General features: G+C 53.9%; 1 protein-coding gene across 4 annotated transcripts; it reads left to right on the top strand.

Moving 5' to 3' along the window:
- Positions 1–21,342: 21,342 nt before the first annotated feature.
- Positions 21,343–41,627, top strand: BMF (Bcl2 modifying factor). 4 transcript variants are annotated; one of them, XM_008269213.4, is made up of 5 exons: positions 21,343–21,494; positions 21,878–22,005; positions 24,031–24,327; positions 25,786–25,946; positions 38,066–41,627. In XM_008269213.4, the coding sequence occupies exons 3-5, from the start codon at positions 24,036–24,038 to the stop codon at positions 38,165–38,167; spliced, it is 555 nt and encodes a 184-aa protein (XP_008267435.2). In that variant the 5' UTR covers positions 21,343–21,494; positions 21,878–22,005; positions 24,031–24,035; the 3' UTR covers positions 38,168–41,627. The 4 variants fall into 4 exon arrangements, with proteins under 4 accessions (XP_008267435.2, XP_069909464.1, XP_069909463.1 ...); XM_070053363.1 differs by lacking the exon at positions 38,066–41,627 and adding an exon at positions 35,384–36,269; XM_070053362.1 differs by lacking the exon at positions 38,066–41,627 and adding an exon at positions 36,276–36,739 and having other exon boundaries at positions 21,405–21,494.
- Positions 41,628–57,481: the final 15,854 nt, after the last annotated feature.

Raw genomic sequence — 57,481 nt, 5'->3', positions numbered from 1 at the left:
TCTCCTTCCGGTAAGGAGAAGGCCTTGGGCCCCACACCAGCAGGGCCTCCCAGCCCTAAAGTCCCGTGCTCCTTCCCTGTCCGGCTCCTGGGTAATGAACCCGCAGCAGGGAGGGGGAGAAGCCAAGTGGCAGCAAAATCTGTCCCCACCCGCCCGCCCGCACCCGAAGCCGACCCGATGTGAAGGAAGCAAGTCGGGCTCCCACCGCAGCGGGGACCAGAACTGGAGAATCGCTCCGGAGTGGTGCTCCCGCCGGCTGCTCGGCCCCTCCGGCCTGCTTCGCCCACCGCCCTCGGGGAGCGGCCCCCTCCTGGCTCTGAGGCGCGGCTTCTGGCTCCTTTCTCCAGGCCCCTCACAGCCAATCCTGGGCCTTCTTTACCAGAAAGCTTCTATCATGGCCGTACCCGCGAAAACCGGCCATTTCCGGCAGCAACTGAGAGGGGAGCCCTGAGGACCCCAGAGCCTGTCCCCCTAGGACTCGCCGACCTTGGTGTATGTCGCAATGTTGTCCTGCCCCGCGCAGCCCCAGCACTCTGTCTTGCCAGGTGCCAGTAAATCTGTTGAGTGGCTTGAGCTTTGTAATCTACTGAGATCTTGAATTTTTGATGGACACTCACGGAAGCCTTTCTCTCATGTCTTCCTACAGACATTTAGGTACTCCCTCCTGGGTCCGGCGCTGTGGCGTAGCGGGTAAAGCTGCGGCCTGCAGTTCCCACATCCCATATGGGTCCTGGTTCGAGTCCCTGCTGCTCCTTCTCTGATCCTGCTCTCTGCTATGGCCTGGGAAAGCAGTAGAAGATGGCCCAAGTCCTTGGGCCCCTGCACCCACGTGGAAGATCCGGAAAAAGCTCCTGGCTCCTGGCTTCGGATCAGCTTAGCTCCGGTGGTTGCGGCCAATTGGGGAGTGAACCAGCAGATGGAGGACCTCTTTCTCTTTCTCTGCCTCTCCTTTTCTCTCTGTGTAATTATGACTTTCAAGTAAATACATAAATCTTTTTTTTAAGGTACTTCCTCCTGCTCTTTCATGCAATATGGTCTGGATTTTAAGCAAAATGAAAGTGAGGACCTTGAACTGGTCACCTTTGAATCCTCAGCAGCCTTGCTAAACTAAGTGTGGCTGGCGTGGTAACGAGCTCTGGGCAGTTCTGGGCGTCTGGAGCAGCTCTGCGCTGGGCGGTCAGCACAGGCCCTTGAAAGGTCCCACTGAGCCGGGAAGTGGGCTTGGTCACCTTTCGTGGGTCCATTCTTGCAGCCCCTGTGAAACCACAGCTCCTTAGGTTGGAGGCTATGCTGATTCAAACACTTCTGCCCAGCTCCTGTTTTGTGGCCATAGCTGGGAGAGGACAGGGCCTGGCATATTGCCCTGGGGCTCTTGTGTGTCCCAGTCCCCTTGTCCTCTGCCTCTCACGAGGCCAGCAGAGGAGGAGTGATGTGCGGGTGGCGGGGAGGGCCAGCAGCCTGCAGTGGCAGACGTGTGCACAGGAGGCATGTTTAAGATAACCTGGGCTGGAGTCCTGGCTTCCAGTAGTTTATACATGGAAGCAAATACCCTACAGCTGTGGGAGCTCTTTCCCTGCCCCTTCCCAGGCCTTGTCCATCAGTGCTTGCTTCTCTTCCCAGCTCCAGCTCTCCTGTCTCCACGGTCAAGTCACAGGGACACCTGAGCCCTTCACTGTGCATTCCACACCAGCCCTGGCCTTCTAGCAACCATAAAGCCCCCAGCAGGCATTCAGCACCTGGTTTTGTTACTGCAAGAAGCTGAGTGTCTGGCCAATGCCTTTCAGAGGTCTCAGCCTGCAGCTCTAGCTAGGAAAGGTGGGGCGCGCGTTTCAGATTTGGTATGCCAAAGGCAGTTAAGGCCCTGAAAGCCACAGAAAGGAAAAATAGGGAAAAAGAGGATTTGCTCTGGAGAAGAGAGGTACACAGTTAGGGGAGTTCTCCCCAAGAAGGTGACGTTTGGGCAAAGACATAAATGTGCAGAAACAGGCCATATGGAAAACTGATGGGAAATTATTCCAGGGATAGGCACCAGCAAGCACAAATGTCTTGAGGCAGGACGATGTCCAGTTATTGGAGGCCTAGAATATGGTTTATTTTGATGATTGTCCCATTTGCACCTGAAAAGATGGTACTTTCTTTTTTCTCTCTCTCTTTTTAAAGATCTATTTATTTATGTGAACAACCAGGTCTGGGCCAGGCCCAAACCAGGAGCAAGAAACTCCATCTTGGTCTCCTACAGGAGTGGCAGGGACCCGAGCACTTGGGCTGATCTCTGTTGTCTTCCTAGGCCATTAGCTGAGATCTGGATTGGAAGGACAGCAGTTGGTACATGAGCCAGTGTTCCAGGAAGGGAGCTGGGATCGCAAGCAGTGACTTAACCTAGTGTGCCACAATGCCAGCCCTGAAAAGAAATATGCTTTCTGCGGTTGTTGGCATAGTGACCAGTAAATGTCAGGTTAGGTTGGTCGATGACATCATTCTGGTCTTCTGTATCCTTACTGACATTAAATTCTCCAACTCTAATTATTTGCAGTATTCATATTTTTTGTCTCCCTTTAGTACTGTCAACTTTGCCTTCAAGTATTTTTCAATTTTGTTATTAGAGGCATACACATTTAGGATAGTTATTTCTTCTGATGAATGGACTCTGTGCCTTTACACAAAGCTCCTTTTTATCTTTGGCAATATTCTTTGTCTTGACATCAGCTTTGTTTGGTAGGAACAGAGTCATATCAGCTTTTTCTTGATCGGTGTTTTTGTGGTATGTTTTCTCATCTCTTTACTTTCATGGCCTTTACTTATTTATTTTTAAAGATTTATTTATTTTCTTGAGAGGCCAAGTTATAGACAGAGATCTTCCATCCACTAGTTCACTCCCCAGATGGCCACAATAACTGGAGCTAGGCCGATCCGAAGCTAGGAGCCAGGAGCTTCTTCTGGGTCTCCTACATGGATGCAGGGGCCCAAGTACTTGGGCCATTTTTTTACTGCTTTCCCAGGCCATCAGCAGGGAGCTGGATTGGAAGTGGAGCAGACAGGACTTGAACTGGCATCCATATAGGATGCTGGCACCGCAGGCGGTTGCTTAACCTACTATGCCACAGTGCCGGCCCCTATTTTTTTCTTTTTCTTTTTCTTTTCTTTTTTTTTTTTTTTTTTTTTTTTTTTTGGACAGGCAGAGTGGACAGTGAGAGAGAGAGAGACAGAGAGAAAGGTCTTCCTTTTGCCGTTGGTTCACCCTCCAATGGCCGCTGCGGTCGGCACGCTGTGGCCGGCGCACCGCGCTGATCCGATGGCAGGAGCCAGGTACTTATCTGGGTCTCCCATGGGGTGCAGGGCCCAAGCACTTGGGCCAACCTCCACTGCACTCCCGGGCCACAGCAGAGAGCTGGCCTGGAAGAGGACAGAATCCGGGCCCCGACCAGGACTAGAACCCGGTGTGCCGGCACCGCAAGGCAGAGGATTAGCCTAGTGAGCTGCAGCGTCGGCTGGCCCCTATTTTTTTCTTACAAACAGTTAGATCTTAACTTTTTAAACCCATTGGACAAGTTCTGCTTTTTTTCCCCCTAAGATTTATTTATTTATTTGAAAGAGTTACAGAGAGGCAGAGGCAGAGAGAGAGAGGTCTTCCATCTACTGGTTTACTCCCCAAATGGCAGTAATGGCCAGAGCTGGGTCATTCCAAAGCCAGGAGCCAGGAGCCAGGAGCAGGGGCCCAAGCACTTGGCCCATCTTCTACTGCTTTTCCAGGGCATTGCAGAGAGCTGAATCGGAAGTGGGGTGTGGGGAGCAACCCGGACTGGACTGAGTTACTGGAATTAAGACTTATTCTATGCATCTGCTCTCCCACAATATGGCGCTGGGAGAGGAGAAAACAGCTTCTACGCAGCTGCCTCTTGCCAACTTGAGTGCTGACCTCCAGGAGCTGATCCTGCTCCTGATTGGAGGAGAGCAGCGTACTCGGCGTGTGGGCAGCCGAGTTGGGATTGGCGGAGGAGGACTATAAAGGAGGAGAGAGACAACATGCACCAGGAACATCTAAGGGGAACACCTGTGCAGCCCCCGAGAGAGCTGGCCAGCGGTGTGCCGCTCCCCTGTGGAAGTGGGGAATGTGGCAGGGGGAACCGCCCTTCCACGGAGGTGGAAGGGTCGGCAGCCAACCCGGGAAGAACCAGCAGCAAACCCAGGGAGGGCCGAGCAGACAAAAGAACAGCGCAGGGTCCTGTGTCGTTCCTCCATGAAGACGGGGAGTGACAGTGGGGCAGCTGGGACTCAAACAGGTGCCCATATGGGATGCTGGTGCCACAGGCAGAGGATTAATTTACTGCGCCACAGCGCCGGCCCCTCAGCTTCACTTTCAATTCCAACTTCCTGCCAATGCACACTCTAGGAGGCAGCAGATGGTGGCTCAGGTGCGTGGGTTCCTGCCACTCACATGAGAGATCCAGATTGAGTTCTTGGTTCCTGACTTTGGCCTGGCCCAGCCCAGTCATTGAAAGCGTTTGAGAAATAAGCAGATTGAAAAATCTGTTTGTCTCTGTCTCTCTCCTCTGTTTTTCTACCTTTAAAATTAAAAAAAAAAATTAAAGATTTATTTATTTATTTGAAAGGTAGAGTTAGAAAGAGAGAGAGAGAGAAAGAGAGAGAGAGAGTTCTTCCATCTACTGGTTCACTCCCCAAATGGCTACAATGGCTGGAACTGAGCTGATCCGGAGCCAGGAGCCAGGAGCTTCTTCTGGGTCTCCTATGTGGGTGCAGGGTCCAAGGACTTAGGCCATTTTCTGCTGCTTTCCCAGGCCATAGTTGGATGGGAAGTGGAGCAGCTGGGACTCGAACCAATGCCCATATAGGATGCCGGCACTGCAGTCCAGGGCTTTAACCCACTGCGCCACAGTGCCGACCACCACAGTCACACTCTAAGATACTGGTGGTTAGGACTTCATTCTATTCATTAGGAGTGTGGTTTCGGGGAGAGACACAATCCAGTCCCCAACAGGAGCTATGGAGAGATGAGGAAGTGTTCATAGATCTCATGGCTGATAAATGGCGGACCCCGGATTCGGATTCCGCAGGCCTGATGCTCAGCCTGCTTTCTGTACAGTCTCCCAAGTAATGAGACTGATACCACGGTACAGCTGCTCTTGCATCTCTAACAGTGTGCTACACACGTTCTAGTCCCTCATCCAGTGCTGGGGCTGCCTGATGCCATCCCATGCCCTGTGCTTTCCTCCCACCTCCAGCAGGGTCTGGGCCAGCACTCCACACATAAGTAATTGACTAATAGAATAGAAAAATATTCGATTAGACTAGAACAGAGACCATAAATAGCTTCACACCATTTTAAGCAGACTTTCTTGCCAAATATTGTTTTTCAAATTCCAGAGCTTTGAGATTTCAGAACTGTGAATAAGGAATTGAGGACGTGCACCCACAATTCTCCTTGTAGGCTGCAGTAAGTTTTGTCCTCTATTTGCTGATACTCAATCACTTAGGAGACAACTGCCCTGAAGCAGTCTATCCCAGGAGGGCAGACCAAGCTCATGCTGTGTGGTCCATGGCTTTGGTCACAGAAGGAAGAATCTGTGGATCCCGAGGGGGGGGGTGGTGGTTGAGACTGAACATTACCCCAGAGAGAATGGAGAACTTCCTGTAGTGGGGGTGGGGGCATGGCTGTTTTCTCCAAGGTTTTCCTCTAGCAACAGCTGTGTCTGTATTTTATTTTGTGAGAGACAGAGAGGCATGCGGGGAGGGGGAGAGACATCCCATCTGCTGGTTCACCTCTGCCTCCAGGGTCTATTAATAGAGCGCAGGAGTCAGGAGCTAGAGGTGGGATTTTTTTTTTTTTTTTTAAGATTTATTTATTTACTTGAAAGTCGGAGTTACACAGAGAGGAGAGGCAGAGGCAGAGAGAGAGAGAGAGAGAGAGAGAGAGGTCTTCCATCCGCTGGTTCACTTCCCAATTGGCCGCAACAGCGGAGCTGTACCGATCCAAAGCTGATCTGAAGCCAGGAGCCAGGTGCTTCCTCCAGGTCTCCTATGTGGGTGCAGGGGCCCCAAGGGCTTGGGCCATCTTCTATTGCTATCCCAGGCCATAGCAGAGAGCTGAATTGGAAGTAGAGCAGCCAGGACTTGAACCTGCACCCATATGGGATGCCGGCACCGCAGATGGTGGCTTTACCTGCTATGCCACAGTGCCAGCACACACACACACACACACACGCACACACACCCATATATGGGTGTGCGTGTGTGTGTGTGTGTGATTTATATATTTTATTTACTTGAAAGGCAGAGTTACAGAGAGAGAGAGAGGTCTGCTGGTTCATTCCTCAAATGGGCACAACAGCCAAGGCTGGGCCAGACAGAAGCCAGGAGCCAGGAACTTCATCCAGGTCACCTACATAGGTACAGGGGCCCAAGCACTTGGGCCATCTTCCGCTGCTATCCCAGGGGCATTAGCAGGGAGCTGGATCAGAAATGGAGCAGCTGGCATTTGAAACAGTACCTGTATGGGATGCCGGCACTGTAGGTGGAGGCTGACCCTTCTATGCCACAGTGTTGGCCTCTAGAGGTGGGTATTGAACCCAAACATTGACACACACATCTTAACTGCCAGGCCAAACCCTTGCCCTTAACAGTTATGTCATTTTTTTTTATTTGACAGATAGAGCTAGACAGTGAGAGAGAGAGAGAGAGAGAGAGAGAGAGAGAGAGAGAGAGAGAGAAAGGTCTTCCTTCCATTGGTTCACCCCCATATGGCCGCTATAGCTGGAGCTACACCGATCTGAAGCCAGGAGCCAGGTGCTTCCTCCTGGTCTCCCATGCAGGTGCAGGACCCAAGCACTTGGGCCATCCTCCACTGCCTTCCTGGGCCACAACAACAGTTATGTCATAAGAGGGCTTTCTGGATACTCTGCAGAAAGGATTCCAGTTTGGGGATCTGTAGGACCCAGTGCAGGCTGGGAGAGCCGAGAGTTGGGACCTTCTCAAGTCACTCCATGGGACCATCCTGTGAGAAGGGAAGGGAAGAACTGTAGCAATGCTAGCTGGATGGCTCTGGCCCGAGGGTCACGAAGGACCCAGAGATCTTGCCACAGCTGGGCTCTGCCCTCAGGAGACCAGGTGGCTCAAAAGTTAGAGAGCTTCTTCAGAGCGGAATATGGGGCCGGAGATCAGGCAGACCAGACTTCCCTGTGACCCGGCTGTGGATGCTGCCACACATACTGTCCCCTCCTACTTCCTCTAGATGCTGCCTGGTTTCTGGGGCAGAGCTCTGAGTGACAACTCATCACATGCACATAGCCAGGGGAAATCCAAACTTTGGAACAATCCGTCTAGCTTTGTCCAGGAGCCCGGCCGGTCAGCAGTGGCCAGAGAACAAAGGGCTCCGCAGACAGGGGAAGAAAACAGCATGGAACTTTGATGGTGAACTTTCAGAGCAGGTGTAACGGATCAGGGCCAAGGCGCCCCACACTCCAGGGTCTGCCCCTCGCCTGTCCTCTGGGGATTTCCTTGCAAAGCTCCACGCTGCTGGCAAGTTCCCCACATCTGCTCTGCCGCAGCTGCTGTGAGGATTCTCTCCGAGGGGCGTTTACTGCTGAAGCTGTCTGTGCCTGGCACGCCCCCTCTTCTTCCCAGGCTGGGGAGACCTCTGCCACCGTGGCTCCCCTGGACCTGGAGGGGCAAAGGTGAGAGTTGGGAGGACAGAGAGAGCAAGCCTCGGTCACTGACCCTTATTGCCCTTCCCTGCGGTTCTGCCATCTGCTTCCCACAGGCCAACTTGCAATGCAGGGTTTGACAGCAATCAGGACTGGGCACCCTAATTAATTAATTGTCCATGGCTGCTTCTAAGTGTATGCAAATGTACGCAAATAAGTACAACACCTGTGGCTATGCCGAGGAGTCTGGTGTTACTTCTATTCAGATTCCCAGGCTGGGAATGGGGGTTTATGTGGACGTTCCAGAGGGCCAGGGTGTTGAAAGGATGGCACCACTTCCTGTTTAAAGACAACGGCCCATTTCCTGTCCACTCCCTTTTCTGTGTACTTTCAGAAATTCAGCCCTTGATCCAGTGAGAGAAAAGAGAAATGTGAACTCAAACCCAAAGTGAAAGCCTTCGAGGGAACAGGTACGGCCCGTGAGACCCCACCTTCTCCACACAGAAATAGAGGTCGTGAGATTGTCGTGTTTGTTTTTACAGGAATACTTTTAGAAGGTTAAACAAAAATGATAGGAGGCCATTGTTTTGGACTAAGCTTCAGCACAGCCCCCAACAGACCGGCCCAAACCAAAATGGAGTCACTCATGCTACGTGCCGCTTCATCAAACTGAAACTTTAAGGAAGCACAGGGGTTCCAAAACAGACTACTTTTTCCAGAAAACAGGAGATTCCAGTCTGAGTCAGCATAGGAAGTCCCTTCTGCTTCAACCCTTACAAGATAAGTAAACTGAAATTAACCGGTTTTTTCTTCTATTGTTTCCTCTTTCTCACCTGACATAGCCCCCTGTTCCGGGAGCACCCATTCTATTTTGCAGAATAGAGTTGGCCCCCAGCTATGCCTCACAAATAAAAGCCGATCAAGCTGTCATTACGTTTTTATAACTTTGTCTTTTGACAAGAAGTAAAATAAACTGCATGACTGGCTATTTGAGTTTCTAAGTTGAAAACGGAATGGAGATTGTAACTGAAAGTGGATGAATCCAAACATTTGTTGCAGTCCTGGCTGGGGAATTACCAGAGAAGTATTTAGCATGGCAACCTTATCCTGTTTCTCATCATCAATAACTCCGGAAGACACAGGGACAGTGGTGGCACTGAGAGACAGGAGTGAGTGGGGAGGGCAGTCCCAGAGAAGGGCCAGGCAGCTGCCCCATCACACCCTTGCCACTTCTTCCCTTTTCTGGGAAAGGAAAGGGAAACTAAGATTTCCTGAGCATCTCCGTGGCTGTTGGTGTCACGCTGATGATGTGTCTATTTGCCATCTTGCTTAATCACCGTTAAAACAAAACAAAACAAAACAAAACAAAACACAGACGAAACAACTGTGACTGAAGGAAGTTGAGAAGCTTGTAGGATATGCAACAAAATTTCTATCTGTCTGGGATTCCAAATCTACCCTCTTCCACTACAGCAGCCTGCCGCCGGGGAGCCTTTCTGCTCACTGGCAAGTGCCACTCCAGGGCAGTACCTGCTGCTTCTAACCGCAGGCAGGTCTGGGACCAGAGGGCGCGTGTGGGACAGCGGCTCAGACAGGATGGCACACAAGCTCTAGGTTACCCTGGCTTCCGTTTCTCTTCTGGACTCTGCAGAGCTCCAGAGCAGGTTCTGTCTGAGAAATCGCCCTGGACTTTGAAGGCACTAGACATCACGGCTGGCTGGGCGGAGTGTGGTCAGCACCGAGTGGACTGTGTCTTGGGACTACCTGGACCAGGCTCCCAGAGTGCGTGATTGCACCTGTCTCACGAATAAGTGAAGGATTTGGGTGGCATGGGACCCTCTGCTTCCTGGTCCTGAGGAGGGAACTTACCACCGAATGATTAAAACTGCACGCCAGACTCAGACTGTTCCTGGTTTTTCCTCAGAAAGGAGCAGGCTGTGTTAGCCCACGGCCTCAACTCAGGCTCAGGTTAGGGAAGAAGCTGTCTTCTGCCTGGCTCTCTTCTTCTCCTTCTTCCTCCTCCTCTTCCTTCTCCCCTTCTTCTTCTTTTAATGATTTTTTAAAGATTATTTATTTGAAGGGGAGAGTTACAGAGAGGCAAAGGCAGAGAGAGAGAGAGAGAGAGAGAGAGAGAGAGAGAGAGAGAGAGAGAGAGAGATCTTCCATCTGCTGGTTCATCCCCCAGATGGCCGCAACAGCCGGGACTGCGTTGATCTGAAGCCAGGAGCCAGGAGCTTCTTCCAGGTCTCCCACAGAGGTGCAGGGGCCCAAGGACTTGGACCATCTTCTGTTGCTTTCCCAGGCCGTAGCAGAGAGCTGGATCGGAAGAGGAACAGTTGGGACTAGAACCAGCATCCATATGGGATGCTGGTGCCGCAAGTGGAGGCTTAGCCCACTATGCCATAGCAGCGGCCCCCCAGAGCAGATTTTTAAAGTTCCAATGCCTGGATCCCATCCCTAGAGATTCTGATTGCTTTAGGTGGAGAGTGGGCATGAGAATTTGCTGAAGTGCCCCTGGTAAGGCCAAGGAGCTGCTGAGTCTGAGAACCCTGGCATCCGGTGGAAGGCGTCTTTCCACACTGCTGGGCCCACCCTCAGGGCTTCTGAGCCAGTGAGGGAGAGAAACACTGCCATTTCTCTTCTCTTCTTTTTTTTAAGAGTTTTTAAAAATTTATTTACTTGAGAAGCAGAGTTATAGTCAGAGAGAGTGAGAGACAGAGAGAAAGGTCTTCCTTCCACAAGTTCACTCCCCGAATCAGAGCTGGACTGAGCCAAAGCCAGCAGTCAGGAGCCAGGAGCTTCTTCCAGGTCTCCCATGTGGTTGCAGGGGTCCAAGGACTTGAGTCATCTTCTATTGCTTTCCCAGGCCATTGCAGAGAGCTGGATCAGAAGAGGAGCAGCTGGGACTGGAACCAGCACCCATATGGGATGCTGGCTCTGCAGGCAGAGGCCTAGCACCCTGAGCCACAGCAGCAGCCCCAACACTGGCATTTCTAACAAGTTCTGGTTGATGCTAACGGTGCTGGGCCAGGGCCGCACTTCGAAGACTACTGCCCTAGAGAGAATCTAAAGATGTAAGCTGGCCGGTGCCGCAGCTCACTAGGCTAATCCTCTACCTGCGGCGCCGGTACTCTGGGTTCTAGTCCCGGTTGGGGTGCCGGATTCTGGGAGACTAGGAGGAAGCACCTGGCTCCTGGCTTCAGATCGGTGCAGTGTACCAGCCGTGGTGACCATTTGGGGGGTGAACCAACGGAGGGAAGACCTTTCTCTCTGTCTCTCTTGCTTTCTAACTCTGCCTGTCAATAAATAAATAAATAAGTAAATAAAGATGTAAGCCACAGTTAATAATAACTATTCCCATTTATCAAGTCCTTATGATTTGTCAAGCCCTTGAGTGTTAAGTGTTTTACAGGCACACCGCAGTCTCATTTCCTCTATTAGTAATTATACTCGGTGTAACGTGATTTTTAAGACAACGTACAGGGGTGGGCCGTCGTGGCACGCAGGTGAAGCTGTCTCTGGAGATGCCTGCAGCCCATACGGGGTACCAGTTTGAGTCCTGGCTCCTCCACTTCCAATCATCATCTTGCTGATGTGTCCTGGGAGGAAGTAGCCCCTACGGCCCACATAGAGACCTGTGGAGTTCCTGGATTCTGGCTTTGGCCTGACTCAGCTCTGACTTTGTGGACATTTGGGGAGTTAACCAGTGGATGGAAGATCTCTTCTATCTCTCTGTTGCTTTCCTTTCAAGTAGATGAACAAATAAATAAAAATTTTATAAAAAGGTAATTTTCACGTTGTTTTTTAACATGTTACAGGTATCTTGTATATGCTATATTTGACTCTGAAGTAGAACATACACCTCCTAAAACAGGGTCAGAGGGGGCTGGCATTGTGGTGCAGTGGGTTAAACTGCCACATATGGCCCTGGCATCTCATAATGGAGCACAGGTTCAAGTCCCAGCTGCTTCATTTCTGATGCAGGTCCCTGATAATGTACCTAGGAAAACAGTGGAAGATGGCCCAAGTGCTTGGACTCCTGCCACCCACATGGGAGAGCATGATGGAGGCCCAGGCAAGGCCACTGTGGCCATTTGGGAAGTCAGCCAGTAGATGGAAAACACTTTGTGTCTCTCTCTAATTGCCTTTCAAATAATATTTAGAAACAAAAAACAGGGTCTATGTTTTTGTTGTTGTTCTTTGCTGGGTTTTCCATCCCTTACACTCATCACACAGTGCTGAAGACATAATAATGCAAGTGTCTACCATTTGTTGAGTATCTACAATGTACAAAAGCACTCTACTAGGTGCTCTGCATAATTTATTACAATTTCTACTCCCAAAAAACCACAGGGGGAAGATTCTCTTCTTACCTCCATCTGACAGGTGATATAATTAAGTTTAATTTGCTATTTCCAAGTCACCAGCAGATGACAATGTTGGAATTTGAATCTCCATTTGTCTGGCTTCAAAGCCTTGTTCTTACATTTTTATATTGGATTCTTTATTATTATTATTATTAATTTTTAATTTGTTTTCATTTTATTTGAAAGGCAGAGATATAGACAGTGACCAGAGACAGAGATTTGCCATTCTCTGGTCCACTTCCCAAATACCCACCACAGCCAGGGCTGGGCTAGGATGAAACCAGGAGCCCAGAACTCCACCTGGGACCCACATACTTGAGCTGTCATCTGCTACCTCCCAGGTGCATTAGCAGGAAGCTGGATCTGAAGCAAAAGATGCCAGGGTTCAAACTGGCCCTCCCATATGTGGTGTGGCTATCCCAAGCGGTGGCTTAACCCAATGCACCACACACCTCCCCTCCACTGGCTTCTTCCCTGAGTCACAATGTCATTTCACAGCAGTATCTGTGGCTACCTACTTAAATACCCAAGGCGTCCTGGCTCCTTCTTCAGTGGTGGGGTGGGGGTGGAGCAGGAAAGCAAGAGAGCAGACAGGAGATGTGACTTACACCTCCCGCCTCCCTCATCCTCCTGCTGTGGTCTGAGGCCATCATCTGTGCTCAGTAAATACTAAATGCAAAGGAAATGCTTCTTTCAGCGAGGAAGTAATAACTATATCAGTTAAGTCTATTTGGGATGTGTAGAAATAAGAAGGGATCCCACTGCCAAGGAACAAAAAGAGATTAATGAGATAAGGCCTGCAAAATGTAAGATTGTATTATTCTTTCTTTAAAAATGTATTTTATCTATTCCTTTTATTTATTTGAAAGGCAGAGAGACAGATAAGACAGAGAAAGAGAGAAACAGAGATCTTTTATCTGCTGGTTCACACCCCAAAATTCCCACAGAAGCCAGGACTGAGCCAGGCTGGAATCAAGAGCCCAGAATTCAATCCAGGTCTCCCACATGGATGGCAGGGAGCCAACCACCTGAGCCACCGCCTGCTGCCTCCCAGGGTGCGCACCAGCAGTGTAGGGATTGGAGTCCTTAGCTTGCTAAATGCCGGCCTGCTTCTGTGCTCTGGCTGCTTGCTTGCCTGCTATGCTGCCCTGGAATTTATGACTTCCTGCCCCCCACCAGCTCCCCTGGGATTTATGGCCCAATGCTTCCCGCCAGTTCTTCCCCATGCCATCTCCTTTGTGTGGCCTTCCCACCACATAATGTATATAGCCTTTACTTTTAAATGAACCAATGAACATGTTAGGTCCCAATACCTTGCTATATAGAGAATAAGAAGGTAACCTACTTAGGAAATAACCTGCACCCTTGTAAGTGTGAGGCTATAAAAACCTCTTATGCAAACGAGGGGGCCTTTTGCCTGCGCACTGCTAAAGGGCTGTGTGCGCAGGTAGGGGGTCCCAGCCGGCTGGTAACAAATAAACCTCTGCTTTTGCATCAGTGACTATGCCTTGCGCATTGATTGGGAAATTCGGACACAACAGCAGGAGGCTGGATCAGAAGCAGAGCCAGGACTTGAACCCAAGAACTGCCATATGGGTGACAGGCATCTCAAGTGGCATTTAATTCTGTGCCAAACACTTGCCCCTACATTATTTCTTTTTAAATTACATTTCAAAGATATTGACACAAGCTTTGTTTTAAGAATCAAAGACATGGGATTTGGAGGCTTTCCACCTACAGGGAATATGTAGCAATAAACCTGTAAGCAAAAGCTTCCTTCAAGCACAAGGAAACCAGTCAACTCCAGGAATGCTGCTTTTTTTTTTTTTTTCTTTGACAGGCAGAGTGGACAGTAAGAGAGAGAGACAGAGAGAAAGGTCTTCCTTTGCCGTTGGTTCACCCTCCAATGGCCGCTGCGGCGCACCACGCTGATCCGATGGCAGGAGCCAGGTACTTCTCCTGGTCTCCCATGGGGTGCAGGGCCCAAGGACTTGGGCCATCCTTCACTGCACTCCCGGGCCACAGCGGAGAGCTGGCCTGGAAGAGGGGCAACCGGGACAGAATCCGGCGCCCCGACCGGGACTAGAACGTGGTGTGCCGGTGCCGCAAGGTGGAGGATTAGCCTATTGAGCCACGGCGCCGGCCCAGGAACGCTTTCTAAGGAAATACATTCCAAACCCAAAACAATAGCAGGATTCTTTTCCTGGCCTCACCTCTGAGAATTCAGCTAGTCCAAAGCCACAGCAAAGGTCGTAGTCCACAGCCCCATCTTGGAGCCGAGGTAAGCTAAAGAGGTCATTTCTTTCTCAGGTCAGTAAAAATTCACCGCAGGAATTCACAGAGGTGTTAGTTTTATATGTGTTATTCCCTCATTGTGAGATGAGTGCGGACTGAAAAAAACAATTCTATTGTGAAGCCCTGGAGAATTTTTGCTAATTCTCTCCAGGTGTGAAATCTAGGATTGACTGGGTGTCTCAGGTGATGCTCAGGAATCTGTGACACCTGGAATGGGACTCAGTACCTGGTGTGATTTGAGGGAACAACGAGGAGTCACGGGGATCCCCCTTCATCTCTTTGGGGTTTATTACACCCACAACAGGATGAAGGACCTCAAAGCCTTAGACCGGAGCTTATTGTCTAGTTCCACACTGCAGCCTGGCATTTACTTGACACAAAGTAAAGCAGTATTGGTAATTTAAGGCTGGGCTGGCTCTAAAAAAAAAAACCTAACTTGGTATTTGTGCTCCAAGCCCTGCCAAGGAGTGTGTTAAGCGTGCGAAGAGTACTGGAGCTGGGAGAGCCTCTACAATGGTCACTAGTTTAGTGTTCATCGCTCTCCAGGTGAGCAGCCAGTGTTAACTGCGCTTGTAGAGCCACAGGCTATGTCACTCAGACTCCAGTGAGTTACTGTCAAAGGGGCACGACAGCATTAAAGGAAGCTGCATCTCCAGTGAGTCCAGCTGCCACCGGGAGCCCTACAGCCCTTACTGCAGTGCCTGGGATTGAGCCCTGACACCACTTCCGGTCCAGCTTCCTGCTAATGCAGACCCTGGGAGGCAGCAGACGATGGCTCAAGTGCTTGGATCCCTGTCACCCACCTGGGTGACCCAGGTGGAGTCCTGGCTGTTGCAGGCATTTGGCGAATTAACTAGCAAATGAAAGGGCTCTCGCTCTCTGTTGATCCACCTCTCAAGTAAATAAAACAAACAAAAAAAAATAAGCATAAAGAAAAAAGCAGTCTCCAACACAGGATAACTTCCACTAAGGGGAAGTCCATAAAGGGCTGACTGTGATAGCGGCAGCCCCAGGCGAGGCCAGAGAGAGGCAAGGAATGCAGGAGGGAAGCTGGACAGGCAGATAGCTAAAGAGATAAAGAGGCTGCAGGAGGGAGAGGAGGACATTGGCTGGCCCTGCTGAGAAGGAAAGAAAGCCCAGGGTGGGCAGGAGAGGAACTACAGGGCTAAGGATCTATCTTCAGTTCCAAAAAGTTCCATGGCAATACAGGGAGGGAAGTAAAGTCCAGTGCAGTGTGTCTGCCAGTCCAATGGGCTCAGACCCCATGCCAGAGGCAGCCTGGCTGTGATGGCAGATCCTGAGGGCCTTCCTCCTGCAGGTCTACCTGACATACCGAGCATTCACCCTTGAAGAAGGTAGGATGCAAGGTGGCTGCCTGGGACTCCCTTCCCTTGCTTGTCTCCTGCATCCAACAAGACTTTGCTCTGAGCCCACAGGATCTCTAAATGGCCCTAGGCTGGGAAAAATTCCTTCAGCCTCACCCCCCTCCACCCATCTGCCGTGTTCAGAAAAGAGAAGTGGGACCCCCTGTGCAAATCCCATCTGAGTGACAGACCGCAGCCCCTTGTCCAGTCATGCACATTAGCCTGAACCTTCAGGGCCAGGGTAGGGGCTAGAAGCTAGGGCAGCGTGCCGAGCACAGGCAAGGATAGAAGTAGGAACTGAAAATGTGCTCCGGAGCTGCTGCTGGGCCACGGGCCGCTTCCTGCGGGTGATGCAATCGCTGCTGCTGCTGCAGGTGGTGGTGGTGGGAGTGTTTGCAACCAAGAAAGGCTGGAATTCACCTTGCTAGGCGGCCCCAGGCCTGGCCTTCCTGTTCTGGGGCAGTGGGACAATGTGTTATTTGTGGGGGAAGGGGAGTAAATCCCTCTGTGGGGAGGGACTGGGTGTGCCTTTAGCACAGTAGGTGGAGGGGATGTGAGCACTGGTTTGCATGACAAACAGATAAGGCTTCAAATCTTGGTCCTGTTGCTATTTGCCTGTCCCAGAAGAACTGACCTTAGTTTTCCCAAGTGTAAAACAGGACGGGGGGGGGGGGACGGACAAACTCCATCTCTGGGTTGTTAGGGATTGAGTGAGATGCTTTTGTAACACTGTGGGGCACTTAGTAAGTGCTCAGCAGGTGGGAGTTGTTTAGCTGCTAGCCCAGGAGCCTGGGCAGGGTTGGAGTAAGAGGCTAGTTTCACCCCCAACCCTAACCCCTGCTGAGCCAGACTGTTTACTGAGTTGTGCCAGTTCTGGGTTCACAGGCGCAAGGGTGCAAATGTGAGTGCTGGAAGGTCACCTATTGGTGGCAGAGCTGGGAGCTGAACCCAGGTCTCCTAATGCATAGCCTAGAGTGTGTCTGCTGTACTTGATGGCAGGCGAGCTCTGAGAGCAGGGAGTGGAGCCTGAGACATTTCCAGATGCGTCTGTGCAAAGAAAGGCAAAACCATCCCAGAGGAGGCTCTGCCTCCCTGGAAAGGTGGATCGTGTTGGGTCTAGATGCTTAGTTCCAGCTCCTCCTGCCAGGTCTTCCTGCTGTGCTTAGTGTCTGTCTGAGCTGGTGCGTAGGTATATGTGTGCGAGTTCATGTTCGTGAAGAAAGGATGCTAATAGGCTCAGGGATACTCCCCAGGGATTGTGCCCCTGGCATGGAGCCTAACACACGGCAGGTGGCAGGTGCCCTGTAAACTCCCACCTGAGTGACGGGGCTCCACCTCATTGCCGGAGAGAGACCCTCTTCCACTCCAGGACAGTGGTGGCTTCAGGGTTGGCTGGGAAACTGCTGATCTATCTCAGCTTCTCAGCCTAGATCCTCCTGAGTACCAGGTTCAACACCCAGGAGCCCAGGAGCCAGGAAGGGACAGGTCCCCAGCTCTTCCAGGTGGCAGTTTTCCTTGAGCAATCAATTGTTGCCTGGCCTGGGCTGGAAATGTCTGAGGTCTCCCTGCCAATCCTAAAGAGAAGTGTGTGCTGACAAAGTCATGTACCTTTGCCCAGGAAAGAGGCTGCCAGAGTGGAGGAAGTAGAGTGAGAGGAAGTGTCCTGTGATTGCATTTCTTCATTCCTTCGCAGGCTAAGGCCAACTTCTTTTCCTTGGGCTGGGCAGCCAGTGGACAAAGTGGGTGCAGAGGACACGGCCCTGAGGGCCTGGTTTGCAGGTTCTCTGTACATTTATCTGTCTCTACAGACGTAGTGAGTAATGTCATGTGCCCAGCCCAGGGGACAGTGGTCTGAGGGTACCAACCATTGCTCTTGCCTTCCTAGAGTTCTCTCTGCAGGTGGGAAGAACCTCGGGGAAGGCCAGGGGTCCCAAGTGGCCAACACAATGGAGTCAGGACAGTTGTTGGAAACCCCCTCCAGCAGCCTGCTTCTCATTTCATAACGCGGAACTCTGTCACTTTAAATGAGGAAATATATGCTCATTCACTCCACAAATGTTACTGAGTGGGCCCCAAAGCAAAGCTGAACACATGCCGTGTCGTCATTCGTGGGATCCTGGATTTTTCCACTTAGTCCTTCAGGTTCTCTGGGGCTTGTGCATGGTGGACTTACATCCAAGTCTTTATTTTTTTATTTATTTTTTGACAGGCATAGTTAGACAGTGAAAGAGAGACAGAGAGAAAGGTCTTCCTTCCATTCGTTCACCCCCCAAATGGCCACTACGTCCAGCATGTTGCGGCCGGTGCGCTGCGCTGATCCGAAGCCAGGAGCCAGGTGTTTCCTCCTGGTCTCCCATGTGGTTGCAGGGCCCAAGGACCTGAGCCATCCTCCACTGCACTCCTGGGCCACAGCAGAGAGCTGGCCTGGAAGAGGAGCAACCAGGACAGAATCCGGCACCCTGACCGGGACTAGAACCCGGGGTGCCGGTGCTGCAGGCAGAGGATTAGCCTAGTAAGGCACGGTGCCAACCCCAAGTCTTTACATTTCTAGATCTTGTCTCTTTAATACCTAAGAGTGCTCTGAATCCCACTGATTCAATGATTGGCAAGCAACAATTAACTGGGAAATCAAGTCTCTCAACTCGCCCAATTAGCAGTTCTGGTATAGTCTTCCCTGTCTCTTTCACACAGATGCATACACTGTGCAACTCAGAGGAGAAGAACTGTTTTTTTGCAGACAGATGGATTGATACATGCAGAGAGAAATTCACAGGGCTAGGGCTAGCCCTGCGAGGAGAGGGCCTGCAGGCATCTCTGCCATCCACGATCCCTCTCGGAGGGGCTCAAAGGCAAGGGGTTAAGCTACATAGACCTCCTACCTCATCCAGACCCCCATGTTCCCCATAAATCAGTTTCCAAGCTTACCCCTCCCTGGGGGTTGAGTTACAAACCCCAGTCACCCTGGGGCAGCCTGCCTGATAATTTCTATTATTCTGCTGTCAGCTGGTTTTTTAAAAACCTCCCTTCCCGGTGATCCAGTTACTGGAGTTTCAGAGCCCACTCCTTGTCTCAGCCAGAAATCCTATAGCCAGGTGAAACAATGGAGCAGCTCCTGCCGCTTGTCTGTAGGGAGTGGGTTTTTGCTTTGGTCTCCCCTTAACTCTTGGCACCCTTCCCTGATGCTGGGGAAGATCAAGATCCATCTTCACTCCCATGCCCATTAGAGCAACTTTGCCTTTGGCTGGGGACCCTCCTTCCAGAGCCTGCATCGGAGAAAACAAGGGGGAGACAATTCTCCAAAACAGGTTGCTGCGGCTACCACATGCATCTGTGTTGAGCCAAGGATTCAGCTATCCCCAGGGTGCTACTGATCCTCTGGGGGCTCAGAGCCCAGCCCTCAGGCCAGCATGTCCTGACACTGCTGGGTTGGGCTGTGCTGGGGGAAAGAGCAGAGAGGGCAGGGTCTGCTTTGACAGTGAGGAGAGGTGGGGGCGAGGTTCCTGACCTCCTTGACCCCTGACCCCTTTATCCCTGATAGCATGCCCCTGGCCCCTACAGCTCCGAGGCCTGCCCCCCCCCTTGACTTCAGAGGCTGACTGCACCGGAGCCAAGCCACAGGTGTACTCCAGCAGTAGCTGGGAAGGCATGAGTGCAGGGTCACTCCGGCCAGTTCCAACACTCCCTCCTGGCCAAACCTCCCAGGAAATAATGTAGCTCCTCCATTTGTTTGGCACCAGCATCTCTTGCCGGGCATCTGTCAACTCCTGGCAGGGGTGGGGGCGGGGCAGGCCTGCTGGCTAACCTTGATTCTCTTTCCTCTTTACCTCTTCTTGTCCTTGGTGGACAGCATTTTCCTACTCTGGTTGCCACCAGCCTCAATGCCTGCTTCACTCTTTTTCAGGTGTACTTGGTGGGGCTAGGGAAAGTATAGGAAAAAGGTACGAGGAGACTTTGGGTTCGAGCCCAGCTGAGGACCCCAGCTCAACTCTAATCTGAATTTACAACCCAGAGAGAGCAGCTTGGGGGTGTGGGTGAGGGACAGTGCACTGCCCAGCTCCACTGCCTCTAGTGGTCAGGCCTCATCATCACTCACCTAGGCTGTGGCAGGGACTGGCTCCTTCTCATTGAGTCGTTTTCTTAAATATTTATTTGTATATTTGAAAGAGTTACAGAGAAGAGGTAGAAGGATAGTGAGAGGGAGAGGAAGAGGAAGAGGGAGAGAGATCTTCCAACTGCTGGTTTACTGCCCAAATGGCCGGGCCCAAGCCAGGAGCCTGGAACTCCATCCAGGTCTCCAAAGAGGGTGCAGGGGCCCAAGCACTCGGGCCATCCTCCGCTGCTTTCCCAGGCGCATCAGCTGCGAGCTGGATCAGAAGCAGAGCAGGGTGATTCCAACCTGTGCTCGGCTAGGATGCCTCCGTGGCAGGGAGTGACTTCATCCACTGTGCCGCGACGCAGGCACCCTCACTGAGTTCTGAACTCTTCCTTTATCCTCCCTACAATTCAGGCTTGGGCAAGGCACTCCTCGTCTAATAAAAAAATCTTTGGCAAAACACAGATCCCTCAGCCTAGCATTGCAGGGACACCTGCACCCACCTGCCCATGCCCACCTTTCCCAACTCCCAGGGTGCTCCCAACGATCTGGTGCTCCAGCCTGCCCTTGCTCCCAGGACAAACTCTCCAGTTTAGCACTTGGTTGTGCCGCCCGGAGCCCCAGGCTGCTGCTTCTGGTTTTTCTAACAAGTTTCCCCTCCTCTTCCAGGCCCCACTCAAAAGGCCATCTCCCTGAAGCCTTCCTCAGTCGCGGCATCCTGAGCGTTTGTGGATCCTTCAGCAGTTACCACCACACTCTCCGTTAGTTATTTTCAGCGCTGCCTCTCCAGGTGGACTGTAAGCTCCCCCGAGGGCAAGCACCAGGTTTTCAGCAATTAGCCCAAGGCCTGGAACTAAGCAGGCACTCAATGTTTGTGAAGGGGCCCAGGGTGTGCCCTCTGCAGGGTGCGGTGCTCTCTCCTGGCAGCTCCAGCAGGGTCTCCGGCTGTGTGTCAAATGCTCCAGCAGCCCCTGCGTTTTCCATCTCTCCTCTTCTCAGCCAGACGCTTATTCTGCCTTTGTTCATATCCAGGCAAGAAGAGGACAGGAGGGCCCCTTGGACGGGTTTGATCGGGATGTCACTCAGTAACAACGCCAGAGACATGCATTGTCCTCCAGCTGCGGGACCGGGGTTTTCTTCTGACCCGCCCGGCAGGCGAAGGGGCGCTTGCTGTCACTACGCCGTGATCCACTGGCACCCGCACCTTGCCTCCACCGGGCGCAGTCAGCCGCGTCGAAAAGCTCCCCGCCGCCTCCTCTCCTCCTCCTCTGAACGCCAGGCAATTATTCAACCCATTCCCGAGAAAGTAGACAAAAGTCACTCTGGCGCCCCCTCGCTCCCAGCCAGCAGAGAGCTCAGGGACTCTCTGGCGCTTCCGGAGCCTGCGCTAGGAGCTGAATCCCAGCCGTGCGACGTTGCTCCGACTGCGCTTCTGGCGGAGGTCAGAATTTTGCTTGGCCCCTTGCAATGTTTCCAAGGGAGGGTTCGTACATTCGTGACCGTCCCTGGCAGCCTCCCAGCCCGGGACTTGGGGCTGCACTCACCATTGGCCAGCCGGCGGCGTGACGCGCCGGGAGGCGGGGCCTCATCAGCTGTTTGCGGGATGCCCTGAGCGGGCGTATTTTGGAAACAATACCGCACCGTGCGGAGTGGCCTCCTCCCGCGCCCGCTGCCGCCGCCGCCCCTGCCCGCGCCTCCCGCTTCCCGCCGCAGCCCGGTGAGCGCCCGGGCGGCCGGGGGCCGGGCGGAGTTGGATCGCACCTCCTCGGGGAAGTGGGGAGCGGAGTCGTGCTGCGCGTGGGGGCCCGGGAGGGGTTTGGGCTGCGGGCATCTGGGTGACCAAGAAGACCTGGGCTGCTGGGGTGTCAGAACGGGGTGCAGAACCCACATCGGTGTGCCCTACTCCGGGAGGAAACTTGGGAATAGCATTTGGGACTCGAAGAAATTGAGTCTAGGTGGGCAGGGGAACCCGGGGCGCGCTGCGGAGCAGATCTGGGCGCCCGAGAACGGCGCGGCCTCGGGGTCCGATTTTGGGGTAAGGCAGGGCGTCGGGGGCGGTCCTGCCTCCCTGCGAAGTCTGAAGGCTCCTCTCCTTAACAGCTGGGCTGTTTCCCTCCTTCTCAATCGAGTCCGGGCGCCGAGCCCCCGAGCGCTCGTCACGCTGGACCCTGGCGCAGAGCCCTGGCATCACGACTCGGAGGCTGAGACCCTCTCCTGGAGTCACCCAGGTCTGGGGCGTGAGTGTGAGTGTGTGTGTTCTGAGGTTTTAGCCACCGTCGGTCGGTGTCTGGCTGCCGCCTTCTCCTAAGAGGAGGAGGAGCCTAAGTCAGCATCCCCGGTGGAGCCCTTTAGGGGCTGGGATGGCCCGTGCGTGTTGGGTTCCCCTCGCTAGGAATAAAGCATTTCCCTGGCAGTCTTCGCAGGAAGTGCCTTCCTCCTAAGGGTCTGGAGGGAGGAGAAGGTCTCTCTACCCGTTGGCAGCTTACACTTGACCTTGTCCAGCACCCCTCTGGGGGCTGCCACAGACGGACAGGACAGGAGAGCCACCTGCAGTTCCTGGGGGAGGGTGGGAGGGTCCCGGGGCTCGCGGAACCACGCCCTCTGGCTGCCCTTCCCCCACTGTCCAGTCCAGGCTGGGGTTGAACTTTGGGGCTTTGCTGGGAGGGGGAGGGGGAGGTGAGAGGCTTCAAAGGAAAAACCCAGACAATGACTCCTGCTTGTGATTGGCTCTGGAAGGCGCCTTCTTAGGTTGGGATGGCCAGCCTGCCGAGAGGAGGTTGAAAGGCAGGAGGGGGCGTCCCTGCCAGGTGACAACACTTGGTCCTCTTTCAGTCCCTGTTGCTGATAAGTCAGAGCCCCCACCCCTACCCCCACCAGCCCTGTCCCAAGAATGCCATGTGTCTGTTTTGCCACCCTAGCAGGCATCTCCTCACTCCAGGGAAGAGGGCAGAGACAGGACCAGAGACGGCTCAGGCACCGCATTGGGGGGTGAGGGCAGAAATGAGCATCTCAGAGAGACCTGGTATTTAGGAAAGGCAGGATTTCTGAATTTAACAGAGATTCCTTTAAGTCCTTCCCCAACCCACAGACCAGTTGGCTTGCTCTTCAAAGGCAGACTGGGCGACAGAACGCCATGGGATCTCTAACTGAGTCTCAGGGAAGGAACTTTGTCTTTCTGTTTCCTTAAGCTTCTAGGTGCTAGTTGCTTCGCGCTGTCCCAGGGGTCCCAAGGGGTTCCTGGTGTGTGTTTAGGGGGCTGGACTGGAAGCAAGATGCTGGGTGGCCTCTTGGCTAAGGCACGCTAGAGCCATCAGGTGGAGCAAGAGGAACTTCTTTATCACCAAGACACTCACAACAACAGCCTCAATAGTACAGGCAGCAAGTGAGGTCACAGCCAGAGGGCTGAATTTCACTTCCTTCTGTGAGGCAGGTCGCACCGCCCTCAGGTTCAGCGCTGGCAGGCATGGGAGGCTGTGGGGCCGAGGAGTTGACGTCCCAGGGACTAGTGAGTAGACTGCGCTGGGGCCGGCTGACACTTTGCCAGGGGCCGGCCCCGCCTGGCAGGCAACCTGTGCTGAGCAGACAGCTCTGCTGTGCGGGAGGAGAGCGGAGCAGAGGGGCAGCTGCAATGACTAACTTGGGGCTTTATCCCTTCTCCCAGGACACACTCTCACCACACCGCAGAGCCTGTTTGTTGTGTTGTGCAAGCAGGGGGTGGAGACTAGAGGAGATGGGCAGCAGGGCGGGGCTTAGCAGGTTTGGAGGGAACCTGGCTGCCCCGGGATGGCTGGCTTTTGTTTTTGCTGCTGAGCCGGGAGCTCAGCTCAGACTCAGGCTGAGAATTTGGAGAGTGCCCCTTAGGGGATACGCGTGTGTTGTGAGGTTGTGTGTACGGCCAGTCCCAGTCCCCCGAGCCCACCCACAGCCGTCCTGTTTACATTTTCCCAGGTGCCAGCATGATTGTATAGCTGATGCGACTACCCCTCAGCCTGAGTCACGAGAGGTTGGGGAGAGGTGGCCTGGGCTGTCCTCCACAGAGGTGTGGATGGGCTCAGCACACAGGCAGGTCACATTTTGGGGGTGGGTCCCCCCCTCCCCGCAGTGCTTTGGAAGGGGAGTAGTATGTCCACCGTACCTGGCCCCGTGCAAATGAATGAGAAGGGGAAGTAGTGAAGCAAGCCAAGAAGGAGGGGAGTCCTTGCAGGTATGGCTCGGCACGGGCAGCCGCCCAGATGCCTGCGTTGCCCTCACAGGGGACATGGAGCCACCTCAGTGTGTGGAGGAGCTGGAGGATGACGTGTTCCAGCCAGAGGACGGGGAGCCGGGGACCCAGCCCCAAAGCTTGCTCTCTGCTGACCCGTTTGCCCAGAGCCAGCTGGACTGCCCCCTGGGGCGGCTGCACCTCTTCCCTCTCACCCACTGCTGTGGTCCTGGGCTGCGACCCACCAGCCAGGAAGACAAGGCCACCCAGACCCTCAGCCCCGCCTCCCCGAGCCAAGGGGTCATGCTGCCTTGTGGGGTGACCGAGGAACCCCAGCGACTCTTTTATGGTAAGTGCTCTTAGCCTCAGGACTCCTCCTATAGAGGTTGGGGGAAAAGAGGGGACTTTCCCTGCCCAAGCCTGCCTTTGTGATTTCCTTCCCCTAAGTCCCACTGAGCAGCAGGGGCTGCTGAGTGCTGCTGGATGCTAAAGTCCCTGCCTTTTGCTACCCGCACCTGGACAAATGGCCCTGTCCTTTCTGTCCCTTCCTGGAAGGATCCCTTGGATCCAGGTGTCTCTTTTTACATCCTGCACCACTCCCCACCCCCACCCCCACCCCCACCTTTTTGTGTCCTGGTAGGGATTTACTTTGTCCCAAAGAAATCTGTGGGATCCATGACTCGCTGTTGACACTGAAGGGGAAAACCCAGCTGGTTCCAGGAGGGAAGGTTCCTGAAGGCAGAAAGTGGCCCCAGTGGTCACTTGGGACTTTCTGTGCCTGGAAGGGGAACTGGAGAAAGAGGTTGGGCCTGCCTGGGCTCCGTGCCAGCAGAGGGGCTGTGTCCAAGGCAAAGTCAGACAAGACCCCTTCATTTGTGGGCTCGAATGATTTGTTTTAGGGAGAAATATGCCCTCCTCCGGCAAAAGAGCAGCCTGTTCTTAGCACAGCAGCTTACGCGGGAGGGTGGAGGTTTGGGGGTTATCTCGCTGTGTCTGACGGGCCAGGCTGCGGAGACGCTGCAGTTATTCCCAGAGGGAACTGCCCCGTAGGGCGATTCTTGCCAAGCAGTTCTGGCGGCACTCAGAAGCTGGATGACGCCGGCCGGCGGGCGGGCGCGGAGGAGGGCGAGGCGGGGGAGGCGGCCGGCTGGCGCCCCTAGCGGTGGTACTAAGGCCAGCATGCGGTAAGGGTGCAGCTCCGGCCTCGCGGTCTCCGCCCCCCCCCCCCCCCCCCCCCCCGCCACCTCCGAGGCCGCTTCCAGAGAGAAACTTGGATCTGTTTGGGTCTCAGGAGTTTGTGCCACTGCCCACAGGGTCAGAAGCCTCCTCTACAGCTCTCCTCTACTGCGTTGAAAAAGTGAAGACATTTTTCACAGTTCTCTCTGTCCCTGGCTGTGCTCAGCCCGGGAAACTCTGGAGAGCTGCCTGCAGTGCTGTTCCAGGGAAGAGCTTCAACCTGCTACTCTGAGAATAATAAATTGTGGTCAAGTGTAGGTTGATAAATACGGACAGAAGGTTTACATGTTCACCCAGTCTGCCCTTTGCCACTGCCCTGACGGTGAATGGGGAGCCCATTGGACGGCTGTGACTGCTCCCTTCTGTTCCCCCAGCATCAGCTTCTATGCACTTGGGCAGCAGGCAAGCAGGCTGTCCGAGCTTGGCAGAGCTCCCTGGTGGAGGCAAACTGGCTCCTCTCCCTTCCCATACTGGGGTTTACCCTCAGCCCCAAGGCTTGGCCAGGAGAGGCAGGCGTGGAGGGCGGGGCAGGCGAGAAGACCGCTTAGAGCTGGGTCCTTTTTCTTTGCAGGCAATGCTGGCTACCGGCTCCCTCTCCCTGCCAGTTTCCCTGCAAACTTCGCGCTGGGGGAGCAGCCCCCTGAAGGGCAGTGGCAGCATCGAGCAGAGGTCCAGATTGCTCGGAAGCTTCAGTGCATTGCTGACCAGTTCCACCGGCTTCATTTACAGCAAGTAGGCACAGGGCTCTAGGGGGCGGGTAGGGCGCGAGGGGCCTAGGAGCCAGCGCCTGTCTCTGTCCTCCTATCGGCAGCTCTGGCTCTGCTGGGCCTCAAGGGCATGGTGGCAGAGTGTTAGCCTCGGCTGTCATCATCCCCACGGACAGTTTAGGCTGATCAGATGAGCACTGCTGCCCTCATCTCTCTCTGGTCTCCAAGTTGGTTGCCTGCCCATTCCCTCCCTGGGAAGGCGATGGCTCTCTCCTGAAGGCCAGCGCTGGGGGACTGTGTCTCGCAGACCTAAGGAGAGGTTTGCCAGGTGCTGTTGGGGGTGCAAGGGGATGGGGTGAGCCGGCCAGGGGATGGGGCCTGAGCGGGGGAAGGTGGCGGAACCGGTTGAAACCTGACACTTCCCAGCTGGGGAGGCCGCTCCTCACTCACTGTCTGTCTGGGATCCTGGGGCTGGGGCCTCAGGAGAGTGCACCTCCGATAGAGTCTCCCCAGAGCCGCGGCCGGCCGCTTGGCCGGGCGCTCTGCCGCCGCCGGCTGCTTGGCCGGCAGCCTGGCACCAGCCCCGCCAGGGCGGAGCATCGCGTGTCAGCCGAGCATGTGGCAGGGTCGGTCAACAAAGGCGGCGGCTGGCAGGCTCGTGCTGGAGGAGCCCTCCGTGCCACAGCCTGGAGGCTGCCCTGGGCCGCTGCTGCAGCACTGTCTGGGTCCGGCCCCCAGGCACTTAACCCTTTCCTTCCCGGCTGGCTCTCCGTAGGCTACCCTGCAGGGATCAGAGCCTGAGGGTGGATCCCTGCTGGTACAAGCACTGCAGAGGCAGGACCACTCCACCTGGACACGAAGGCACTCCCCATCCCTGGGACAGTGTTCCTGGCCAGTGGGCACTCTGTGTGTGTGTGTGTGTGTCTGGAAATCAAGAGTATAAATAACTCACCATCACCAGGCAGACCCTGAGGTTGCATGGGGGATTTTAGGTGACAGGGGAGTAACAAGTTTGATTTAGGAGCCAAACCATTGCTAGCACCAGGAGGGGGAGAAGAGGCATTGGCCTTGGATTTTCTGAGAGCAAGCCCAGGGGGTTGTGTGGTTCTGCTCGCTGCCGAGCAGCACTGAGGGAAACCTGGGGCTAGCCCTCACTGCGCCCGCCTGGTGGGCCGGCTGGTCCCTCAGTGATCAGGAAGGGAGGGTGGCCCTACACTTACATTATAAGGCAGCCTGGCCGCCTCTTCTGGCCCAAGCTGCAGTCCCTCTTCCCTCCTTTGATTGTTTTGTGGAAACTTGGCTTCGAGTTTCCCCTTCAGCCCTTGTGTGTGGACTCACTCTGATTCTTGGTTTCAGTCTCTTGGCCTCTTTCCTGCCCATTCACTCCACCCTGGTTGTGCAGGCCTGCAGCTGCGTGCGCCTGAGCCCAGCTCCCGGCTTGCAGTCCTGGGACCCACAGTGGCTGTGAGTCTCCTGGGCTCAACGGCAGGACTGTGCATGCAGCTTTCCCCCGCATAGTCTCCCGCTCTCCCTCCGCAGCTGTTTCCTGGAGCGTTCCCCTCCCTAGTCCTTGGTGAGCCCCTGGGGGCTTAGGAGCAGGTGGGAGGCCTCCCTTGGCCTGCCGTGTCCTGGTGTGGGACTGGAACACAGTCCCGGGAGGAGGAGACCCCTGTCCTGCACTTCTCTGCTTGGCGTTATTTCTCCCCATCAGGTCAGTTCCTGACAGGCACCGTCCTCTCTGCCAGAGCCACCCCAGCTCTGCCCTGCACCTCACCCATGCCGGCTCTTGCGTTCCTGGTGCCAGCTCCCTGCGGCTGCCTTGCAGCGGCAGGAGGTCGGCCAGTAAGGCCTTCCTGGCCCAAGGAGCTGGTTTTCCAAAATTTTCTCTGACAAAGAACCAGACTTTTTGTCTACTCCCTGGAGAATTCTCTAGAAAAGACTCTAGCTGTTAACCCACTCCTGCCCCCTAATTCTGCTCACGCATCTTGCGGACAGAGCTAGGGTGAAGGCCGCAGGCAGATGGAGCTACTGGCACGCCTGGGGCCTTTCGGCAGCTGGTTTTTAAGAAGTGAGTTGCTTTCTGAACTTGACCCTTACATGAACTATGGTCTAAAGTTTCGTATCTAGAAAGTGCCGTTGTCATTCCTGCATTTTTACGCTGTGTCTTTTCCTGTTCCCTTCCATCATCATTGTGGGCAGAGAAACTGAGGCACTGGGGAGGAAGCAGATGGGGTTAAGCCCCGAGGCTTCACTTCCAAGTTGGAAGGCCCATGGTTGAGGACCGGAAGTCGGTTGGCCTCCCTGAGCCTGTTTCTTGTTCTGTAAATGAGAGCTAACATCTCAGAGTCTTAGCAGGGACCTTGAAGGGTGCAAACACCCATGAGAGGTGCGGGCACACAGTGGACATTCTTCCACGCTGTCCCCTCCCACGTATTACTGTCCTAGGCATTGCCCACGTCTGCTCCTATGGATTCACAGTCACTTCCTGCCCTGCCTGTTGGTCTGATCCCTGGGCAGAGCTGTCCCTGAACTCCACCTCCTCCCCGCCCTCGCCCCGGCCAGAGGACTCCTCAGTCATGGACCCTGGCCTTGCCCATTTCTCCTCAAGGAGCGACAGTCATTGTGGGCTGCAGGGAGGGAGCTGAGAGAGGCAACCCAGGAGGCAGGAGGAGGTCAAGCAGGCCTGGCCGCCTTCTCTCCCCCAAGACCTGGAATGGTGTCCTGGGCCAGAACAGTGGTCTTTGGGCCGTGGCCCACCAGGGGGTGGGAACTCGCCACTTTGTCCCTGGTCAGGGATCTCCATCGCCTTTTCTCTGCACCTGGAGAAAGCTTCTCCATTGAAAATGTAGTACAGAGAGAGGGGGCATGATAATGGGAGAGATGGCAGAGGGCAGCAACTGACCCCTGGGGCAATGGCTTCCAAGAGTTCCCCTTGGTGTTGGCTTCTGTGGGTCAGGTACCTCTTTGCATATATTCCGAGGAGCCCAGAGGCTGGAGGGTCCGGCCAGCCTGGTTGCCCAGGTGATCCATACAGGCTGGCTCCACAGACCCACAGGCAAGAAGCTGAGGCAGAAGATGAGTCGGTGTGGTTGCCGGCTGTTGGTCTTGGGGTCACCAGGACAACAAGAGAAGTGGAGGCAGGGAGAGTGGGGTGGCAGCCTTTCCAAACCCCGCCACCTGGCCCACCTTCCTCTGACTGGGTCAGGAGTGGAGGTTTCCCCTCGTGGCACCACGGTGAGCCGACCTGCTGCAGCAGGAGCCCCAGTGGCCCGCCGACTGTGACTTGGGCTCTGTGAGGGGGGTGTTTCCGTGTCCCTCCAGCTTCTGCCTGGGATATGGAGGTGCAGATCTGCTTCCTAACGGAGCTCATGGCTGCTGGCCAGAGGGTCTGAGACCCAGCTTCTTTCCATTTCTTGTGTCTAAGGAGGGGCAGGAACCAGTGTCCCCTCCCCTGGGGAAAGCCTCCTGTCTCATTGGATTTCATCTTGAAATTTGTGAGGCTGTTTCTCGGTACTCTTAAGAAGCCAAGAATCCTCAGAAAGTAGCTACCAGAGGCCACTGAGGGAGTAAAGCTACTGGAGTGTCGGAATTCTTCATGTTGGAAATTCCTTTTTCATTTGGTCCAGGAGTGACTCCATTCAGAAAAATCAGATTTGGAAATTCCCTGAATAGTAATTGGATGTTTTGGAAAATGAAATTTGAGAAAACTTTCATGCACTAAGTTGAAACCATCTTCGGCTCTCATGTCACAGGAAGGAGATGGATCTGGGTTAAAATCCCAGCTCTGTCACTTTGCAGGTTCTGTGTTCGTGAATACCTCATTTCACCTCTCCAAGTCTTGGTTTCTAACCAAAAGTTTCTTCAGGAAGTTTGTGAGAAAACGGAATGAAAAGATGTTTTGGGTTTGTGGCACAGTGCTCAGGATGCTGCTTCAGATCCCCATATCCCGTGTCAGAGGGCCTGGGCTCCAGTCCCTGCTCTGCTCCCCTTCCAGCTTCCCGCTGATGCGCACCTTGGGAGGCAGCAGATGATGGCCCAAGAACTTGGTGGGAGACCCGATTGAGCTTGGGACTCCTGGCTTCCGCCTGGCCTCACCCTGGCTATTGTAGGCATTTGGGGAGTGGGTCTGCGGATGGAAGGTCTCTGTCTCTGTCTATCTCTCTCACTCTGCCTTTGAAATAAAACTTTAAAGGAAGGTTGACTTTGACACAGAAAAAGTTTGAAATCCACACACAGTTTTTCCAGAATCTACATCTCCCTCCACGAACTCTTTGAGTGAATGGTTTGAAGACTCCTGGTGCTTGCAGAACACACCGTGGGGGGTTGTGAGATGATTGAGGTGTGGACAGGTGGTCACTGTTAGCCGTGGGATAAAAGCTGACTTCAGGATTCCACTTGGACCCAGCTTCCCGGTGCTTGGAGAGCTCTTCTGGTGTTTGCATGGCTTCTTAGCCAGCAGCACCCCTGCCAGCAGCCTGGGTCCTTTGTCCAGGGAGCCGGTGACTGCTTCCTGACCCCTGGTTGGGGGGGGTGGGTAGGACTGTCCTTGTTGGTGAGTGGTTTTCTGGAGCCCAGACCATGGCTAATGAGATTGCTCAAGGTCTCAATGGGCAGCCCTGGGCAGGGTCCCCAGAGACTTGCCCTAGATGAGCAGGGTCCCCAGGAGCCAGCTTCTGTCCCAGGAGTGGGAGATCCACCCAGGACGTGCTGGGGAGGAGCAGAGCTGGGGGAGGGGCGGCGGCGAGCCGGTGTGTGCGTGAGAGCCAGGGCCGGGGCTGGGGGCCCTGTGTTTGCTCTGTGGCTGGCTCTGTTTATGTCGCTCGCTATATTTAGCTTCTGAGTCATCCCGGGGGCAGACTAGAGGCTGGGTTCTCCACACACTCTGCACCTGACCGCTCTTTCTTCCAGGACCAGGGCCCTGAAGTTGTGGACAGCCATGGGCATGGGAGTTGACTTTTGTTCTTGGGGGTGTGTGGGGGTGGGGGGGTGGGGCACAGGGAAAGAAGAGTAAAGAAAAATGTCTGGTTTGCCTCTTGACCCATGCCTGCAGCCAGGAGGAAACTTTGCCTGCCCAGTTTGCACACTGGTTCCAGATGAGATCAGAATAGCCAGCTACAAAGATCTGTGTTGGGCCTCAGAGACCTAGGCTTCCTCCTCCGTAGCCGAACAGACCCACAACAGGCCTGCCCGTGGTATTCCCTCCCCCACCCCCACTCCTGCTTTCTGCCGGGGCCCAGTAGTCTCTCGAGCTGCTGTGAAGTTGCCCGTAGTCAGATGGAGCTACTCTCAGATGCAGGGAAACTAAAACAGCCGGATCTCTGGGGGAGCACCAGGAGGGGCTCAGTGATTTCTGTCTCCAGCCCAGGCCTGAGTCTTGGGTGGTACAGCACTGCCCTCCTCCCCTCACCTGCCCATGGCTGCAGCCCGTCGGAGGAAGTCTTCCAGTGAGAACCGGCTGGCCCCAGGCTGCCCTTCCTTGCTTTGGAGAGGCAATTGGTGTCGCCGTGGCGGCTCTGACATGCTGTAAGTGCCATAGTCACGCCGAGGAAGACCTCAGCAAGAGCCTTTCTCCCTCTTCCGTTCAGCCACATTGCCAGTCCGGAGCAGGGAGCCCACCAGGCCCGAGGGGCTGCCCCCGGGTTTCAGAATCCCTGGCTTGACCTGGCAGCCCATGGCTGCTTTGGCTCATCTCAGAGGAAAGTCCAGGGCCTCCCCAGGACGCCGTGGGTCTGCTCTGAAGACGGTGCTCCCAGGGCAGGCCCTGCCAGCCTCGAGTGTCAGGCCATGCTCAGCAAGGAGACGTGTGGTCCCAGGGTTTCCTTGCGCTGCCGCCGGGTGCAGGTAGTAGGTGTGCCTTCCTCATTTCATCACCAGCAACCTCAAAGTCCCCTCCACTGTCCCTGCTTGATGCTCTGGAAGTGAGGTGCCAGGCCCTAGTTGTTGCCCTGGGAGTTGTACAGAATTTATCGATTCTGAAACCAAGGTCTTCCCGCCATCCCGTGCCTGCTTCTCGGTGGGCGCGTTCCAGAAAGCGAGCCTACGATGGAGCTCTCGTGTGTTGCCCCGACCCACTCTGCCTCATTTCATACTTAGTCCTGGGTTCTTGCTTTTCTCTCCCAGAACAAGGTCTATATCTTAATCATCTCTGTATCCCTCAGAACGCTTAGCTCGGTTGGACGCTTGAGAAGAGCGTGCTGAGTTGCACAAAAATATCTTCCCAACCGCTTTCCAGTGGAATTTTCCTAAGGTCTCTCTTATCTCAGTGTTCCTGCTCTCAGTGGCAAGGCTCTTTCCTCCCTTGGCCTGGGGGGTTTTAGAGCATGGCCTGGGAAAGGGAAAAGTGGGAAATCTGTGCTTGAGGGGGTGCGCGCCACCCTGGACAAGTGGAATATGCAGTTTCGCCATGCCAAGAAGCACAGTGTGCTTTCGGAACACGGTCCCGAGTCACCACTTCAGACCAGCTTCGGCTTGGTTTCTGTTTGATCTTCAGTGAGCTGCACCTCGCAAAGGTTCATTTTTTTCTGGTCCACAGCATCCTTACTAAATAGTTAATGATCTGGAAACAATGTCTTTAAACTACTAGTAGGGAATGCAGCGGCGATTTGCTTTGAAAAGGTAACACTATTTTCATAATGTGAGTGAACACACTAATATTTTTAAAATCATTTATTTATTTTATTTGGAAGGCAGAGATAGAGAGAGCTCCCATCTGCTGGTTCACTTCCCAAATGCCCACAGCAGCCTGGATCTGAGAGCTGAGTCTGGCTCTTCCACGTGGGTGGCAGGGACATGGCCCCTCGAGCCATCACCTGCTGTGTTGCAGGGTGCACGCCAGCAGGAAGCTGCACTCAGGAGTGGGGTTGGGACTCACACCAAGGCACTCCAGTATAGGATGCGGGCGCCACAAGTGGCCTCTTAGCTGTTACACCAAACACCATCCCCCGCCAGCAGCGCGATATTTTAGCAAAGGGACAAGACTTTGGAGTCAGCAGTCAGGGGTTGGGATCACCTCCCTCCTGACTAACTTGCCTGGGGTGACTTTCCAGAGCTTTGCTTTTGCATCTGTAAAACGGACTTGAGGGGCCCTACGTGGGGCCCGGGTCCCACATCCCAGTGAGGGTCACCTGACCAGGCAGGCGCACACGCCTTCCTAGGTCTGAGGTTTTGGAGGATGCCCTCCATTTGGTAACTTTGCATCTTGTGCGCTAGGTTCTTTTAAAATGTGGCTTTGCTCCTTCCTCCAGTTCTTTGGGGGTGATTTAGTTCTTGCTAGAGCAGCTGGAACGCGGCTGACACACGAAGCCCCCCGAGGGTGTGAATTGGATCTGAAAGAGGAGGGAGATCCTTATCCGGGGAGGGTGTGCTTGGTTGGGAGGCTGTGGGCCTCGAAGCTGAGACTGATTTGTGTGATGCTGCCTTGACACACACCGTAGCCATAGCCAGCTCCTTTTTTTTTTTTTTTTTTTTTTTTTTTTTGGTTTAAAGCCTCTACCAGCAGGGCATCTCCCAGACAGGAGGGTGATCCCATCACAGAAAGTCCGTCCATTGCTCCTACTGGCTAGATAGCAGTTGCTCTGGCCCAGACAAGTGGGTTCTGCTGTTGGGCTGACGTTCCGTTGTCAGTACTGTGTGCACTTGTTGAGTACCTACTGTGTGCTATCCAAATGATCATGAAACAGTCAGAGTACTTTGCGCTTGGCGGGGAGTTGAACACTTCTCAGCCAGCTGCCTCCATCCCCTGCCCGCAGCGAGAGAGCGAGGAGAGAGTGAGGCCGAGCTCAGCCGCCCCAGAGGTCTTCCTTGCCTGCCTGTCCTGCTGTCTTGACTGGAGAGTGCTTTCCCCTGCTGCGTCGGGGCTCCCACCTCTGTTCTTTCCCTCTGGGCCTCGCCCGCCCTCTCAGCTGCTCTGTAAGTCTGGTGGCTCTGGGGTAAGCTCTCCATCCCCAGGGCCCCGGTCCCCCACCGCTGGGGCATCCCTACTGTCCATTCTGGAAGACCCCCTGGGAGGGACACTAGGAGGGCTGGGCCTTGCTCCAGAGGTTGGTCCTGGTTGAGGTCAGCTGATGAACTGGGCGCTGTGCCAGGTGCCCTGGAGGCAGGGCCATGTGTGGTCCTGCCCGGCTCCCTCACCTTCTGCCCCTCGCCCCCAGCCCCTCCTGGCAGGACGCCTGCTCTCTGGTGTTTCCGTGTCTGTGTGCCTCATCCCCGACCGTGACGGCCGATTTCCCTCCTCTCTGGCCTCCCTTCATGTCCTCTATCTTTTTATATTAAGACCCTTTGGCTTAACTTTTGGGAAGTATTTTCTTTATCGCTTTCCTTGTCATCAGGGCATCCTTTGATTCTTGGGATGTGAGGTGGCTGGAAAAGGAGTTGCCCTGTGGCAGGAGAAGGCTGGAGGGAAGGATGCGGCACCTGCTGGTGCCCAGCGAGGGCTCATGGCCTGGGGGTGGGGTCCCAGCCCTGTTCTGCTGGTCTCCAGCCTTCAGTCGTTACAGCTCTGAGTCACAGGCCTTGGGGGACTGTGGATGACAAACTCCTGAGGGCTGGAAAGCACCTCCCTGGTTTCCAAAAGGCAGTCTGTGGCCCGGCCAGCGGGGCAGGAAGACACTGAAGAAGGGAGCAAGCACGAAGTGTTTTCTTCCAGGCTGTACGTAGGATCCTGAGTGAGTTCACCTTCTTCTCTGTAATGTCTTGTATCTTCCCATTTTTCTACCATTCACATGTATTGCTCTGATGGTTAAAATATCTAAAATAAATGTCACTTCTGATTTTCAAACTGTCATCCAGGGAGCTTATTCAATATGCAGATTCCTGGGCCCCCTTCCTGGAGATCCTTAGTTGGTATGGGCAGGGTCAGGGCACTGTCTTTACCGTGGCCCCGTACCCCAGCAGGTTTTGTGACACAGGCAGGCTTGGAGACCGCCCATCTAAAATAGCAAGGAGTCAAATGAGGACTCACACACAGAGCCCAGCCTACAGCCAGGGCCTCTGGTTCCTGCCCTGGGGATCCATCAGTGCCTTCCTTGCCAGTACTTGAGCCCTAGGACTGCCACAGGCAGAGGAGTGGAGCTGGATCCTCCCCAAGGTCTGCCTGTGTGCCCAGCAGTTCTGACAGCACACTTTGGCTCACAGCCGCTTATGGTTCCTCCCAAACTCCCAAGCACCGTAGGTAAAAGTGCTACCTTGCTTCATCCCCAGAGACTTCAGGGCCCAGGAAGTTGCACAGTTAGCCTCCATTAATGGCATTTGGGAGAAATCGAGGCTTACAGAGATGGGATTGACCCAGGCCCCCAACCAGAATTGAGCTCTCTCTTCCATGGCCATTGAAATCTTTTGAGATGGTTTAGTGATGGGGATGTAGAATAAGGAAAGATGGATGGAATGAGAGCTGTGTTAATGTGGGTTAAGCTGCATCTCACATCGGAGTGTTTGGACTAAATCCTGTCTCTGCTTCTGATACAGCATCCTGCTAATGTGCCTGGAAGGCAGAAGACGATGGCTGAAGTACTTGGGCCTGTGCCCCAATGTGGGAGGCACCGATGGAGTTCCAGGGTCATGGTTTCTATCTGGCCCAGCCCCGACCATTGTAGCCTCCTGAGGAGTGAACCAGTGGATGGAAGATTGGTTTCTCTCTCCTTCTTTCTCTCTCTGTGTCACTCCGCCCTTTAAATAAAGAAATACATAGATCTCTTTTTTTAAGATTTATTTTTTAATTTTTTATGTATTTGAAAGACAGTTACAGAGAGAGAGAGAGAGAGGTCTCCCATCTGCTGGTTCACTCCTGAAATGACCACAATGGCCAGAGCTGAGCTGATCTGGAGCCAGGAGCCAGGAGCTTCTTCCAGGTCTCCCACGTGGGTGCAGAGGCCCAAGGACTTGGGCCATCTCTTCCACTGCTTTCCCAGGCCATAGCAGAGAGCTGGATGGGAAGAGGAACAGCTGGGATTCGAACTGGCACCCATATGGGTTGCTGGCACTGTAGGCTAGGGCTTTAACCCACTGTGCCACAGTGCCAGCCCCAAGAAATCTTTAATGCAAATACATCTTTAAAGCAAATACATCTTTAAAGCAAATGAAGATGGATAATGGCACTGGGAGCATAGTGGTTATGGTTAGTGACTTGGCTCTAGAACCCAAAGATCAGGATTCAGTACAGTTCTTGCCACTTGCTGGTTAGGTCTTGCCTAAGTTACCTCGCCCTGTCAGTCACTGTGCCTGTAGTTGGCATGGTCACAAACACCGGCCTCACAGGGCTGCTAAGGACCGAAGGCTATAGCGCGTGTGGGGCAGTGCTTCTCGCACGCTGGCCTTGCCATCGCCAGGGACCCTGCTACAAATTCACGCTCTGTTTCAGCTGCATCTCTGAAGCTGCTGGGCCGCGGTGTGCGAAGCAAGGACGCGGGGCACGGCCACGGGCTCACAGCCCTGGTGGCTGTCACGCGGGGACTGCTTGCACACAGGCACCTGAGGAGCTGCGGAGTTCCAGCGGGCTGGCCTCTCCAGGGACTGCGTTCTTCCTGGATTCTTCGGCTCTTCCAGCACATGACCTTTGCCCCTGGGGAGGGGAGGCAATGGGAAGGGAGGGGTCCCGTGCCCAGCTGCTGCCGGCTGAGGCCTCCTGTCCGTCCGCAGCTGAGGCCATTTTCACGTGACTTCACTCTGCCCAGCTTTTGTTAAGCCACGAGTGTTTCCTCTTTTTACTCATCTTTGTTTACAAAACACGAGGAAGCCTTCGGTCTCCCTGCCAGCTGCCCTGGGCGGCTGTGCCACACCCGACTTCCCTTCCCTTCCTCGTGGTGGCCCGGCCTCCAGCTTGCTGGGTTGTTTTCCAGTCTCTTCCGCAGGAGGAAGAGGAACGCTGTTGCCTTGGATTGGGGGTGGTGTCGCAGGTTCACCTGTGTTGTTAGGGCCCTGAGCTCGGCCTCAGTGGATGCCTCTCATCTCCTTGCCCCACCCCTCCCCTGCCGGGCGGGATGCAGGACAACCCAGCAGCCCCCAGGTTCTCTTGGGGTAAGGTCAGGGAGGCGGGGGCTGCACGTGACCTCGAGGACTTGCCTGGTGGGGCTGGTGCTGTGGTTAAAGCCAGCAGAGGAGAGGGCTCCGTGTCCCAAGTCCAGCCTGTGGCTGCTCCTTTCTGCCACACTAGGGTTGGATTCCCCTGCCCATTGAGAACCCCGTGGTGAGGCCCCAGGCCAGACAAAGAGAGGACAAAGAACAAAGATCCCTCTTCCAGCAGCCCGGAGTCCCCCTGGGGCCTTGGCTGGCCCCTGGGAAGGGTACCTGTGTGGGCAGAGCACCAGACACAGTGCCATGAGCCACTGACCCCTGAACTTTGCCCCCAGCCTCCCAGCCTGACAGTAGGACCTGGGATAACCTCCAGAGCGTGGTGTGCATTCTTTGTTTTTGTTTTGTTTTCAAGTATGTTCTTGCTTAATGTTTAATTGGCTCCAGTCAGTAGGAAAGCGCTCCAAGAGGGATTATTTATGGCTTACTGTCAAGAGCGGCTATAAAAAGGGCAGTGCTGAGCTGGAGATGCTGGGAAGGCAGAGAGGGCGGGCGCTCGAGTGAGTGTGTGTGTGTGTGTGTGTGTGTGTGTGCGCGCGCGCGCGTGTTTGCACTGGATGAAATCAGATTTTTGCTGCCTCAGCAGTGTGGTTTAAATTGAAGATTAACCCTTTGACCTTCACAGTGTCAAATCACTTGCAGATGGAGGCTCCCCCGCTTCTCCCCCTTGTTCTCTGTGTTACTTTGGAGTGGGGGGAGAGAGAGGGGCACTTCTTCTCTTTCTCTCTGAAGCGAGTTTGTTGTTCGCGCAGCTGAGGTTTGAGGGGCTCGGGAGCCAATCTGATTAAAAGCAGCACTTGGCTAAACTCTGGAAAATCCTGCAAGCAGGGGGAAAAGTTTAATCCTCTTGTGCACAGTGCATATAGAGCCTGGTCTTTGCTTTGTGATGTTAAAACTGTAATTGTTTTTGGAGGACTCCACTGTCACCAAGTCTTTCTTGCCTCCCCAGCACCCTCCGCAGCTTGCTGTGCTGATGGGATTTGGGTGCTCAGGGAGGGCAGAGTGGAGCTTTTACTGCAAAGGATAAGCAGTCATCTAAGGTGTCTGGGAGCCAGGTTGATTTTGTTTTCTTCTCTGCAGCACCAGCAGAACCGAAATCGCGTGTGGTGGCAGATCCTCCTCTTCCTGCACAACCTGGCTCTGAATGGTGACGAGAACAGGGATGGGGCAGGTCCTAGGTGAGGTTGGGCCGCCGCCCCCTGCGCATGAGCACCAGGAACACCGGCTGGAACAGAGCCAGGACTGACGCTGTGTCTTGTGAACTTGGCTTTGGTGGTTGTTGTATTTGTTTGTTTTTGTTTTTACATTTCTCTCTGTACATACGACATTCCCCAGGGGAACCTTCTTGCCTTGTTCAGGAGCAAGGGCCTTTGTCAAACACTGTTCAAGGATAGGCTGTGCGTCTACGATGCTGGCAACTCCCAGGGGCCCTGATGGCAGATGTCAAATCTGCCCCCTTGGTGATGTCCAGGGAGTTGACTGTAATTTCTCCACAGGCGCTTGGTTGAAAATAGGACACTGGGTTGTCTCCCAGTGCCACCTAACTAACCTGCCAGCCCTCCACTGCGGATGGGACCTTCATCCTGAGAGTCACCTGCTTCCACTCCCCAGGGCATGGCCAGGGGCCTCTAGGCTGAGGCAGGTCACTAGGCTGGCCAGACGGCCATGGTCTCCCCCGCCACCCAGCCGCTGCCAGCCCCCAGGGCTCAGGGATCCTTGCCCAAGCCCCTGTTGCCTCCAGCAGACCTCAGGGAGGGATGGGTTCCTCCAGGGACCCTTTGACTGTGCCATGACATGAACCCAACTTCCGGGAAGGCCTCAAATCTGACTTGGTCCCATGTCGAGGGCCCAGGATCGGTCCTGGGGTGCCGGACTGCTGCCACCTGCGGCTGCCTGGGACTGGCAGGTGCCAATCGTGGAGGAGCTGAGTAGCCCATCACCGTGCTGCAGCCAGCAGCTCGTGCCTGTGTCAGGTCTTCTTTCAACAGATCCAGCCCTGGGACTGCAGTCCACCCCATCATGAGCACTGTTGAGCATCGAGGGGCTGCCCTGCCCCAGGGCCAGGGAATTTGGTGGCCATCCCGCCAGCTCCAGGGGCCCTCCGGCCCCTTGGTTTCCTTGGAAACAACATACCTCCTCCTCCTTGTCCCCTTCCTTTTTCACACCTAGTGGGACACAGGAAGAAGCCAGGCCAGTGGCTTTGTCAGCTGGACAGCGACTTTCAGAGTGATAGACAATGGCTAGACGTGCGGAACCGGCAATGCTGGGCACACATTTCCCGCAGCCTTGAGCTTCCAGCTGGGCCAGAGCGGCATGCTCTGGACCGCAGCAGGCGCGGGGCTGCCTCTGGACTTCTCCCCTTCCCTCCCCTTGCCGTGGCACTAACGGAGAGACTTAAAAGCAGCCGGGCTGGAAGCTCCGAGAGCAGCCACAGGGAGTCTGTTAACCAGACATCTAGAAATTAAACGATAGTTTTTGCCTGTGTAAGAAAAGACAACATTGGTGCTAAAGGAGAAGCAAGGCCCAAACCTGGGCAGAGACGACCCCAGGGCTACTCAAGGAGATTGGAGGAAGACTCTCACATCTGAGCAGGCTCGGGCTCCTGGAGGTCTTCGGCTGGTCTCCGGGACGTACAGCTGGGCAGGTTGCCCAGTGGACGAGGGCGGCTGCAGGGAACTGTGGAGGCTGCGTCCGCCCGCCCCGCCCGGGGAAGGGGCGCCTTTCCTGATTTGCACAGAGGTACCGCGAGCTCTCCCAGTGGCCCGAGGACAAGGACCTCCTGCCGTGCCTGTAAGCCTTCGGTTCATCCTCCCAGATGTTCTAGACGTATTACCTCTTCTTGGCCAGAATTCTATTCTCAGGGTGTGTAGCATGGCTTGTCTGGTGAGAAGACAGCTTCCTGCTCGCAAGGAGAAGGCGGCCAGGGGACGGGCATGGAGGCCAGCTCCAGGACACGCTGACTGCTGTGAAAACCTGGCTTTCCTTGTGTGTTGCCATGCCATGTCGTGATGTGTGTGGGACCCACGTTGGTTGTTTCCCCTCTCCTGGATGGAGGCTGTGACAGGCAGGAGGCTTTGTGTGCTTGAGTGCTGTCCACACAGACCAGGATTGTCCATACCGGCTGCCTGTCACCCGTCCCGGGCAGCTTTCCACCCAAGCTGAGCAGGAGAGAAGATGGCCTAGCCCCTGGTGTCAACTTCAGAGAGCTGGCCAGGCCCAGGCTGCTCGCCCACCAGACCATCCCGCCTGATCCCAGTGGAAGGGGCCTCGCCACGCTGTTGCCATCTTCTGCAAACCCAGAGCTGCAGGTGTCAGGCAGCCCAGGCCAAACTGAGACCCCCTTTCATCCCTCACCCCCACCCTGGAGGAAACCCCCTGGTGGCCCCAGCAGGGAGAGAGGGTTCCCCTGGGTGTCTGTTTTTAATTGGCTGGCAATCTGGGCCCTTTCCCTCCCTGCCTGGTGAGTGGGCCCAAACATTCCTCAAGTCCAGCCTCAGGAGACGCCCCTCCCCCTGGGCCCCCCTACGGGTCCCATCCCCCACCGGGGAGCCGGTCTGTCTCTGGGAGCCGGTCTGTCTCCGGTCTGTCTCCGGTGAGGAGCTGGGAGAGCATCAGAGGGAGGGAGCGGTGACCTGGGTCCTGACCTGTAGGCAGCTGAAGGCCTGTGGGGCTTTTGCGGCCTGCTGGGGTGGGGGCTGGGAGAGGGAGTGGATGCTTCCCTCACCCTGGAAGAAATGCCCTGGAGGAAGGGTTAAGACAGCCTTCTCTTTCAGAGCCGAAGACTGGAGCATTCTGGAAGCCTGTAGACAGATCTGGGGAGGGGCCCCCAGGCCCGCCAAGGGTGGAGGACTGGGCCTGTCTCAAAGTCCAGGCGCCTGGAGAGCTGCTCCCAGCCTCTTGCTCAACCCCAGGTGGAAGAAGGTCACCTGAGTGCCTTCCTCAGCCTGGGGGAGTGGGCCTGTGTCACTATCAGGTGGCCCCAGGGAGAGCTGTGTGCCTGCGGGATTGTTTCTGGGACTCAGAGGGGCAGTCCGGCCCTGTCCTCTGCGGGCCCCACCTGGGCTGGCCTGGGGGGAGGACAATGGAGCAGTGTGCCGGTCCTGATAAGCAAGGAGCCTGCTTCCCCAGTGAGAGCTTGTGTTCGTTTCCAAAGAGGGATGGGGAGATGGGGTGGCAGGTGGGGAGGAGCTCGGGCGCCAGGCTGGCCTGTGGGTGCACCCTGGGCAGCTGGCAGGCAGGACGCTGAATCTGGACGGCAGCATGAGCTCTTCTGGGGATGCCAGCCTCTGGACCGCAGGTGCTCCCGGGCCTGCACTGCTCCTGTCCCTGCTCGGAGCGTGCCAGTGGCCCACCCCATCCCTGGGTCCCCAGGGGTTGTAGGGGGAGACCCAGTGAGAATGTAGCATTTCCTTCACCCCTAGGTTACTTCCCTGGGGTCTGGGCACTCTGCCTCTGGGAGAGAGCCAGAGAGGAAGAGGGAGAGGAATGGGGACCCATTTTGTTTTTAACCTGTACAAATATGGCTTTGTGTTAGACACATGCATGTATGTATGTGTGTGTATGTATATAAATATATAAATATATATATTCATTTTCCCCTCATCAATTGGTACAATTTTTAATAAAAAGCATTTAAAGAAAAGCTGGTCTTTTTATTCTTTTTAAATATTTATTTGAAAGGCAGAGTAGGGAGAGAGAAAGAGAGAGCTTCCATCCACTGGATCATTTCCCAAATGGCCACAATGGCTGGGCCTGGGCCCAGTCGAAGCCAGGAGCCTGGAATTCCATCTGTGTCTTCCATGTAGGTGGCAGGGGCTCAAGACTTGGGACATGTTCTGCTACTTTCCCAGGTGCATTAACAGAGGGCTGGGCTGGATCCAAAGTGGAACAACCAGGACTTGAACCTGTGCTCATAGCAGGTGCCAGTGTCGCAGGCAGCAACTTAACCCACTGCACCACAGCGCCAGTTTTTATTTTTCAAGGTGTGGCAAAAGTGCGGTAGTCTTAGCTTCACTGTGTCTCAGACATCTTCCTGGGCTGCCCCGCAGGCGCCTGGCTGTTTTCACCATGTCCTTTTCCTCTTGGAGCGGATTTCTGCCCTGCGAGGTGGGAAGACACGGGCTTTGGAGCTCATCCAACCTGGCCTTGGGTTCTGGTTTCACCTCCGCCAGCCAAAGGATCGTGGACAAGTTAAGTAACCTCTGAGCCTTCAGTTCTTCTGAGTGTAAAATGCAGTTCTTCCTGCTTGAGGGATGAAAGGGAAATGTGTCAAGGGCCCTGCCCACTGCTGGCTGCTGCTGGCGACCCTGGCGGAGGAAAGCCCCCCTCCCCCCACCGTCCCCATCCCCTCTCCGTGGAGTTTTCCTTTATCAAAGTGGCATCTCTGGAGGCCCTGCTGCTTCGAGGGGGCACTTCCTGGCTTGCATTTCTTTGTGGATTAACAATGCGGCCAGGGCTCAAAAGGGTAATTTAAAGCTCTTGACAGAGTTCTGAAAATCCCTGGGAAAAGCACTCCTGGTGCTATCAGCAGTTAGGCAGGGAGCAGAAGGGCCAGCCTGCCTGGCCCTGGTGTGATTGGGGAAGCGGGGAAGCCGGGAAGCCGCAGCCCTGTGAGAGCCAGCCTGGGACTCTAGTGCCCATGCTTCCACGGAGGGGAAGCCTGAAGCAGCCTTGGGGCTCCTCCCCTGGCCCCTTTGCTTTGGAGACTCCTAGAAGAGGAAACTGAGGCCTGGCACAGGGCTGTTCTTTTCTCCCGCCGAGTCGGTCAGCCAGGGATCGCTGCATCATCTGTGTTTTTACTTGGAAATCGCGCTGCCCTTGCCCAGCTGCCTGAGGAAGCCGAAACGTGTCTGCCATGCCACGTAACCGCTTCTGCTCCTGAAAAACGCGGCACTTCCCACCACCCCGTATTTGGAGAGGGAGGTTTATTTTTACTGGAGTGTGGAAGGAGCGGGCCCCGGGCTGTGTCCGGATGTTATTCTACAGTGCACGTGCTGGGGTGTCGTGGAGCCCGGCAAGTGGTTCCTGCGAGGCGCACATGGAATGAAGTGACTGGTGGTGTCTTTTTCTCAAGGCTTCCACCCTGTCTTGGGTGAGGCTGCACCCAGTGGTCCTGGCCAGAGGCCCAAGGGTGCACCCTTGTCTTCCCCTGTCTACTCTTTTTCTCTCCAATCCATCCCGAGCAGGGGTGGGGAGCTTCTGGCTGAATGAGGCCCACGGAATCATTTGGTCAGGTCCTGACAAGGTAGCTGCAGGTGGAACTCAAAACTCAAGGTCTGTAGCAGGCTAATTTTTAAGTTGATCAGTTTATGTGGCCCGTGAATGCTATTACAAATATCCACTTGGCCCTGAGCAGAAAACAGGTTCCCCACTCCTGCTCTAGAGGAAGTCCAGTGAGAAGTTAAAGGCATAGCTGCCCAAGCTTGCACCCCGGCTGTGTGTCTCAACCAGCTGTGAGGCATTGGGCAGGTCACGGACCTTTCTGTGCCTCTATTTCCCATCTGTGAAATGCGATCATACTATCTACTCACAAGGCCGTCAATGAGGATTAGGTGCGTTGGTAGTAGTGCTTGCTATATGTTAAACTTTCAGTAATTGGCAGCTGTCAATGTCATTGGTAGTATTACTCATATATTTCTAGCACTTGACCAGTGAGCGCCAACCATTCTTACTTGGAAGTAGCTTGCACTTCTGTCTCTGCCACATTGTCTTGATGTAAGCCTTGTTCCCTGGACAACCGCAGAGCCTCCTACCTGATCTCTGGCCAGCCTGGCCCCTCCCGGTGCCGCCATCTCTGCTGCCAGGGCACCTTTCAACCCCGCAGACTCAGTCCCATCGCCTACACTGGCTCACTCCCGAGCCTGCAGCCACCACTGTGTATCAGCATTCTGCATAACAAATTATTCCCAAATGTAGCAACTGAAAACAACACACACTGATTACCTTGCAGTTTCTTTTTTTTTTTTTAACAATAAAATTTGTTGTAAATTTATTTATTTCAGAGGCAGAAACAAAAGAGCCCCATCCACTAGTTCATTCCCCCAACAGCTAGGGCAGGGCTGGGCCAAAGCCAGGAGACAGGAACTCCATTTATCCGTGGCAGGGCTCCATGTACTTGGGCTATATTCCACTTCTCTTCCAGGCACATTAGGAGGAAGCTGGATCGGAAGCAGAATAGCTAGGACCTCAACCGACACTCTGTTATGGGATGCTGGTGTCCCAGGTGGGGGCTTCACCTGTTGTACCACAGTGCTGGCCCCAGGAGCCAGGAGCTCAATCCAGATCTCCTACGTGGGTGGCAGGCACTCACCACTTGAGCAATCACTGCCGCCTCTCACGGTCCATGTTAGCAGGAAACTGGTCAGGAGCCAGAGCTGTGTATGAAGTGGAATACAAGCGTCTTAATTGCTAGACTAAATGCCTGCTCCTCTAAAATTTTATTTATTTATTTAGTTAGTTAATTAGTTAGTTAAGAGGGAGGAAGAGAAACAGAGAGGTGTTTCCCATCTGCTGGTTCACTCCTCAAACGTTTGCAATGCCTGGGGCTGGGCACTGGATCCAGGTCTCCCGCATGGGTGACATGAACCCAATTACTCGAGCCATCACCTCTGACTCCCAGGATTGGCCCTGGTGGGAAACTGGAGTCAGGAGCCAGAGCTAGGAGTTGAATTCAGATACTGCGATGTGTGGCACAGGTGTCTTAACCACTGGGCCAGATGCCTGCTCCCTGTCTTACAGGTTCTGTGGGCCAGGAGTTCAGGAGCTGTGGCCCAAGGCGGCAGCATGAAGAGACGCGGGTATTCAGGTGGAGGTTCCCAAAGCACTTGGTTAATCCACAGACACTTGGCTGTGCAAGCTGTGCTGAGAGAGTGAGCAGCACATGAGTGATTTGTTGATGCACAGTGGGTCAGCCCCGCAGCAGTCTCTTGCCAGGTGGTGTCTGGAGGAAGCAGGCGTGCCAGCCCTTCTCTGGCCTCAGGCCCTGCACGCAGCAGCCAGCCTCTCTGGCCCAGTGAGGCCCTCCGGGCGAGCTGCTCAGCTCAGGCAACATAACTCTTCTGGCCTCAAGGACGAGCTGCTGGCTGGGATCCTGTCTGCTTGTTGTGCTTCACCGGGGCTTTACAGGAGCTTTAAGGGCACTTCCCACTGCCTGTGACTTTTGCCTTCCAGGATGTCTTGGAACCAATCTCTGTGCAAAACAAGACTACTTAGAGCACCAACCCAACTACTCTGCCCTTAATCCCCAGATTCCAGGGATAAGATTTTTTGTTTGTTTGGTTTTGTTTTTTAAATATTTATTTATTTTGAAAGAGTTATAGAGAGAAAGAGAGGGAGAGAGGGAGAGAGAGAAACTCTTCCATCCTCTGGTTCAATCCCCAGATGGTCGAAGCCAGGAACAAGGAGCTTCATTTGGGTCTCCTATGTGGGTTCAGGGGCCCACGCACTTGAGCCATCCTCTACTGCTTTCCCAGGACATCAGCAGCGAGCTGGACTGGAAATGGAGCAGCCAGGACTCAAACCGGCGTCCATATGGGATGCTGACATCATAGGCAAGGTTTTACCCACTACACCACAATGCTGGCCCCTCGGGAAAACTTTTGGCCCTCCTCTCTGGGAAGGCTCTGTGTGGAAATGGAATTCCCTAAGTTAGGGTGAGAGGACATGATGTTGGCAGTGTCTTGTCTGGCCACTGCATTTGCTGTCATTCAGAGGCCCCCTGGCTCCATGCCCCCCTGCAGGTGGATCTGTCCCCAGCATTTGAGTGGATGCCAATCCTGCCCAGAGAGATGGTCCCCTGAGTGAGTCAGTGGCAGTGGACGAACCCCTCATAGGGTCAAGGCCCTGCCCTTGTGCCACATTAGACTCCAGAAGAAATCCAACTGGTCATGGAACAGTGGGAAACACACACAGCCAAACATATGGAGACTGGGTTTTTAAGTTGACTCGACCACAAACAAGCAGAATGACTTCAGGCAAGGAAATGACTTTGCTTCTTTGGTCCTCGGCATCCTCCTCTGTCAATGGGGTAGGACCAGACTGTGTGTCTACGATCTGCACAGCATTTTACTCATCAACATCTTTTAAAGAATATTTTAAAAAATTATTTGGAAGGAGGCCTGTGCTGTGGCACAGTGGGTGACAGCATCCTACATGGGTGCCCATTCAAGTCCCGGCTGCTCCACTTCCGTTCCAGCTCCCTGCTAATGTGCTTGGGAAAGCAGTGAAGGATGGCTCAAGTCCCTGGTTCCCTGCACCCATGTGGGAGACTCAGAAGAAGCTCCTGGCTCCCGGCTATGGCCTGGCCCAAGCGTTTGGGGCATGAACCAGAGGATGGAAGATATCTCTCTCTCTTCCTAACTCTGCCTTTCAAATAAATTAAATAAAAACAAAACAAAAAGAATAACATTATTTGAAAGGCAGAGTGACAGAGAGAGACACAGAGAGCTCTCCTATCCACTGGCTTCTTCTCCAAATGCCGGCAACAATCAGGGCTGGACCAGGCTGAAACCAGAAGCATGGAACTCCATCCAGCTCTCCTATGTGGGCAGTAGGAACCCAAGCACTTGGACCATCATCTGCTGCCCCTCTTCTGCATTAACAAGAAGCCAGGTTGAAAGTGCAGAATAGCCGGGACCAGAACCAGGCACTCTGATATTATTATTTATTTGTATTTATTTGAAAGGCAGAGAGACAGACAGAGGAATGAGACCTCATATCCTCTGTTTTACTCCCCAGATGCTCACAACTGCCTGGGCCAGGTCAGGTCAAAGCCAGGAGCCTGAAATGCAATCTGAGTCTCCCATGTGTGTGGCAGGGACCCAACCACTTGGGCCACCACCTGCTGCTTCTTAGGGTGTGGAATATTAGCAAGTTGGAGTCGGAAGCAGAGCCAGAACTGGGACGTAGGCACTCCCCATGGGATGTGGGTGTCCCAAGCAGCATCTTAACTGCTTTGCCAAAAGCCTGCCCGAGAAAGGGGCTTCTGACCACGGCTTCTCAGAGGTTTATGCTGCCCTAGCTGGTGGGATGCAGTCAGACACTGGAGGTGTGGGAGAACCTGGCCTGTGGCCCCTGGAGCCCTGTGCAACCCTAATAAAGGCTTCTCGTTTTTTGTTTTTTTGCCTGAGTGAGTAGAGGGTTCTGCCCAGTGATTCCATCTTTGAAGTGGAGAAGGTTCAGTGCCTGGTGGCGACCTCATTTCTAACATACCACGTAGCCTTGAGCCCTGGGCACCCAACTCATAGGTCTTGAAAAAACACGCACGCACTCAAGTGCCTGGGCTCTGTTCTAAATCAATCACAGTGAAACCCATCAACCTCTGGTCTGGCAGATCGAGGGTGGGCAGGCCAGCGAGTCTCTTGCCCCAGCACCAGTGGCCTGGGATGGGCTTGATATTCTGCAGCTTCCGGCCACTCCACAACTGAAATGTAGAGAAGACCTGGTGACATTCTGTCCCCTGCAGAGACTAGTCCACATGCGTGATGAAATTTCACAGCAGTACGAACCAATGGACATCCCCTTCACTTCTTTTATTTTTTTTTTCTTTTTAAATATTTAGTTTGAGAGGCAGAGTTATAGAGAGAAGGAGAGACAGAGGGAGAGATCACTGGTTCACTCCCCAAATAGCCACAATGGCCAAAGCTAGAAGCCAGGAGTTTCCGTTGGGTCTCTCATGCAAGTGCAGAAGCCCAAGCACTTAGGCCATCCTCCACTGCTTTCCCATGTGCATTAGTAGGGAACTGGATCAGAAGTGGAGCAGCCAGGGCTTGAACCAGTGCCCATATTAGATGGGCCTAATCTTCCAGGCCACAGCGCCAGCCCCTCCCCTTCACTTCTGAGCACCGGCAGTCACCGACCTACCGTTTGCCAGTGTCACTGTCACCATTTTCTCAACCACCCACGGATGTTATTGTGTGAGTGGCTCTGTGGCTGTCTGGGTAGACCAGAGGCCCCTGGTGGGCTGTAACCTCTCCGTCTCATTTGCCACTGCAACCCCGCCACCTAGCGAGGAACCCGATCTGGCAAGGAGCTCAGTGGTCCCTGTGGAAAGGATGGAGTGAAGAATCGCCGTGAGAAGATGAATCCTGCCGGCGGGGCGCTGGCCGGCACAGTGTGCCATCGGCTGCCACGGCCGCCTCTGGACACTGGAGCTGTCCCACCGGACCAGGCTTCCAGTGGCAAAATGAGCCTCGTTTCCTTTTCTCCCCTTGCCAAAGTCTGGAAGTCTGATCCTGCAGACTTTCAGGAAATCTGGCTTGCTCTCTGAGAACACTGATTTCTGGGTTTACACACCGGGCTCTGAGCAGTGTAGGACGATGGGCCAGCCTGAGGGCCACCTGCTTGGCCCAGTGTTTGCTATGAGCGAGGCCCAAGCTCACCAGGCATCTGTGAACACCTTGTGAGCACCTTGGAGGCCACAGATGAGCTGCTGGTGCTGAGGGTACAGCCAGGGTGAGCCTGCCAGCTTCCCTCTGGCCGTGCCCTGCCAGCCGCCACCCTGCCAAACCCCACAAGGGGCAACAAGGGGGGGTGCAGCCCGCGCTACCCTGTTCTCTTCTGGGTCCATCCCTGGCAGCCAGGGGGAGAGGGGGCTGAGTCAGGGAAGCTGGCAGGGTTTAGGAGGCAGGACTCTGAGGACGGACCATGGCTAATCTCTCCACTGGGTCTTGCTCTTGCTTCCAGTGGCTTCGCTCTGCCTCCCCTCTCACACTGGCTACAGACAGGAGTGTGTGTCCCCTTCCTTGCAAGCTCTGTGTGTTTGGTTATTTTTAAGTTCTTTGCTCTGCGGGGCCAGCCACAAACAGAAGCTTCCCCATGGGACCCCGGGGAGCCTGGAAGGCAGAGTGGACCTCCCTCTGGTGGCCCCCCGCAGACCCTCCAGCCTGTGTCGGGGTCCGCCCCTCCCCCTCGGTCAGTCTCAGGACTGCCCCTGCCGGCTCTGGGCGCACAAAGGCTCCTCTGTTTCTGGCTGGGCTGTAGTCACATGCTTTCACTCTTAACCCCGGCGCTTTCAAACTAAACACCCACCCTCTCTGGCCCCAGATGACCCTGTTTACGTCTGTGGAGCCAACTCCAAACAGCAACAGGAGTGAAAACTTCATCAGCAGAGACTTCTGGACTGTGGGTGTACAGAGAACAAACCTGCACTTTGTATAACGTGACGACTCTTAAGAAGTTTTGGGAAACGGCTTACAGAAAGAAAGTACAAGGAAGCCTGCCCCCACTTCTCTGTTTCCCAAAGTGTCTCTCACCAGAGACCCCAGGGACTCAGGAGAAAGCTTGCAAGAAACAGAAAATGGTGAGCAGAATTTTCACGGCTGAGAGGCGGAACTTCCTGGACTTTCCTATCGAGACCCTACTTTGTGCAACCCTTAAGGAAAGTAACTCTTTTCTTTCTTTAAAATACGTATCTGAGAGGTGTTCTCTCTGTTCCGTGTCTGTCGAGGTGGGAAGGAAAGCTTCCCTTCCGTGTTCTGGAGGAGTGGCCTGTGCAACTCTGCAGGCTGCTGGGGAGGAGCTCTGGGCTGCCCCGACTCAAAGTCCAGGCTGAGAAGGACCCGCGTCTCTGCTTGCACCCTCGAGACTTGTCCCCTCGGTTTGTGGGGAGTAGCCCACGTGAGCTGTGAAGGAAGTCAAGTTTCCTTTGATTGTTCTTACCCTGATCAAAGTGGGAGAAGCTGAAAAGCCCCAAAGCGCGAGGAACCTTGGAGTCCGCAGATGAGATGTTTGAGAACAGCAGACACCAGACACAATCCAGTGCCTGCTGGTCTCACAAGCAGTCGAGATGGAGCCCAGCGCAGTGTCTAGGAATCAGTGAGATTCCTGTTGTTTTCTTGTGGTTTTTTTGTTTTGTTTTTTAGTTAACTTGAGAGGCAGAGAGAGAGGAGAGAGAAAAAGAGAGAGAGAGAGAGAGCGCAGTAGCTCCCATCTATTGGTCATTGGTTCCCTCCCCACATCCTTACAATAGTTGGAGCCAGGAACTCAGTCCAGGTCTCCCATGTGGGTGGCAGGAATTCAATTACACGAGCCATCATGGCTGCCTCTCTTAGGGTCTGCATTAGCAGGAAGCCAGAGACAAGAGCTGGTGCCAGAAATCATACCCAAGCACCCCAGTGTGGGATGTGCATGTCTTAACCACTAGGCTAAATGCCCACTTCTGCCATAGCATAGAAGGGACTTGCTGTCTTCAGGAGTGGGCACCGAGGGATGGCTGTCATCCTTTCTGCTTTCTTTTATGTGTCATGTGGGGACAAAGATGCATAACGCACAGTGAATGCTCTCCGTAAGTCACAGGCAAGGAGGGGGGCGTGCAGGGTCTGAGAGTCTTCTGTCATTTTATGAATGTCCCTCATGATGGTGAGGCTGCTGTAGCAGTGGCCATGAAGGCCCAAATGTGGACTCACCTTGGAAGTCAAGAGCCCAGTCTTCACTCCTTGACCTCATTACCACACCCACCGATAACACAAAGACAGTATGTGCTCATAAATGTTGATTGGCCTCATAAAGGGCTCAGGAGAGGCTCTGAGTAATAAGTGGCCCCTGAGATAGACTGACGTGGTTTTTTTCCCCCCTATTTATTTATTTTCAAGGCAGAGTGACACACTGAGAGAGAGAGAGAGATCTTCCATCTGCTGATTCAGTCTCGAGATGGCCACAACAGCTGAGACCTGGAGCCTAGAAGCCCATTCAAGTCTCCCACGTTGGTGGCAGGGACCCAAGTACTTGAGCCATCATCTGTTGCTTCCCAAGCACATTAACAGGGAGCTGATTCAGAAGCAGAGTAGCCAGGACTTGAACCAGCGCTCTGATATGGGACGCAGGTATCCCAAGTGACAGCTTACATGGTGCTACAATGCTGATTCCAGACTGAGGTTTCTTTCTTTTCTTTTTAAAAAAGGTTTATTTATTTATTTTTGAAGGGCAGAATTACAGAGGGAGGGAAGGAGAGAGAGAGAGAGAGACATTTTCCATCCACTGCTTCATTCCCCAAATGGCCACAATGGCCAGAACTCCAAAGCCAGGAGCCAGGAGCATCTTCCAGGTCTCCCACATGAGTGGCAGGGGCCCAAGCACCTGGGTCATCTTCCGCTGCTCTCCCAGGTGAATTAGCAGGGAGCTGGATCAGAAGTGCAGCAACTGGGACTAGGCATCTCCTCTCCCACTTTGTCAGAGGAGAATGGCAAAAACCTCCAGTGCACCAAAGTGAGTCCTGGCTTCGTGGAGGAGGCATAGACAAAGAGGTCGACTCTAATGGGGAGGGGAGCAGGACTTTTTGCAAGTCAAGTGGTTTCCAGCTCTCTGCTTTCAACAAAATTGAAGGCGGCACTAATCAAATTGACAATGGATCAAAAAATTTTTTGATAATGTTATTAGGCATATAACTTGGAAGTTCAAAGAATTGAATGACAGTCTTATAAAAAAAAAATCAATGGTATTTATCTATCTATTTATGTGAACAATGTTTCTCAATGTTTAAACCCATAAAGACAAGACTGATACTGACCCTTGTGTTAGTCTAGAGTAAGTCGTAGCCACCCATGTGTACATGTGCTCATGGGAAGAAAGCCTGCTCCCATCATCTCACTAAGAGATGCACTTCCACCACAAATTTACTTTTCAGAAAAAAGATTTATTTGAAAGGCAGAGTGACGAGAGAGGGAGAGATCACTGGTTCACTCCCCAGATGACTGCACCAGCCACAGCTGGGCTGGTCTAAAGACAGAGCCAGGAACAGGTCTCCCATGTGGGTTCCTTTCCAGATGTATTAGAAAGAAGCTGGTTGGGAAGCAGAATAGTGGGGCCTGGAACCAGCACTCCAAGCACTTGATATGGAATGCAGGCCTTCCAAGGGGCTGCTTAACTACTGCATTACAATGCCTGCCCCCTAAGAGTTTTTTTATGTCAAAACAAATATTTTATGTCCAACAAATGTTTATGTTTATCAAATTTTATAATTATTTATGTTGTTCTGATCAATTAACTGTTGTACCAAACCAACTAAAATCATAACAAAAAATTTTAACATAATTTATCTTTGGCAATTTATCCATAAGATATTTTCAAGCATATGCAATATATTGCAATAAGATAAAATCTATCATGATAGTGGAATAGAAATACAAGTTCATGAGGGATAGAAGCAAAGTAAATTTCTAACTGTTAAAAAATTGGAGTTTGTCATCCTATTTTTTTTTTTTTTTTTTTGACAGGCAGAGTGGACAGTGAGAGAGAGAGACAGAGAGAAAGGTCTTCCTTTGCCGTTGGTTCACCCTCCAATGGCCGCCGCGGCTGGCGCACCGCGCTGATCCGATAGCAGGAGCCAGGTACTTATCCTGGTCTCCAATGGGGTGTAGGGCCCAAGTACTTGGGCCATCCTCCACTGCACTCCCGGGCCACAGCAGAGAGCTGGCCTGGAAGGGGGCAACCGGGACAGAATGCGGCGCCCTGACAGGGACTAGAACCCGGTGTGCCGGCACCACAAGGTGGAGGATTAGCCTAGTGAGCCGCGGCGGCGGCCTGTCATCCTATTTTTAAAAAATGAATAATGGAAGATATAGACTTGCTATGGTATGTAGGGTCCACCAGACATTTAAAGGAAAGATACAAAATGTTTAATTTAGGGGCTAGTGCTGTGGTACAGCGGGTTAACGCCCTGGCCGGAAGCACTGGCATGCCATATGGGCACTGGTTCTAGTTCTGGCTGCTCCTCTTCCGACCAGCTCTCTACTATGGCCTGGGAAAGCAGCAGAAGATGGCCCAAGTCCTTGGGCCCCTGCACTCAAGTAGGAGACCGGAAGAAGCTCCTGGCTCCTGGCTTCGGATCGACTCAGCTCCAGCCATTGTGACCATCTGGGGGAGTAAACCAGCAGATGGAAGATCTCTCTTTCTCTTTCTGCCTCTGCCTCTCTGTAACTCTACCTTTCAAATAAATAAATAAATAAATATTTTTTAAAAAAGTCAATAAGCATTTTTCTTTGAATTTTCATAATGACTACAAATACATAAGATAGTTTGAAGATCAACAAGTGCCAATGTTCATAAAATGCTAGAAAAGCCATCTTTTGGAACTATATAAACTTATGATGAAATTTTGTAAATGCTAACTTAAGAGGTTACATCATACAAAACTGCATTACAGAATCTGAAGGCAATTTCTGGAAGTTAAGGATCCTGTGTCTATGGTGCCTTTGCCCACCCCTAAGGTACAGGCTTAAAAGGTGCAGCTACCTTTACAGGGAATCTAAAAAATAAAAATAAAAAAAAGCAAATCCCCCAAAGTATCAAAAAATCCCTACTGGCAAGCCCTGGCCACCCCGCTGCTCTCAATCTGGGCCCCAGGCCCCAGCCTCTATCCTCCCACCCCTCCTCACCTCCCTGACCTCCCACCCCCTGCAGGCCTGCAGGCCGCCACCTCCCAGCCCAGCCTGTCCAGCCCCGGAGTAAATAAACCACCGGGCAGGGACCCAGACAATGGGCCTTGGCAAGGAGTTAATGGGCTGGGCCTCTCGCGTTAGCCGAGTGTGACCGGAGCTGGCAGGGGGCCTGGCCTGGCGCCAGCATCGATTACGACCAGACGGAGCCACGGCAGACTTGGCAGGGACAGGCCCCACAGCTGGCAGATTCAGTCACCCTGGCCGAGAGGGCATAAAGCCTGCCCAGGGTGCCCAGGGTGCCCGTGCCTCCTGCAGGCTATGCTGCGGCGGCTGCTATCATTGCCTGTGAGGAAGGGAAGGGAAGGGAAGGGGCTGTCTGTGGAGTCCCCAGGCCCCTGGCCCTGACTTTTGGTTGTCCCCAGGGGGCTGTCGCTGAGCAGGCCTCTTCCTGCCCTGATCGCCTGGAGGCTGCACTGTGACCCCGCAGACTTGGAGGGGGAGGGGAAGGGGGGAGGAGGCCAGCACTGGGGACAGAGAGAGACTGCAGAGCGCAGGCTGTGCTGTCAGCGCCAGGCAGGTGAAGCAGCCCTCCCTGCTGCCCCTGAGTGAGGCCCGGCTCTTCTTTTCCTGTCCTGCTCCACCGTGGAAGAGGGAGCCTGGAGGGAACCAGTCCAAGGGCCTTGCTAAGCTGTTCCTGCGGCCGCTTCCCAGGGGGGCTAGCCTGGGCGCCGGGCACACAGGGCTGGCTCTGAGCCTTTCCTCCGGACTCCTCCCCGGGCAAGGAGCCCCAGGTGGCTCATCTGATTCTGAGGTCCACTGAGTCTTGGAGCCAAGACTGCTTTGTTGCTCCACCCCAGGGAGACAGATAACGCCACTGGACAGAGTCTCCAGGTTTTAGGGGATGGCCAGTCAGCCCCAGTGAGGAGAGAAGCACCCAGCTGCATACCTGTGGAGACAGCCCCTGCACCAGGTCTTTCACTTGGCTGCGGGCGTCATTCTCGTGGGGAACTTGGTATGTGTGTTGACCGAGCAGCTGCAGGTGGGTTGGAGCTTGGGGTGTGGGGAGGCGACTCTAACAGCCCCAGGGTTGGTGGTCTCCAAACCGTGAGAGGCAGCACAGGGGCAGGTGAGCAACATGGCTGGCACGGACGAGGCAGGTGAATGCCCAGATATTTGGGACAGAGAGGACGGGTGAATTTCCTGGCACAGAAATATTGACATTTGGTAGGAAAACAGAAACACATACTATTTTTTTCCCAACAATACTTTTTTTAAAGTGTCCTTGAAGGACCTACAGAAATCACTTAGGCAGTTTAGGAACATAAAATGTGCCAAGCATAACTTGGCTAATAAAATTGTCACCTTTGCTACATGGTTCAGAGATGTGAAGACCTGCTGGAAAGGTAATGGAGGCTCTATATTTTTCCCCAATATTTTTTTAAAACTGAAAGACTCTTTGGGGAGTCTGCATTTTTTCTTTCCTTCTTATGTTTCCCCCTGTCCTGGCCTTAACCTCTGCAGTCTGGATCCACCCCTTTGGCTCTGTTTGCGCAGGAACCTGCACACTTCCCACTGGGTAACCTCATGGGCTGACCTGCACAGCCAGTGCACAGGGCCCAGGGCTCAGAAGGGTCTTGCCTGGGTTTGATGCTCATGGTTGTTGTCTTCTTAAAACTCCTCATACATTTTTTTAAGCAGGAGGCTCGTATTTCACCTCACACAGGGTCCCTCCAGTCAGGTGGCCAGCGCTGACCTTCCCCCGCCGTCTAGGCTGTGGCGAGGCCTCACCGGCACTGTGTCCCTGGGATCCAGGATGCCCTAAGCCTTCCTGACTCCCCCTGCAAGCCTTGCCTCCAGTCCCCCATGCACAGGCAGTGCATCAGCCCCGACTCCGGTCTGGTCAATGCGAGGAGCACAACAGCCGGGCTTCCACAGTGGCTGTGGGTTGGACAGCGAGGCTTGCTCCTCCAGCCAGCAGATTCCCCCTCCAAAGGCCAGACCTCACAGCCGCTGGAGACCTTCAAAGGAGCCCAGCCGTCCCAGTTGCCCCCTGGACATCCTGGACATCCTGATCCAGGCTGACGGCCATTTCGCAATTTTCCCGCTAGCTCGGTGGGAGCCATTCAAAGAGCCTCTGTCTTCCTTTCTGGCTTCCTGTCCAGACGGCATAGCTCTCTCTCGGCTGCCCCCACTCCACCCCCCTTCTCTGGAGGAAACTGGGCTCCTTCCTCCCCTCCCTCCCCCAAAAAGGCCCATTCCTAAAAGCGGGTAGGGGTGGAGGGCACCTGCAGCACGGGGGTCTGGCTTGAAGGCTTCTGTGCCAGCATCACCCTGAGGGGTTGGGAGGGAGGAGGGGGAGAGAGCGCCCCCAGTTACCAACTCTGGGAGAAGGTGACAATGGCTCCTCACCTGCTTCTCCTGGACACGCTTCCTAGTGGCTGGTAGTAAATGGGAATTTGTCCCCCTGGCTACCTTTCTGCTGAGGACACTTAGTGGCAGAGGTTCTTATGACAATGCAATATTATGTAGGTCGGCACTGCAGCTCAATAGGGTAATCCTCCGCCTGTGGCACCGGCACACTGGGTTGTAGTCCCGGTCGGGGTGCCGGATTCAGTCCCGGTTACTCCTCTTCCAGTCCAGCTCTCTGCTGTGGCCTGAGAGTGCAGTGGAGGATGGCCCAAGTGCTTGGGCCCTGCACCCGCATGGGAGACCAGGAGAAGCACCTGGCTCCTGGCTTCGGATCAGCTTACCGGCCGCAGCGGCCATTGGGGGGTGAACCAACGGCAAAGGAAGACCTTTCTCTCTGTCTCTCTCTCTCTCTCACTGTCCACTCTGCCTGTCAAAAAAAAAAAAAAAAAAAAAAAAAAAAAAAAACCAACCCCACAATATTATGTAATTATACATAGTAACGGCCAAGGCTGTTACTCACTGTGAACAGCCTTGATCTGAGGGCCCTCAGAAAGGGCCTGACAGTTCAGAGTGTGTGGTCATCACTCCTGGCCAAGGCCATCGGTCTCCAAATTGGGAGGGTTCCCGTTCTCCCGAGGCTTCAAGAATTGCTCATCATTGTACCCAGTCAATTCTATGCCCTCAACCCTAGCACGTGCTCAGGGAAGCGAGCACTCTGCAGTAACATGGTTCCTCCCTCCCAGATCTCCCTCTGTCTTTCCCTAACTACTAAAACAAGCCCAGAGGGGTAGAGTTGTGGCACAGTGGGTTTAGCTTGGCTTGGAACTCCTGTATACTGTATTGCAGAGCCTGGAATGGAGTCCCACCTGTGCCTCTATTTCTGACCCAGCTTCTTGCTAATGAGCCTTGGAGGCAGCAGGTGATGGCCCAAGTACTGAGTCCCTGTCACCCATGTGGGAGACACAGATGGAGATCCTGGCTCCTGGCTTTGGCCTGGCCCAGCTCTGACTGTTGTAGGTATCTGGGGAGTGAACCAGCAGATGGGAAATCTCTGTCTCTATCTTTGTGTGTCCATCTGTCTATTTTTCTCTCTGTCACTCTCCCTTTCAAATAAATAAAAATGAATACATAAATATTTTTTAAAAATTCAGAGGTGCAAAGATTATAGATTTTTAAGAACAAAGAAAAAAAGCTAAATGATTATAACAAGGATCGCCAGAGCTCTGAAACAGTCACCAGAGGCTAGAACAAATTGGTCAGTTGCTCAGCAGCACAGAGACTGGTAGTGTGAGGGAATAAGGAAGAGCAGCAGCTGAGGAGTAAATCAGAAAAGTAACGCATAAGCCCTGTGTTTAACAAGTGTAGAAATGGAACCATTTCTATAAACATTTTGGAATAGTTGTCTGGGTGCTGTCATTTGGCTTAGTGGGTTAAACCACCTAGGACGCTGGCTGCCCAAGTGAGCTCTGGTTAGAGTCCCAGCTGTTCCACTTCCTGTCCATCTCCCTGCTAAGGTGCCTGGGAAAGCAGCAGAAGATGGCCCAAGTACTTGGGTACCTGCACCCACATGGGCGATCTGGATGGAGTTCCAGGTTCCTGGCTTTGGCCTGGCCAAGCCTAGCTCTGTCCTTTGTGACTGTCTGGGGAGTGAACCAGCAGATGGATGATCTCTCTATTTCTTTGGGTGTGTAACTCTGCCTTCAAATAAAAAATA

The sequence above is a fragment of the Oryctolagus cuniculus genome, chromosome 12 (genome assembly GCF_964237555.1).
Source record: "Oryctolagus cuniculus chromosome 12, mOryCun1.1, whole genome shotgun sequence".
Taxonomy (NCBI): domain Eukaryota; kingdom Metazoa; phylum Chordata; class Mammalia; order Lagomorpha; family Leporidae; genus Oryctolagus; species Oryctolagus cuniculus.
The sequence above is the reverse complement of the archived record's forward strand: the minus strand, read 5'-3'. Positions and strand labels throughout refer to the sequence as shown.

Excerpts from the sequence above, each read along its gene's own strand:
- BMF (XM_070053363.1), top strand. The coding sequence starts at position 24,036 with ATGGAGCCACCTCAGTGTGTGGAGGAGCTGGAGGATGACGTGTTCCAG. Across the intron at positions 24,328-25,785 it reads ACCCCAGCGACTCTTTTATG|GCAATGCTGGCTACCGGCTC; the intron begins GTAAGTGCTCTT and ends TTTTCTTTGCAG. Across the intron at positions 25,947-35,383 it reads ACCGGCTTCATTTACAGCAA|CATCCTGCTAATGTGCCTGG; the intron begins GTAGGCACAGGG and ends CTTCTGATACAG.